Source organism: Seriola dumerili, unplaced genomic scaffold, assembly GCF_002260705.1.
Source record: "Seriola dumerili isolate Sdu_G_001 unplaced genomic scaffold, Sdu_1.0 BDQW01000147.1, whole genome shotgun sequence".
NCBI classification, from domain to species: Eukaryota; Metazoa; Chordata; class Actinopteri; order Carangiformes; family Carangidae; genus Seriola; species Seriola dumerili.
In genome coordinates, this window is record NW_019174402.1 from 1,843,128 (window position 1) to 1,898,866 (window position 55,739).

The 55,739-nt window shown below is 40.6% G+C and overlaps 4 protein-coding genes across 8 annotated transcripts; 2 read left to right on the forward strand and 2 right to left on the reverse strand.

The window, feature by feature from the left end:
• The first annotated feature begins 1,484 nt into the window (after positions 1-1,484).
• lrrc29 (leucine rich repeat containing 29) lies at positions 1,485-8,696 on the forward strand. 3 transcript variants are annotated; one of them, XM_022749871.1, is made up of 11 exons: positions 1,485-1,840; positions 2,058-2,159; positions 2,284-2,418; positions 3,378-3,557; positions 4,359-4,664; positions 4,951-5,167; positions 5,391-5,548; positions 5,644-5,859; positions 5,957-6,169; positions 6,270-6,487; positions 6,621-8,696. In XM_022749871.1, exons 1-11 carry the CDS (start codon positions 1,787-1,789, stop codon positions 6,787-6,789), a joined length of 1,968 nt encoding a protein of 655 aa, XP_022605592.1. In that variant the 5' UTR covers positions 1,485-1,786; the 3' UTR covers positions 6,790-8,696. The 3 variants fall into 3 exon arrangements, with proteins under 3 accessions (XP_022605592.1, XP_022605593.1, XP_022605594.1); XM_022749872.1 differs by having other exon boundaries at positions 6,643-6,755; XM_022749873.1 differs by lacking the exon at positions 3,378-3,557.
• On the reverse strand, positions 6,815-28,606 carry LOC111225174 (engulfment and cell motility protein 3-like). 2 transcript variants are annotated; one of them, XM_022749869.1, is made up of 21 exons: positions 28,360-28,606; positions 23,969-24,077; positions 21,590-21,630; positions 21,393-21,465; positions 20,106-20,156; positions 19,644-19,813; positions 18,950-19,049; positions 18,695-18,846; positions 18,326-18,404; positions 17,371-17,421; positions 17,098-17,220; positions 16,515-16,637; positions 16,293-16,397; positions 16,089-16,197; positions 15,829-15,965; positions 11,191-11,354; positions 10,376-10,488; positions 10,178-10,282; positions 9,952-10,031; positions 9,759-9,839; positions 6,815-9,605 (listed from the first exon to the last, which is right to left on the reverse strand). In XM_022749869.1, exons 2-21 carry the CDS (start codon positions 24,044-24,046, stop codon positions 9,393-9,395), a joined length of 2,148 nt encoding a protein of 715 aa, XP_022605590.1. In that variant the 5' UTR covers positions 24,047-24,077; positions 28,360-28,606; the 3' UTR covers positions 6,815-9,392. The 2 variants fall into 2 exon arrangements, with proteins under 2 accessions (XP_022605590.1, XP_022605591.1); XM_022749870.1 differs by lacking the exons at positions 21,393-21,465; positions 21,590-21,630; positions 23,969-24,077; positions 28,360-28,606 and adding an exon at positions 20,829-20,878 and having other exon boundaries at positions 6,816-9,605.
• Positions 28,607-29,806: 1,200 nt separating this feature from the next.
• e2f4 (E2F transcription factor 4) lies at positions 29,807-39,049 on the reverse strand. The gene is made up of 11 exons (XM_022749876.1): positions 38,652-39,049; positions 36,783-36,892; positions 35,381-35,542; positions 34,142-34,185; positions 33,987-34,051; positions 33,705-33,893; positions 33,303-33,390; positions 33,002-33,148; positions 32,324-32,371; positions 32,142-32,186; positions 29,807-31,954 (listed from the first exon to the last, which is right to left on the reverse strand). The coding sequence occupies exons 1-11, from the start codon at positions 38,814-38,816 to the stop codon at positions 31,839-31,841; spliced, it is 1,179 nt and encodes a 392-aa protein (XP_022605597.1). The 5' UTR covers positions 38,817-39,049; the 3' UTR covers positions 29,807-31,838.
• An 879-nt stretch (positions 39,050-39,928) lies between these two features.
• Positions 39,929-53,904, forward strand: cunh12orf4 (chromosome unknown C12orf4 homolog). 2 transcript variants are annotated; one of them, XM_022749874.1, is made up of 14 exons: positions 39,929-40,159; positions 40,727-40,915; positions 41,605-41,750; positions 43,356-43,537; positions 44,481-44,580; positions 44,813-44,937; positions 46,378-46,484; positions 46,651-46,851; positions 47,277-47,405; positions 48,243-48,311; positions 48,459-48,661; positions 50,879-50,936; positions 51,141-51,208; positions 52,433-53,904. In XM_022749874.1, exons 2-14 carry the CDS (start codon positions 40,735-40,737, stop codon positions 52,523-52,525), a joined length of 1,662 nt encoding a protein of 553 aa, XP_022605595.1. In that variant the 5' UTR covers positions 39,929-40,159; positions 40,727-40,734; the 3' UTR covers positions 52,526-53,904. The 2 variants fall into 2 exon arrangements, with proteins under 2 accessions (XP_022605595.1, XP_022605596.1); XM_022749875.1 differs by having other exon boundaries at positions 46,654-46,851.
• Positions 53,905-55,739: the final 1,835 nt, after the last annotated feature.

Sequence of the window (55,739 nt, forward strand, 5' to 3'; positions counted from 1 at the left end):
CTTCGATTATTTTATATAGATTCTCAGTCTGTCTTTTTTCAGCATAGCAAGCTCAAAAATCTATCCTCTTATTGCCTCACTTGATTTGCTAATACATATGTATAGGTCATCTCAGAGGGATCAATATGTCACTCATGTAAAAATGTAGCCATCAATACATGTAATACCATTGCTTTACACATTTTACAACTACAGTTTTTATGCTCATGTTTTCTTTTGTGTTTTTTTGTACAATATGTAAATATATTTGTTTTTTAAATGTAGATGAATCACACTTTCCTGCTAATGTAAAAATCACTTTACTGCTTTGCAGTGTCATGAGATGTACATGCATTCTAGAAATTCTAAATGTTTAATTTGTGCTGTGAATGTGTTTTATGACTCAGTGATGGTTAATTTTTTTTTATAGATGGTTTGATTATTGATACAGCCTCAGAAGATGCCCATAAACCAGCTAACCATACTGCCAGACAAGCTGTAGAAAGGAATGATTGTGTGTGTGTAGTGAGACAGAGAGAGATGATTGCATATTGGACTCTGTATATATTTGTACACATATATATATATGTATGTGTGTGTGTGTGTGTGGGGGGTCCTTAAACTGGATTTTGTCACTGATTTAGCCCTGTCTTTTGTGAATTTTGTTTAAATAAATGACTGTTTGCAGCATATTTTCTCCTGAGTTTTACGTCGGATCTCTAATCATCAATTCACGTCAAAAGGCTGAACAAACAACATGACAAACATTCAACCAACCAACTCCAATAACATCAGCTGACATTTTTCTGGTGACATTATGTACCACTGTGATATTCTTGAGGTGAGCCCTTGGATAGTCCTGCCCTTTCAGTCAATCAAATGCTAGCAAGCCTAAATCAGTTGTCTTGGAGATGTAGCCTCCAATTCTGTCCTCCATATGCAAACCTGCACCCTTTGTGTGTAGACTAGGTTTTTTTTTTTTTTTCAGTTAGTGCATTAATATGAATCACTTGTTTTTCCACAGCAACCCCACCAATTAATTCATTCATCAACATATAGTGGGTTTGCTGTGAAAGCAGCTAGCTCGGGCCAACACGGGGCACACATGGAAATACTCAGATGTAGATCAACTGAAAATAAGTACAGTGCTTAATATATATACTTGGTTAGTTTCCAACACTATTAATTACATTTTATTTCTTAAAATTATTGGAAAATACAATGTGATCTTTTTAGTTCATGTAACTCTACATCAAATAGCATCATCTATCACAATCATGGGTCTTAAAGTTGTGTTATACATATGTATGTCTTTGTGTGTGTGTTTGTTTTAGACTGACCTAAATAAACTGAAACTATATGTAGGTCGTGGTGTACTAACTGTCTTTAAGTGAGTCATGGTGGGTTTTGGAGAGCATGGGTAAAACCAAAAAAAAACCTCATTTCCCACAATGATTTGCCCCCTGACGTCACAAGGTTTTCCCTCTCCGGTCAGCTGACCCAACTGAAGCCAGTCTCCCGACGGAAATGTACAACCTGTGGTAAAGTGTAAAGTAGCTTAGTGAGATGACAGCGGGCAGCATAGCTCTTCGTTAGCTCCCATTGATCTGAAATTGGTAATTTCCATTGATTAGTTAACGGATAAGAATGACACGAGTTTAGGGTTTCTGTTCACTTTGTAGCCATTAGCTTAACGGCTAAAGGTAGTTAGCTACAGCTCTTTAAGTTGTGCAGCTAGCCAGTGGGTGGCTAGCTGATTGAATTGTGATGGTCTGGAGATCTTTATAGTAACTAAGGAGAAGCTGAGATGGGAGACAGCGATGGAGAGGACATTAAGGAAACACCTGAGCTGCCTGTGGAGGTGAGTTAGACAAACGGCCTTTTCTTTCCTACAGAAACACAGTGAGCCACAGTGACTGTCTACCACTGGTGGATGAGCATATGGCACACTGCCACAGCACAGTCATACAGTATGCTGATATTTGAGTAAATAAAAAGGTGTCCGGTAACCCTCAGACCTCTTGCAGGATCAGTGACTTCACTGAATTTTAATGCAGTATTTCCGTGTCTTGCTGTAGATCATAGTTTACATCCTGAGCTTTCTTCACGCTTCAGACAGAAAGGAAGCCTCTCTGGTCTGTCGCAGCTGGTACAATGCCAGCCAGGACCTGCGTTTTCAGGTAATTTACACACTGAGACACATAATGCATGATAAATGTGGATAATATATTGGTCAGAGGGTGCAGATTCAGTGCACGCCAGTGTTCATCATGTCTCCTCTCTTGTCTGTTTCTCTCCGTGTAGAAGAACGTCACCTTCTGCTTCCCAGCTTCAGCCTCGTCCCTGGAGCTGGTCAGGGGTCTGGGCTGCAAGTCACGCTGCAGCCTGGTTATCAGCCAGCTCGATGGCTTCAGTATGTCCCGATCGCTGCTTCTGGAGGTGCAGTATGCCGTCATATTTAAGACATACATCACTACTTTGATCAGCCTCAGTATTGATAGCTACTGTCTGACACATTTTGAGATCCTCAGGACTTTTCATATCTGAAGATTAACGCTAAGATGAGCATTCACTGGACGACTGTGGGGAAAGTAACAGCTTTATTCATTAAAGATATTCTTGTAAAATTTTCTAACTGGTCAAGCTTCAACTTAAGAAGTGGTCAAATTGAACTAATAGTGATTTTACTGAAGAACACTCGCAGACCTGAAATAAATCCCTCTTTATGGTTCAAGATTAAACAAGACGAGTCAAAAAGCAGAAGTGGAGGGATGAAATATATGATAATAGGGGAGTGTTTGGATAGGTGTTCCCTCTGTCATTGAAAATTATATCACTGCTGTCATGTGAAGACCTTGTTATTCTGATTTTAATTTAGTTTTGTGTTTTCACTTCAAATGATCACATGCTTCTTTGCGGGTTCAGAGAATTCCCTCACCTCCAGGGCTTATGAAAGCCTTTTGAAGAAAAAAAAAAAAAAACAACCTGTTGAACAATGTTGAGTGGATTTTATTCATCTTGGAAACACATTGCCACCAGGCAAGAAAAGACGCCTCTCCTCCTGAAAGTCTAACAAGAAATTTTAAATAGGATTGATTTTTTTTTTTAGGTGCGATTATCGCTCTTACCATTTTAATTTCCTGTACTACTGACCAGGATGTAGCATAGTCATAATAGACATGTTGTGGTCACGGTCCAAAGTTCAGAGCAGCAGCAACAGATATAAAAGATAGAAAACCATGATTGTTGCCTAGAAATATGAGGACAAAGTCTAACCCTACCAGTGTTTATTTAGTGTACCAATGTAGGGGTTAGATCAAATGAGGAAGTTAGGTGACGCTATAACCATCACCATAAGGTAGCAGCCAGTGAATGAAACAGTGTACCTCTCTCTTCAGGTGGGACTGTGTCTGGGCTCTAAACTGGAGAGCTTGGCCCTGCCTGGCAGCAGTATAACAGAGGCCTCACTGCTGACCCTCCTTCCTCGCCTCACCTCCCTCCGCAGGCTGGACCTCAGGGGCCTGGACAGCCTCTTCATGTCTGGAGCTTTCCTCTCCAGGGAGGAGCACAGACAGCAGGTATTATATATTATGTAAGAGTTTGATGGCAGCTTGAGGTTGGCCATTGTTTCAATAAGACCCGAAGAGCTGACTGTCCTGCCAACATGTCAGTTCCTTTAGGGTAATCTTCAGGTATGTCTGTAGGTATGCTGCATTTTGACACTGGAGATGAAGTAAAATATTAACAATAAAATGTGGTCAGAGACATTTACTAAATTCTATCATGATGGAGAAAAAAAACACCTGCTAAAATAAAGTTCAATGTTAGTTTTTGTCGCAGTTAGTTTTTCGACAAAGTCGGTGGCATTCTTTCAATTTGGTGTTTTTAAGATTTTAAATCACATATTTAAATTGATTCAATTGTAAACAACTTTTTCAATATGCAATATAAATAATAACAGTAGATGGATAGACCCAGGTATACATCAAATTCCTCTGATGAGCAATGCAGCACTGTTTTTGGTATTATATTTTTATTGATAAAACTATAATAATCTGCCTAAAAAGGTGTGAAATTAAGGCAGTACTACCATTATATCTGTTCTGCAGTTCACATAATCCTTTATTTCTCAACTATACCATTTCTTTATTTACTGCTCTCTACCATTGCAGCATCATTAAAACCTGCTCTCTTGCTGTGTAGCTCTGTCCTTAGTCATCTGATAAGAAGAGGGTGTTGGCAGTGATTATTAAATTAAACCTTTCACACCAGTTCCCCCAGAGTAGATTTCTATTGGCATTGTGTTTGCACAGCTTTATTGTTTTTGCCACCTGTAGTAATGGTCCATTTTCAGGTCAAACATCATTCTCTTGTTCCAGGTCAGGTCAGCTCTGTCTGGTCTGGAGGAGCTGGACCTGTCCGACCTGCGCTACCTCTCTGACCTCACCTTCAATCGGCTGACCGGCTGCACCCCGCGCCTCCGCCGGCTCTCGCTGGCCGGCTGCCATATCGCTTTCGAGTTCGACCCGTATCGAGGGTGCCCGGTCGGGGCTGTTGAGGACTCGTCAGCATTACTGTCACTGAGGAACTTGAAAAGGTTGTTAACAGAGCAGAAATCCACCCTTGTAGCTCTGGACCTCAGCAGAACCTCCATCACCCCTGAGTCACTACGCACTATTGCACAGGTCAGGATCCTTGAAATCCCTGCAACAGCTTCTTTACTGCTTGAGCAGCAATTAAGGATTCCTCACAAATAAAACTGCTCAGCTTATATCTCAATACCTATTTTTATATTATACAGACACAAGAAGCTGCACTTATTCTTAAGAATTCAATAATAGTGAGTCTTGATGATTTTAGCTTGTCCTTTAACTTCGTTGAAGACAAAGAGTTTCAATTGGTTGTCCTAATAGAAGACCCATTGTAGGATTTCAAGTCATTTTTAATGTCTTGATATTCTCTCTGTTCCAGGTTCAGGATTTGGTCCTAGAGGAACTGTGTCTGCACGGCTGTAAGGAGCTGACCGACTACTCAGTGGAGGCTCTGGTGAAGCACCAGCCGAGCCTTCAGAGACTGAACATCAGTGCCTGCACTGAGCTGACCAGCAGGTCTGTAGAGGCCATAGCAGGTGGCCTAAAGTCACTGACGCACCTCTCCCTGTCCCGCGACTGGAGGATCACTGAAAAAGGTGCCCATGGTGTATTTCTGCTTTTGTGTGTCTCATAGACTTAAAGAATCATTTGTAAATATAACAGAACTAACTGTAAAGACTTGCTGGTAGCCATTAGAAGCCACAGTGTTCATTACACCCCGCAGCAGTTCAAACAACAGCTAAAATCTAATGTTTGTCCTGATGATGTGCTGCTAGAAAATGTGTTACTCTTTAAACGGTGGTTTCGTGTCGTCCACAGGCCTCGCTGACCTGCTGTCTGTGTCGTCCCTGAGGAGTCTGGATCTGTCTGAGTGTCTGCACATCAGCGGACCTGAGATGGTGAAAGGCTTGACGGGGTCCAGTGCTGCCAGAGCACGGCTGGAGACGCTCAGCCTCAAAAGCTGCACCTACATTAGGGTCAGTCAGTGTCTGTGTTTGTGTTTTCATGTGTAACTGCATTTGTATGAAAGGAAATAAGAAAAAAAACAAGCTTTTCCCTCCTCTTTGTGCAGGATCTTGCGGTTTTCTCTCTCACCCAGCTTCTTGGGGACACTCTCTGTGAGTTGGACCTGACCTCATGCGTCAACGTGACTGACCTGTCTGTGTGTGCGATCGCCACATACCTGCACAGGCTGGTAGTTCTGCGGCTTGGCTGGTGTAAACAAGTCACAGACTGGGGTTTGCTAGGAATGGTGGAAACATCCAAGTCTGAGCCTGATGATGAGACGGTGAGAACTTCAGACAGGTGGAAGGTGTTTTAAGAAGTAAAGACGACCTTTCCTTCCTCCTGTCAAAGCTGTTGTAATAATCTACTGTTCTCCACAGGGAGACAAGGGTCCCAGGTTCACCCGGACCTTCGGCAACATGGGCTTCTTTAAGCCTCCTCGTCTGCCTTTTGAGGAGCGACCCAAGCTGGTGACGCAGAACGACCTGGAGCAGTTCACACAGCAGCCGGGAGCTTCCCTTTTAGCTCTCAACAGGCTGCAGGAGCTGGACCTCTCTGCCTGCTCCAAACTCACTGACAGCAGCATCACACAGGTGGGAGGCTGAGGAGAGACAAATGTGTCATTTTGGAGCAGGAATGCAGAGTGTTCGAAAAACAAAAATCGTGACTTGATGTTTTTTCTCTTCTATCCAGGTGGTGCGCCACCCAGACCTCCACCGTCTGTCTCTCTCCATGCTGCCAGAGATCACTGACGCCAGCTTGGCGTCAGTGGCCTGGCACTGCCGCAGCCTTATCAGCCTGGCTCTCAGCCACTGTCCTGGTATCAGCGACCGTGGGTTGGCACAGGCTGCGCCGTATCTCCACAGACTCCAGCACCTCTACCTCTCCTGTTGTAATAACATCACTGACAGGTGAGTGGCACAACACCCCATATCTAACGTATCTCTAGACACACATAAAAAAGAGATAATAATTAGATAATTCATTAATTAATTAATTACATTAATTAATTAATTCTGAGCTTTTGACCATTAAACCTCACAGATCCCTGTTTGTCCTGGTGCAGCACTGTAAGCGTCTGAGAACGCTCGACATCTCAAGGTGCAAAAACATCTCTGTAACAACAATGGACCTCCTTCAGTCACAGCTGCCCTTCTTGGAAAACGTCCACTACAAGTTCATAGGTGGGGCTGATCTTACTCTTTCACTCTGACTGAATGTCGTGCATGACTGCCGGACCAATAACAAAACCTGCTGACCAAAGCCTGCTCCATGAGTTGAGCTTTTGCACATCTCAACAATTTGCACAAGAATTGAAGGAAGTGTTGACAGTTTACAGGCTGAGCTACCGTAAAACCTGTTATCTGTAAGTCAGCCTATAAGTGATTTATTTTATTTATTTATTTTTTAAATCTCTCTCGTATAGAGCAGGTGCCACTTGCGCAAAACCAATGTGGAAGTACTTCTGCTTGTCTGGTTAAACATTTCCTAAGTATGTTCATGCTTGGATGCAAATAATCAGACCAAGTAGACAAAAATGTATCGGACTGAAAACACACCCATCCTAACCGCCACTTTCAAAGATCATTAACTGTTGAGTCCAAGCGGAAAACGTTTTGGTGTAATATTTATTTTTAGTTTATGTGGTGTATCACCGCTGAAGGCACAGATTTCATCTAGGGAAGGCGTTTCAAGGTGCCTAGTTTGTGCACAAGTACCCAATAAAATCAAATGAATTCCTCAAAACTGAAACACACAACTGCCACATTAAGAAATATTCTCACACTGTCTAATCATAATGAGAACGGGAATTGTTTTCTCGTACATGAGAGATTTTGCTTGTTATATTAATTCCCTTATAGTGACAAGGTGCTTTTATCTAAGTTAAAAGGTAAACAGTATACATCAAGAACACGAGCAGAAGCTGTCCCATAAGAAACAGTGTTATTGAGATTGAAAGTTAATTCTTAATATATATGATAATATAAACATTTTAGAATTTTGAACCATGTGACTTTAATTGACAGATCCTATATTGTTTTTACATGATGACTTTCAGGTTTTTTGCTTAACATTGAGAACATTTCTATTGTGCTTTGAGCACTAAAAGGAGGAAAGATTTAAATGCTCACACATCTGTATAGCTTTGGAAACATGCTTTTGATTTTTGTCTTGATAATTTCCTCTTTTTTTAAATCAACAAAACAGAATAATGGCTCAACCTGTAGCGTTGAACTAACTTGAATTCATCTAAGGGACCAATCTCTCCTCTTTTGGTCTTGCTCAAGCACTGTAGTCTTATTAAAGAAATAATACCCCTTTATACAGTATGTACATTATTGAAAATGTTTGTACCGTTGTAACAGGGCATGACGGACTGTCACAGAGGGAGACATATAGACTGTAAAGATGAAGAATCAAGTGTAAAAGATGTTGATTTTATAAATAAACCAAAGTTTGGCAACTGCTAGCAGAGAAACACAAGTTTTTTCTTTTTCTCAGTATAAATCAAACTTTTTATTCATGTGAAGTCACCCAAAGCGCATGACTCAGAGTGAGCATCATCGCAGAGGGTGGTGTGTCAGGAATGCACTGCAGAAGAAAGTCGTGACCGTGCTGAAATGTAATAACCCGATGCCAAAAACAGGCCGAAAACACACACACACACACACTATGATATTCTGTAGATCTGTGTCAATTCTGTGCTGCTTGCAGCCCCCACTGAATGCATGGTGAGATTGAGCGCATCACATTATAATATTTACCTTGTATAAAATGATTCCGTTAGAGTTAAATCAGGGTTCAATGCAGTTCTGTGTCGTACAGACTCACAGGGATGATTGTTGGTCGGATATTAAACTTGTCACAAGTTTTCTTTCTAATTTTCAAACTGTTGATTGTTGTAAAGGAACAAGTGGCTTTACCACTACAAGAGAAAAAAAAAAAAGTCAGCTTAGTACCTAATGCAAATCTGCACTGCTATAAAACAAGAAGGAGCATCTCTGCTCCACAGTAATCATCACTGAGCCACTGGGATCCGTACAAAGGCCAGTACCTATAGGTGTATTTAAGCAAAAGAAATCGTCCAACATTGAAAACATAATGTAGTTCTATATCACATGTTGGAAATGAATCAGACATGTACCACATCTTGAAAAAGCACTGTGTTCTAGTTAATGCCCATTAATAAAAAACAAAAACAAAAAAAAATACAAGAATTTAGGAGAAATGAGCACAACCAGATCAAAGCGTCTACAGCGCCAACCAGTAATAAGCAGCCTCGCACACAGGAATATTCCATGTATCATACATAGTTTAGATATATTTAGAAATATAAAACTGATTACACAACAAAATTAAAGTACCATTACTTGAGCAGTGGTATTTCATAACATCAAGAATCTCATTTATCCAAGTCTCTGTTTTTGGAATTTGTTGATGTTTCCAGACAGATGAGGAACAGGAATGAGGACAGCTGAACATCAACTGATTGAGAAAAGAAAGAAAACTTCTATCCCAGTTGGGGAGTGATAATCTGCAGCATTAATCCGTCTGAGAGCCATTTGGTAGCGATTCCTACCCACAACCGCTATTGTAGTTTAAGAGACTCTTTCCATGTTTTCAGTTTCACTTGGATGTAGAGAATGAGGCCACAGAAGAAAATTCTAATGTCAGGGTTATAAATCTGTGTTAATAAGTGCATGGACGCACAGATCAAATCTCACCACAAACACACAAACACACACACACATACATACAAACACATATATTTACACATTCGCACATCCTAGTTGCACTCCAGCCTGTGCACACGCTCTACTGCTCAGTCTGGCTGAAGTCGTAGCAGAAGTTGTAGTTGCTCGGAGGTTTGGGGACTACCGGCGCGCTGTCGGGGATGGGGACATTCTCGAGGTCCAGGAGGCGCAGCTTAATCTCCATAGAGAGGAGGATCTCCAGCTCGCTGCGCATGGATTCACTACTCATCTCCCGGCCCAGGAGAACGCTCAGCCCATCTGTCCATAGGCAGAACTGACAGAGGAAGAAAGACAGTAAGTACACGGTATATTCTTACTAGTAATTATAAGACAAACACAGACAAGAAGCATCTGTGATGAAGAGGAAAATGTTCCTGGTCAATATCTGGAAACGTTGCGACGTAGGTTAATTCAGGGCCAAACTCACATCAGTTCTGGAGGGTGCGATAAAGTTCAGACTGTACTCCTCGACATCATATGTGATGCTAAATGCCAGGTCCAGCACCTCCTACAGTGAGGGAGGAACACACATGCAAACACAGTGAGGCTTCTCGTTTGTTACGTATACTAACAGGATGAGAGTGTATCCATAATCTGAGAAGATAAAGAGAGCCACTGACCTTGTTCTGTTTGCCTTTGTTCTCTTTCATGTGAGGACAGTCTTTTCCTGTCAGCAGGCCTTTGATATCTGCTACTGGAACTGAGAAGGAAAGCAGAGAGTATTGAACACAGAAAATCAAGTTAACATCATTTCAATACTTTAATCAGGGCTCGTGTTTAGTAATTTAAATACAGATAAGTTGTAAATCTTCACATCTGTGCAGCCCCATCTCAGCTTCAACTCACTCTTCTCTTGCAGTGTTTCTATTGGCGGATTGTCCGTGTCTTCCTCCACATCGCCATAGTGAAGCATTTTGTGATTGGGCGACAAGCGGCAGTACCACAGTTTATCTGAGAGAAAAATGGCCAGTCACAAAGATTAGAAGAAACAGCCTACTGTCTTTCATGGGTGTGTGGCTTGTTGTGTGTGTGCCTGCTTCTCACCCTGTCTGCGCCGGCTGCTAATCTTCCTGAACATCGTTCCCTGACACAGCCTGTTGAGTCTCTGCTGGCGGATCAACTCGAGCAGCTCTGGCTTCAGGCGCTCTTTGAGCTCACTGGACAGAAAAAAAAAAACACACACACACACACACTTAACAAAATGCTTCGTCATTTTACATTAGAATCCACTGAAGAAACTCAAGTTTGCAGATCTGGTTACAAACAGCAAATAAGAAAGTCATGAAATTGTAAATAAAACATATCCCCATATCGCAGAGTTTTTTTCATCATTATTTTCAGTAGAAATCAAATGAGGATCACGGCACAGGCAGCACCTCTTCAGACCATAAACCCAACCTGCATGGATGACCCACACAGCAGCACACTGTTACACTCAGTGTTTAGTGACAAACACTTGTATAATCAACAACAGTATGGCTGCTGACCTATCAGCTGATTCTATAAGGGTGGAAACTATCTGGAGTCGTCATTAGAGCAGCTGATCAGGTTGTCTCAACCCGCTAATACCATCTATATAACAACTATCTATAAATAGGCAAAAACTGAATGCTGTGTGCATCACAAGGCCAGACTGAAGGCTGATCTTAACAAGCTTTCATCTCGCAGCCAGTCCGAACATGAATCTAAGCGTTTCCTCTGCAAAAGAATGTTATTTCTAGACTAGAGTCTCACTCTCTTCAGTGATCTGATTTCCTGTGTCAGGCTCAGAATTAACTGTAGAAAGCTAAAGCAAAGGATAAAGGATAAACAAGGCAACGAGGAGGTGCACATGTGAACTGGTTCATCCTGCAACTCACAGCACAGGCGGAGCGAGAGTCTCCTCCTGGTGCAGCCGCTCCGTCTGCCGCAGTTTGAGGATCTCGCTGTAGTTGAGAGCGTTGACTTTGTTCTTGAAGAGCTCCAGGGAGGTCGGCTTACTGGACAATGTCCTGGTGATCTGCTCCCTCACCACCTGCATCACCTGGGGACGGAGACGTCGGGACAGAGAGATGGTTACGTATCGTTGAAGGATGAGTGACAGGTGTTGGAAAAGCAATGTTCAGTTCAGTTTTGTTGACTTGTACTCATATCTTGTCCCATGCAGATCTCCCCAGTTAACACTTCCCCTTGTTTTGGAGATGTCTTTGAAGTGGCCTTCAAAAAGGAAAGCAACCGTGTTGTGGTAAGATAACCCCTCTGAGGAATGTTACACCGTTCACAACATGTACACATCATCAGAAGCCACCAACCACAGAAAAGAAACACTGTATAAATTCAAATAATGACGTATGAAGCCAGTTGTATTTTGTATTATTTACTCAAACTCAAAATTTTTGATCGTTTTTGACTGAAAGTCACAATCTTCTTTATCATTCACTGATGAACACATACTGTTCCCGTGGCCACAGGTGAACCTACATGCTCTAATTTGCAGAAGTCCAGGTGAACTTCACAGCAAGGTCAAAGTTGTGACCAAACAGGAATAATTTATGTAAAAATTACGCAAATACAGGAAACACCTGGTGCACTTCTTAGTATACGGTGCGTACCATACTATATTTGTTAAGAATGAAATGTCCCTAACCATCACCTTTGACCTTTAAAACCCACATCAACAAGTTCTTGCTGTTTACTAGGCCACAACATGGAGCATAGATTGATAGATAGAAGATAAACACAGCTTACTGGCTGTTCTGTCAGGACGAGCGCTTCACTTCCTCTCCTCCACGCTGTCGTTCATTACTCCTTCTAAGCCACACCCACTGGCTCAGATCCATTCATATGTATTTCCCGCCTATTTCTATTAGCGGATTTAAATTCAAGAGCCAAGTCTGTCCTGGTTCACACTGTCAAATCGAGTAACTCTATACCTTCACTCTTACCCCACGCACAGGGCCCAGCGCTCTTCATTAACCTAATTAACTGCAACATGTGACCAACACCAACATCATACCAACCATCCTCTGGTTCATCCTTAACTGCAGATTAAACATCTAATACACATTTAATGTAAAAACTAATCTGTAAACAAGTTCCTCCAGTAGCACTGACTCAGCGTTCACTATACCCGTGTGATTTGTGTGTGTGTGTGTGTGTGTGTGTGTGTGCGTGTGTGTTTTCTGCATGACTTATTAAACTGATGCTCACACAGAGAGACAGGGGGTGACCCTGGTTACCCTGAAACGAGAGCTCAGGGCAGTTGGTCAAACTGTGCGCTTGCCTGTGAGTAAAATCTATAGCTCTCTTCAGTATTCGCGCCTCGGCTGGAAAAAGTGGAAAATCTATGTAAAAAATCTATAGTGCTACAGGGCCAAGCAAACTCCAGCACTATTTGTCCACACACAAGCGGCTCTGCTGACCCACATCATTCCTGTTCACACCCATTTTAACTGTGAGCAATCACTGACTAAAGTGTAATTTGACCCATTCAAGTTCTGTCCAGATTTCTCTTTTGTGCTGTTATACAAATAATCATTTGCTTACAGAGGACCTGCTTCTCAGTTATTTACATACATTACAAAACCAAAAGTGGATATCTCAGCGCTGTGGCAATCTCATGATGCAAATTCAGAAACATACTTCTTCCTTGAGGGCTGAAGACAAAAGGCTTGTTACTGAGGGTTTTTTTATTTTTTTTTTTTTTAAATGTGACCAAACTGTTTACGACCACAGAGAATGAGAGTCCACCCATCTGGCAGCGCACAGACAGTGAAATCCAGACTGTCATTCTATATTGTGTGAACAAGCAGGGACACAAAACAAGCGACTACAGTTTCACTCTGTCACTGACTGCTCAAGTCCCATGAGCCAAAATAACCTCAGTGTCCGGCAATTTTCACATGACACGAGTTTCAGACCGCCACTTCACACTGTTGTCATCTCAGCTCGGATTCTATAAATCCTCTCTGGTGTGAAGTGTCACCTTTTTAACAACTTGTAGTATGTGCTACTTTTTGTACTACACCTGGAACTACACACAGTTAACTACAGAACAACAAACTCCTCACAGCCAAGAATAAACACAAGAAAAACCTGAATCTTACCTCCATCTTTTATCCTTCAGAGTCGACTAATTTGCCAAATATTTCAATCCCAACCTCGAATATCTGTTGAATATCTTCAACAATCAGAGGAATGTGATGGGGGTGACAAGTGGTGAAAGTGAGGAAGAGAGAGACAGAGATCACCTACATGACAGGAGAGGTGCAGGCCTCTGGGTGTTTTGTAAACAGACACCCTGATATTCCCACACACACACGCACACACACACACACACACACACACACACACACACCCCCTGTCCAGCCCCTCTGTCATTTAGCTCAACTGGCCAATAGGAGCAATGACTGGCAGCTGTCTCTGTTCCCTAAAACCCTGCAGCACGTGCATGTATGCTAAATACGTATATCTGTGTGTGTGTGTGTGTGTGTGTGTGTGTGTGTGCGCGCTCGCTTGCTTGCGGAGGATGACCGTTATCACAGGGGGTGTACAGAGCTAACCAAATACATTCACGTGACTGGATGGAGGGAGGATGTGTTGTTGTGGAGCAGTCTCACACACGCACCAACACAAATACATCCGATTCATTCTCTAAGTAACGAAACCTAAATTTGCGATATCACATTTGCCACCACCTCCTCTCTTTTTCTTTTTTCTTTGGTTTCTCTCCCAATCTGCTCGCTGCAGTCCAACCCTCTCATTCTCTCCCTTTCATATTGTTTCCAGAGGTTTTACGTTCCCTCTGTTGTTGTGTAATTACTGCTGATGCCCTGGGCGCTTTGTTTTCCCCATTTCCTTCTCCCTCTGTTTCTGCCGCCCACCACGCTTCTCTTTGTCCACCTAATGCCCCTTTGTCCTTGCCCCAAAGCACCCTGGGTAGGGGGCCGTGGGCAAAAACAAAAGGCCGGTCTGCTGTCCTGGCGCTCAGGACACTGGGCTGCTCCTGACAGGTCAAAAGGTCACTGAGTTTTATGACTGTCAGGAGAGTACTCTGATGACGGACGGCTGTGTGTGATGTTGAAATGCGACTCGGGACAAAAGCTCAACCACTCTTTCTTTCAGGGCTGCTGGATTCTCAATATTTCTCTCAGACAAGACCCCGCTGCTCAAGGCTTGGCTCAACCTATTACCATAGGACTAGTACTTCATTGTGGTGTTAAAGTCACTGTGTATTTCTAAATGCTGTCTGTGGGGGCAGTTTGGGGAAAGTTAGCATAAGAATCAACCTGTACAAAGTCACAGAAGCACAAAGTTCCACAAATCCACCATAAAACAGGCTGAATTTCTACTGTTTGCTTGCTCTTTTGTTAAATTTAAATTGATTTGCTTAAATAAGATTTTCTCAGTTCATTAATACAACTCAAGATGGGCTTGATTTATCTTGTTAACTGTTGTCACACCTGCAAAGATGCATTTAAAATGAGATACATTTCACTCTGAACTGTTTAGGCTGTTACACATGATTCATGATGCTTCTGTTCAAGAGAAGAAACAACTTGAGGACTGTATCACAGAATGAGGTAATCACTGCTTTGTTGCTGAGTCCCAAACCAACAAACATCACGGATTAGAACAATGAGACCGTGATTAGATACAAGGCGACGGTGCTTTCAACATTATTCTGACCATGTATGGAAGTGTATTTGTGGCCTGTCTGGCCGTGTGGATGCGAAGCACGGTGTTGCTATGTCACAGGATTTGTTTGTTTGCAGGATTTGCATGAGGCAGACCAGTTCTGGCCATGTAGGCTTGGGTCTGAAAAACCCCATGTTACTTTTTTAGACACACACAGTGACGGTCGTCTAACCGTCGAGCCACGCCGGACCAGCGATTCAACAGCCGTTTGTCGGTGTAGCAGAGACTGTAGAGCATAAAAACCTCTCTCAGCAAAGCCATAATCTTTCCCATCTGTGTGGGAAAACTCTCACCCTCACACACGTTCATCAGAACGATCAAATGGCTCGTTGACTATGAAAAACTTGTGCATTCATGGAATTCAGCTTGGTCCTTCAACCTGTTTCCTCACAAGATCACTTTGCAATGACAGTTTTGATTTAATTGTATGGCTACAGTGGACAACGTGACCGACTGTAACTTAAGGAAGCAGCTTGTGTTGTGGACTGATTATTCAGTAATCTGCCCTTACACACAGTATTCTTCCAGCTGGGTCCTTTGAGAAGAAAAGAGATTTTCCTGAGTGGATATTGAGATGGACACTGGGACGCTGGAAATATTGTTATAACCATAAAGGAAATGGGAGCTGAATTGGTGTTTGGGCTCTGGGTATTTTAATCTATGGTCATTATACTTCATAATTCAATGGGATCCTAAAGAAAGATGGATTCATTTGATGTTATCGTTCCTGCATGCAGTCCTCCAGCTCTTTCTCTGCTGCCCTGGACTGAACATGAAGCAAACCATGCTATGCTATGCTATGCTATGTTTGACTATTGTACCTTGTCAAAGTCCTCCTGTGTGGCTCTCATCTCCTTCCAGGTCTTGTTGAGCAGCTGAATGCAGACACAGAAAAGCTCCTCCATGAGCCGATCCTGACTGAAGAAGATGGGGTGGTAGTCAGATCCCGTCTCTGAGGCTGCGAGAAGAGATGGAGAGGACGGAGGTCAAACGCAAAAACAAAGGAAAGACGCTCAGTCTTAGAGATGGTCTGACTGGAGGTTAAAGGAAATGTTATGGCAGGAGCAGGAGGTCAACTTACGTGGCTCTCCGATGCGAAGAATTTCACACAGGATGAGTGTGAGCTGTATGCTGCTCCTGGCAAACGGACACTCATGTTTGTCCTCCCTACTGCTGTTCTCCAGAACAAACTGGGAGTTGGAAACAATTAGATACTTAGCTAATCACAAAAGGAGACAAAGACAAAAAACACTGAACTCTTTAAACAGAGGTAAATCATACTCACCCTGCTGTAGGCATCAGGATAGCGTGAGGCAAAATAAAACATGGTGTCCAAAGCTAAAAGACCAGGAGGTGTCCGTACCAAGTCCTGACCAGGATTACTATTGTTCTGAAAGGAAAGGATCAAAGACGATACTAATGCAAATATGAATAATGTCACTGAGAGAAATATGACAGAAGTTGATGGACAAACTTCACAGAATAAGCTGTGACAGCAGACACTCACAGAGAAGCCCAGTTTCTTGAACTCTTTAGCGCAGAGCGAGCGTCGCCTCTCGTGGCTCAGGCTGTTCTCGCTTTCTGTCTCGAACGCCGCCTGCCGCAAACTGTGAAGGATGTCTCTTTGCTCCTGGTGTCGGGGGGAAGACGCGGGTAAGAGATGGATGCTAACTTCTTAGAGTGTTTAAATGTTTCAAGCTGTTGTGTTGTTGGTCACGTAACAGACCATCAGTAATGATATTTCCATACTTCAATCACTCCCATTCACATAGTCTTCATATGGTATATCTGATCATTTCCACTAAGAATGTAAATTAGTCTATAACTTAGTAAGATGAAAGATTAATAGATTTACCCATAAAGATAAACACGCTGGCTTTGGGCCAAGGAACAGCTGATTCAATTCAGGTGCAGATCAGGATCTTCAATCATCAGGGAGTTAATGCTTTTTATCCATGAACAGTTTAAGGTTCAGAGAAGGATCTAGAAATCAAATGATCTAATACCTAAACTGTTAATAATGATGTTTGTGTGTGTGTGTCTAACAGGAAGTGAGAGAAAGTGTTTGGACACTTGATGTTATAGCTCACCTGGCTGTAACAGTCCAGAGGCGTCCTCATGCGAGGCTCCAGGTGATTCAGAGTAACTGACTGTAGGACATAGAGGTAGTGGGCCATCTCGTCCTGGACTGAACCAGAACTATGGATGATGTTCTGCAGCAAACACACAATTTCCCTCAATAGGTGAAAGTGTCGGTTTATTCACATTCACAGCTGCACATCAAAGAGGTTTTCTTTTGTTGTATTGTCAATGAGATACAGAAAACTATATGAAATGACAATGTAATTAAGAAGATAATTTACCTTATAAATGTACTGACGGAGATTCTTCTTATTTAGGAATGCAAACATCTCCTGGAAAAGAGAGAACGAGGAACAAGGTGAGCACAAAAAAAAAGTAAAATGTGTCGCTGAGGTGCAATGACATGTTTCTATCATGGGGTGGCAATATAGTGTCGGTAACGGACCAGTGGGCCTGACCAGGGTTCGTCTGTGTGGGACTTTGACCCTTGTGACGAAACGATCACTTGCTGGTACATGCTTCTCTGACTCAACCTCATTTTGTTCAGGGCAAATTTTCTCTTGGGTTGGTCACACTGATAAGAGGGGTGGATTTGTTGATTTACTGTAAAAAAGGAAGTGTGTATGTGTGTGTGTGTGTGTGTGTGTGTGTGTGTGTGTGTGTGTGTGTGTGTGTGTGTGTGTGTGTGTGTGTGTGTGTGTGTGTGTGTGTGTGAGTGAGAGAGAGAGTAACAATGAGAGCCTGAGAGAAAAGAGACGACGGGCTGAATAAAGCAACTGTTTCCGTACAATAAGAGAGGAGCAGGAACCGAACACAGGGAGAGAAAGCCTCGACTGTCTGCAGAGAAGCTGATATGACCACAGAGAATGAGATAGATGGATCATTTCCAGCTGTCTGGCAGAAGTGATGCTCGCAGGACTCTGACTCTTATGTACAATAATGGTCCGGCTGGTGCAAATAAACACCCTTTACCCTAAGTCACATGCATGCCATTCACAGCTTGGGGTGTCACAGCTTCCCATGAGTACCCAAATGTCTCATAGTAAAGGGTTAAGACAAATGAAACTGAAAAATGCGCAGTGCGTACTGTTTTACAGCCGCAGGCACCACCGTCTGGGAGAAGTAAACATTCAGGAAACAACCTAAACACCTATTCAACTGCATGCGTGTGAGTTTGAACAGCTATAAGGAGAAGAGGAACAATGTCAGAAAGCAAGCATCAGCCTGCAGCAGCACCTGTCTGTCGGAGTCGCCTGCTGTCTGTAGTAGGGCCATAAGTAGGGCCATGGCTTTAGTCTGTATCTGCTGATTTGTCCTGAAAGAAGTCAGAGAGGAGGGTGTGAGACAAACTCCCATTTCAACATTTTACAGCTGTATGAAAAGGTGTGTTTGGGGAGAAAAGAGACACAATGAGATTAAAAAATGTTCTTGTTTTCGAGGTTTCAATCCTCACAGCTGTTTTATCAGCAGTATTTTACATATTTGAAAACTTCCTCTTACAGAGACTATACTGATACTGACTCATCAGCCTGCCACCTCATCGCCACACGGAGGTGTGAACGGTAGTTTTAAGTACGAGTGAGTCCAAATCTATCTGTTACTTACACCTGGAGGTGAGCGATAAGCCTCTCCATGGTGACTTCCTGTTTGACCTGCAGGAAGAGGCTGTGACTGCTCAGCACCATGCTCTCCAGGATGTCCAACGACACCTGCTGTATTGATGCATCGGTCGGCTTGGCGTTGACAAAGCTGGCAATCTGAAAGGAGGGAAGGTGGGAATCTTAAGACAGAATGCAGCTACGGTCACATAAACACCAAATCTGTGACAAAACAAAAGACAGGGAGCGACAGATACGGCACCTTCTTGATGAAGACAGACGATAGGTTCTCCCAAGAAACTATCCCATGATCCATCAGTTCCATGAAGCCTGTCAGTGTGTGGGTCATGATCACATTACTCCTGGATGAAGCAGACACATAGAAATAAATATAATGTAAATTTACACACAGACACACACACACACACACTGAATCTGAACAGCCATTGGAGTGTTTTTAATAATTCAATTACTGTGTAAAGTGTAAATATGTATGCTAATGTGCTCTAAAACATTTCCAATGTGTCACAGAGAACTAAGGATTCAGCTTATTGTGCTACTGTAAAGCTTGTTAGTGCGATCTATGATCATAGGAATGGTTCAAATTTAAAATCAACAAATCAACAAAGGCTTTAACTGAAGAAGAGTGAGGAACAAATGGGAGGAACCATTTCTTTCCCTAGAGTATAGTCTCATATTTGTGGCCTTATATAATATATTCAGCAGGACCACTCCTTGTGTTTTTTCCTATACATGTTTAACTCAGCAGGGATATGCTGCTACATGTGCAGAAACCACTTAACCCTTCAGCACCAGTGACATCTATCATGTGAACAGCATTCCACCCCATCCAAGGAAGGTATGCAAGCACAGACACCCACCCACACACACACCCATTCTCTCACACAGACACACACACACACACACACACACACAGAGACACACAGAGTACTAACTCATTAGAATCCTCTACTATCTTGACCAATAAGAGGTGTCCGTCACGGCTGATGAACTCCTGAGCAAAGGTCACGTCTGTGGAAACACTCGCCAGTTCCTTCAGCGAATCACAGCGCACGCCTGAGTCTGAGCTCTGGATGCCCTTGAACAAGTCCTCTGCGCAGCGACCCTGCGTTCATGCAAAAAGAAACACCTATGCTTAAACACACCATACTGAACAATTTCCTCCATTCCTAGTTATTCATGGTGTTGTTGTTCTTTAAAACCTGGCTACTTGCAGCGGCAGAGACGGATCAATGCTGATTCGTTCTATTGCCAGGAAACTAATTCTGTAAATTTGCTGCAATGCAGATTGTAAATAAAAGAGTGATATAGAGAGTGAGGGACAGAGTGCTGGAAGAATGTGAGAGGAGGGAGATGAAAGAGGAAAGTGGCTGAGAGCCTGATGTCTGCAGACTCACCGGTGCCTTGGTCAGTCGCAGAATGCAGCCGTTCTTAATGTCCAGACGATTCTGCACCACACAAACAAACAAACATTCTTATTTTGGTCATGATTTAACTAAGATTTTCACATAGCTATCTTTGTGGAAACAGGACAGAAGAGCTGTTTTATCTGGCTTGTTAACCGGTTTTATTCTTGGGAGTTCTTATCTACACATCCTTCTTTCATGAAGTCATCATGAAAGAGAAATATACTTATAACACGCTCTATAATGACTCTATCTCTGTCTTTTATTATCAACAGCCAGAGAGTGGGGGAGTCGAGAGGTGCCAAAATGCCACAGCAGAAGGACATAGTGAAGATAGCCATCCAGATGCCTGGGGCCTACCCCCAGCTCATACAACTGGACCAGGTAACACAGTCAAAGAAAAGTTTAAAACTGTGAAGAAGTTTAAAGTTTAAAATTGTGAAGATGTGTCAGGCTGTTGCAGATTCACATGATCAGCAATGTATCTTTGTTTTTTGCCTTGATGGGAAAGCCAGGTGTCAAGACTGACTGTAAAGAGACATCCTCAAGACGGCTGCCAGGGTTTCTACAGGGATCCATTTCACATGGATATTTCTGAATCAAACTGCTGCTGAAAGAGGGAAATGATCTCATTCTTACATCGCGTGCAATCAAGGTAAGCGCTCCACACAACCATCAAAAAGCGGAAACATCTGCGTTTTACTACAAACTCACCGACTTCAAAGTGAACATCCTTGTAGCAACTCCAGCAGAGCTAAAAGTACAACCCTGCTGTGTGTTTCACACTCTTAACAGCAACACTATATTGACCGTCTCGCTAAAATGTTCTACAATAAATAAAGCATCTTTCTCCACATTTCTCTGGTGGCACTGTAATGACTTCTACAGTCAAAAGAGGGGGAGGGCAGAGAGTGTAGCTCTGTGTGCTTTTCTCTTTCTCTCCCTCTGTCTGTTGATTTTTCAGTCGGTCTCACAATTTATTGATATTGTGAGAGCTGGGCCCTGTCTTGAGTAACTTTACGTACTTTCAGATGCAAAGGAAATACAAACAAAAGCAGACAGAGGTCACCATGTGCTGATAGAGTAGCGTGTCTGATTCATTGCTGTGATTTGATATCTCACAGAGATTTACACTCTCCTCATCTTAAACATAGAAACATCTGCAGGTCTGACTCAGGTCTGTTGCTCAGTGTCTTCAAGCTGTGCTCAGACATTCACCAGACTGATTCCCCGGTGTGGACAAATATTTGTATTGATGTGTAAGTAGATGTGACTCACTGATTCAGTGATGTACGTCTGCACTCCATCAGCGTACTGCAGAGCGTAGTTCTCAGGACCTTCGAGATTCCAGCTACACACACACACACACACACACAAACACACACATACATACGGATATTAACTATCAAAATACCACAAAAAGTTTAATGATGTCAAATGCAACCAGAGAGACATCAGAGCCATCATCAACTTACCCATCACACACCTCCTTTATGACAGCAGACAGAGGCTTTTTCTGCACAGAGACACAACAAACTGTATGTAATCACAAACACATAAAAGGCAAATGCATTTACATATCACAAAAACACACACCTGCTGCATACATGTGGGTCATAACAACAGGACTTAGCAGACTCTACAATCAAAGTATTTCCTCCATCAGGGAGCTGAACACATGCTTCAGTAATAACACGCTGTTATGGGATCATGGTACCACAGCTATTCTCGCTGGCTGCAAACCCTGTTTGCTGAGAAGAGGAAATCCAAGAGCTCCCCAACGCTTTTTAAACAATGTTCCTCTCAGTGCCCAGATCCCTCTTTGTACGTAAATAAAAGCCAGACTACTTCCATGTCTGACTCTTAGCTATCCTGCCATTAGTGGTCAGCCCCGCGGTCAACCAATCAAAATGTCTTCGGGTTCTGTGGTAGACCCAGTAAACGGTCTGTTATTAGTGGCAGCCAAGAAGGTCGACTGATCAGATGTGTTTAATGAAGACGGCAGGGCCAATAAGACGTTTTTGAGGGATTCTTTCCTGGGCAGGATTAGTTGTGATCTACAATAAAAATATTTTGGGTAGAGAATGGGCATTTATTCACATCCAAATCAGTACTCCTGAATGTTCAGTTGGTGTGCTCTTTACACAACACAAAGTCATGAAATGTTGTTTGAGGTAGTAGGGCTTAAAACTAGGATCTGCGCCCATTGAATTTTCAATTGTGCTGCATTTTCCAACTGTTGAAATTAGCTGTCAGTAAGTACCTGTTAAATCCATTCTCTCTCCGTTCAAACTTTCTCATTTGCTGTACAGTATATGACTGTGAACACAGACCCCTGCTGTCTGGTGTACAGTTTAAACTACATCTCATGCATAGTGTCTTGCGCAAAGATGTACAACTTCCCCAAAATTTCTGGGAAACACAAGGAAAACTTCCCCACCATCACATTTGGTTAAAGCTGACAAAACAAAACCAACAGTTGGGTGTGGCAAACTCAAAAGTGTTCAATATGGAATTAATAAAAAAAGATATTATAAGATAAAATATATATATATACATTTATTGTATAAAATATATATAACTAAATCAACAATTTGCAAAATAACTGAAAAAAATTTAAAATCTTTTATTTTATTTTCATTGTTTTATTAGATATCATATCAGACATTTGGGGCTCCTCTGGCGGCTAAGCAAAACATTTCAATGAATGAATGAATTTAAAAAGTGGAGTGCAGCAGGGTGATCGCAAAAGAAAATGTAAAAAGCCGACCCATCAGCCTAACTATCATACACACCAGACTTGGCATTATTCAGCTATTGTAAATATCTTGTGCTGCAGCAGCTGTATCAAACAATACCAGAAAGGAAGTGGGAATAGTGACACATACCACAGTCACACAAATGCTTTTTTTTTTGGCATAAATATTATGTCCTTGTTGTTAAGGTTTTTAGGCTGCTTCACTAAATATAATCTGACTGTGAATCACCACTTTAAACAGTCAATTCACCTGTGTATAGTATTTCTCATTTACATATACCGCGTGAAAAAACTAAGGGAAGAGACATCTTTACAATTTGCCTGGATGTCTTCTTGCCATGAATTTAGCCTCTCAGGTAGCAGTGATCCCAGATTGAGAACCCCCCCTCTATCAAGCTCAACAATATAATTATAATTGACGAGTTTGAGTTGTATGAAGGCATGGATATCAAGTCAAGCAGCCAGGCCTTTTGGTCAGGCATCACCAGGTGATGTGGCAGCTTGAGCAGCAGCACATCTGATCACCAAAGATAATTTAAGACACAGAACAACACAGAAAAAATAAATCCAAGAGATATAACAACATTCTCTGATTCAGTTGTATTCTCAGATCTATTTATACCTACATCACGCTGCATTAACTTCAAGAGCAACATGACAGTAACTAGGGATGTGGTATGTGTATAAAACGCATTGCTGGCCCATAGTGCTGCTGCAGATTTCTGTCTCAAACCACAGAACGCCTGAGCTAACATTACCAGTCAAACTCATGACAACCAAAGTACAAATATCTGACCTATCCCTTTTAGTGTGGAGATCATCCCTGCGGTCTTTGGGTCTAAAGCAAATGAAGCACACTAAGAGGAAGTGCTGCCTGAAAAAGGCTCAGCAGAGGGCAAGACATTCCCATGGTAGTTCACTGTCAAAGCGTTCAGCAGCCAACTGAAGCAACGTCTGAGAACAGACAGAGAGTCTCTCTTTATATGACGAAGTTATTGTTACATTATTTCTAATTATTACCAACCAGAGTGACAAACCTCATTCATCCATTTTTTTTACTGGTTTTTGGATTTGTGTGTGTGTGTGTGTGTGTTACCTGGTCCAGTTGTATGAGCTGGGGGTAGGCCCCAGGCATCTGGATGGCTATCTTCACTATGTCCTTCTGCTGTGGCATTTTGGCACCTCTCGACTCCCCCACTCTCTGGCTGTTGATAATAAAAGACAGAAAAGTCATTATAGAGTGTGTTATAAGTATATTTCTCTTTCATGATGACTTCATGAAAGAAGGATGTGTAGATAAGAACTCCCAAGAATAAAACTGGTTAACAAGCCAGATAAAACAGCTCTTCTGTCCTGTTTACACAATGATAGCTATGTGAAAATCTTAGTTAAATTATGACCAAAATAAGAATGAGCTTGTATTCGATGGGTCTAAAAAAAAAAAAAAGCAGAAGACTTATTTCACAGGCTGAGCTATAAACATGAGCTCTAAGTGTGATATATAGAGATAAATTGGACACTGATCATTACATAAATCAACAAAAATGTAGGCCTATGTGGAGCAGTCAAACTGTTCAGTTGGATTTTTAACAACAGAAACTTGAGCTGTGCTGCTGTGCAAAACGGAATAATAATTCGGCGATTTCAAAACGTGATACAGCAAAAACAACCCAACCCGAGAGCAGGTTCCTTTTTAGGAGAGCTGATGATTCTGTTCACCTCATGAATGACTCATGGCTGTCAGAGCAACTATCGTTTTCAATATGAAGTTGTAGAACACTGTGTTCCTCTTTCACTGTGTATTTATGGTGTACTGAGTAAAGCTGAGAGGGCTGTCTACACACGCACTGTGGATTGTTCACACTCCCCCTTCCAACTCACAGACAAACTTCTTCCGCAGCCTTCAGACGGCATTCCCAGAGGATACAGAAGAAGCTGTTGTTGTGCTTCCAACCCTTCCCCCTTCCTCGTCCTTCTCCGTCTCTCCCTCGCTCTCAGCACATGGAAACAATACAGTTGGATCTAAATTCTTTTGTACACTCACGAGCTCGCGATGAAAGAAAAACGGTTGAGCTTGTGCCCGCTTGTGTTCGTTGTGATTAATAACCCCCATCCTCTGTATGATCTGTTGGATAGCTCGCATAGTTTCACTCCACTCTCAAAGAGAAAGACCTCACAGTTTATGGCAGGTTTCAAAGCAATACTCCTGTCAAAACAACCACACGCCTTTACGGTCTTCTCACCTCACTTGGCCTGAGGCAGCGACTTTCCTGATGTAGAAGGCTTTCAAAGCAGGAATGAAAATGGGGGCAGAGCAGGAAAGAAGATTTTGATCAACAAAAAGATGCAAATACAACAAACAACACATTCCCACGTTTGTTTTTGGATAAATTACATGGACCAGAGGATGAAGACAACCCTGAGGTCCTGAAAACATTCTGGTAAATTGGTGCTGGTGCCAAAGGTCAACTTCCCTCCAACAAATAACAACAGCGGTTTGCAGCCTTATTAATCTTAAAGAGATTTGGGGGAATGAAGGTTTGTTTGCAGCTTATGAGTCAGCAAATTCAGGGACAAAATCTGACTGCCTGTGGGTTTTAAGCTGAGTGTCTGTCTGAGCTGTATAATGATAAAATGAAACTGAAAATATCAGCTGAACATCAAATTATTGGTTTGGTTGCACTACAAAGAGTGAAAGGAGGGGTGGCTTTGTCAAAACAATTCTTCATAGGTTGAGGATTAATGGGGAAATACACACTGTAAAAATTGTGGCTTCTTAGTCAGCTGTGTGTTTGGACGCTGCATTTCGTTTCCCCTTCTGAATGAATATTTGGCTGATCTGTATGAGAAGCTAAACTGTATGAATATGACCTGTACAATTTATAAAAAAAAAAAAAAAAAGAGTTCTCCAAAAGGCTGGCAATTTGGAAAATGAAACTAATTCTATATCTGGCTGACAAAAATCAAACATCACAAACATTTTAAAGGCCCTAAAAAGCTCTAAATCAGCCACTTACACTCTGGCTGTGAAAATTTCAAGACATCTGAAGACGTCACAGTGGGCTTTGGGAATTTGTAATGTGCATTTTCACCCTTTTCTGTTGTTTTATAGACAAATAACTAACCAATTAACCAAGAAAATAATGTACAGATTAATAGATAATGAAAATAATTAGTTGCATTAGTTAAAAGCAAATACCTGGAAAACCAACGATGCTCCCATCAGCCCCAGCTATGCTTTGTGTTTACAGCCAATAAGCAAACGTTAGTATGCTGATGGCTAAAGTAAGACGGTGAACATGGTAAAAATATCTGTTAAACATCATGTTCATCGTCAGCATCATCAAACATCATCAGCATGCTGATGATAGCATTTAGCTCAAGGTACCACTCACAGAGCTGCTAGCGTGGCTATAGATTAAAGATGTGAAATGAAGGTGGTTTTACAATCACTTTTTTTCCTTGACTATGCTATCTAATGATGTTTACACACACGAAGATTTTGAGAAACTATCATCTGTGCAACCAAGCAGGTAGAGGCTTTCATTTTTTTCAACTTCTTTTAATATTAGAAAATTGTCTTGAAGAATAGGAGGCCAAAACTATCATGCTGTTACCATGACAAAAATAGATAATTTGTTGCCTAATATCATAATACGAAGATTATACTGATTTTCTGTTGTTGCAATTACCAAAGTCAGATTACCCAATCCAGAGAGTTAAAACATTCAAGTTACATTTTCCCACCGTCCAGCATTCTTGGTTTACCCATGACGACAACAAAGCACCATTAGCCCACAGTCATCACGACCTGTCTGTACATGCTCCAGACCTCATGGAAGACTGGATAAAGCTCACCCTTCACTGACATTCTCCCATCATTACAACTAGTCTAACAATAAACTTTAGCTCGTGCTTTGAGCCTCGGCTCGTTTCCAAAACAAAACCAGTTTAGTAATGTTGTAATCTGTCTATTGACTCATTTCATCAAATGAATTTCATACTATTTTACATTTAATCACGTTAAATGGCTGGTAATACAACCTGATGAAGAATGTACTAGTAAAAATACAAAAAGGATGTTAAAATGTTCAAAAACTCTGAGACTATTTCACTTTTCTTCAGGAAGATTTTTTGCAGTTTAAATACTGTCAAATTGGCCCTGTGTATGTCGTACACCTCAGCTCATGAGAAAAGCTGCTGATTAGTAAAAATGTGAAAGTACGTCAATGTTTCCTTTTTTTTAACTCAGCAGAATAGAGAGGGGAGGTTTCCATCTCAGTCTCCACAGAGGTTAACCACTGAAGAGAGTGTGTCAGACAGTGTCTGTACCTGTCTGTGGAAGCTGAAACAACAGTCTGTATGTGCCTGTCTGCATTAAAACAGAAGTTATGGTGTTGGTAAACTACTTTTAATACAGTGATTCAGTATGATAAAACCTCATTGCATTTATTAACACAGGTTAATAAAAGGTTATCTAGAGTTCTAGAGCCAAAACAAGTAGTAAAATAATGGATTAGGTGATTGACAGAAAATTAGTTGGCAACAATTTTGATAATCAATTAATTTTGTCCAAACTCAGTTTACTCAGTTGATAAATTGTTTCTGTATTACTAAGTTATTAAGATACGGGAATTTATGACAGTTACAATGCAGAAAAATTTAATTTAAGAATGAATAAATATCTATGTATGTACTATAAATAGATAGACTGTTCCCCGCAATAAAAAATAAACCTTGTCTCACAGACCCACGCTCTTAAAGATAAGGGAGGAGGTGGGGTGGGGGTGGGGGGGCACGTAAAATGAAATGTCCACCATATTCAGTGCCTGTGCTCTTCTCTGAGCAGTTTGCTTCATTAAGCTTAAAACCACAGGCACGGCCAGACCTTTTGTTTGCCTGCAGACCCAATGTGTGTCTCAGACCCCCTGGACTGACACGCTCCCCTCCCCTCTGTGGAAGTGTGTGTGAGAGTGTGTGTGTGTGTGTGTGTGTGTGTGTGTGTGTGTGTTGCGTGTGTGTGTGTGTGTGTGTGAGAAAGGGGGAGCTCTCAGCTGCCTGAAATTCCTAACCTGACAGGGACCCCCTCCCGCCCCCAAAACCCCCCCCCCCCTTTTTTTTTTGTACTGTAATTTAGTAGAATCAGACTTTCATACTTTCGGATAGACTGCATACAGTAATCCGTTTATGACAATATCTCAATTCTGTTTTACACAAATAAATGTAAGTGCATCTGAACGCTAGTTGAGTAAAGGCATGTGGTGCTGCAAATGTTCACCACCAAACAATGTTCAAGCTGATTTAGTTAGAAGTAAAAGTAAACACGTACGTGCAAATAAGTATCAAAACAGCACCTGAACTGTTAGTACTTTCAATTTAAAACTGATATGGCTGCTGCCAAAGCTTTGTGAAAGGAATCGCGACAGGTTTGTGAAAAGAAATGTGAGAATCAGCTGCAGAGCTTTTTTTCCTCTGACTGCGTCCTACCTGGTTTGAAAAGACAAGTCGAGGGCTACTGTCCTGCAGGAACCGCCGCAGTCGGAGCGAGAAACATTTGCAGCTGTCTTTTTTTTTTCCTTCAGAGGGAACAACGCTCAGTGTCCAGAAGTTACTTTTTTCTTAAAGAAACATCTGAACAAAAAAAAAAAAGCAGGAGGAAACTCCTCGAAACAAGTTTTCAGGAATGATTAGTTGATTTAAAAGTTCCGGGTTGGTTGGAGTCGTTTGGTCGCGGGTCGGGGCAAGTTAGCGATGTTAAGACAAATGTCTTCCGGTTATTACTTTCAAAATAAAACCTTTAGTGCATATGGTGTTTTAATATAAGCATCGGCGTGGAAATTATGTTTTGAGAAAATTTCGTATGAAAAAAAAAACATCACGCTTTTATTTGTTTCATGGCATTTAGTTCCATCTATATACCTCCATGACAGATTGTCTATTCAACCCTTTCAGTTCATTACTTTTAAGACCGCCAATAAATCTTTTTACTCCTCGGGAGATATAGCGCTTTTACTTTGAAAGAAAAATAATACAAGCTCTGGAAATGCTTTTGCTCCTCGTACTGAACCACACAAGCTTTTCTTCCAATTTTCCAAGAAGTTGGAGATGAATTAATTCAAAGTTCCGGGTCGGATATAGTTGGTTACAGCTGCCCCCTGCTGTCCCCCCTTTCTCCCAGAGTTGTTTTACACTGTATACACGCATTTTCACTACTTCGATACTTCTGAGAATTATATTAACAAGCCTATTGTAACCAAAGGGGGCAGGGAGCCTGTATATCACATTACTGCACTGATAAGCCTACCAAGCTACTGCTGCATTTCATGTCTGTCTCCTGTACAGACATATGATTTCTTACTTAAGTGGCTCTTTTGGTTATTTTAATGCATTTATTATAGAAAGTTGACAGGAAAAGAGGGGAGGACAAGATAGGGAATGAGTTTAAGGGATAATACACCAATAATCTTTTACGGTTCTTTTACATTTGTGGACCTTATCAGATCTCCACAAAGATAGCTAAATAGGTTTGTCTGATAATTGCAAAACAGACCTATGCCCAGTAGAAAAGAGGCTGTGACATCAGCTGCAAACTCATTGTACATAATCTAACAAAAAAAATCAAGTTCTGCCTGTTCAATTAAATAACTGTCAATGTTATATTGAATGAACAAGGTTACAGTAGCCCAAGGCACTGTCCACAGGGGCAAATCAAAGGATATTTATTGACATTTGCACCTTGTCTTTTTGTAACATATTTTCTTTAAACTGCATGTAAACATCTCATGACTTTGATCAATTACAGTTAATTAAAAACAAAAACAAAACACAATGAATGGCCCTAGCTCATATAAACAACATACGTGAAAGTTTTTTCTGCATATATTATGACAGGAAATCCTTGAATTAAATAGGAAACCAAGGGAACCAGACAATAGACAAAGAATACCAAAGTGTTTATTTTTGTATCATTTGATGCAACTACAGCCTAACAATAGTGAGCCTTGTTAAAAGCAGTCTGAAGGATTGAGTCTCACACACCAGCAGACAAGACATGATCCATTCAACCCAGGACTCTTGAACTCCCTGGCTGCTCACAAACACTGTCCAAACACAACGACTGGCTACTGATCAAGACATGAATGAGTAGCAACTAATTTGTCCACAGTGATGTAAAGTGCAATGATGAGACAGGATACTTTTATAAAGCAGAAGGTTTTGTGGATAAATCCCTTAAAGTTTAAGTGTAGCCCAAAATTAGTAGCAACGGTCATGTAATAATATATCTAGCAGGTATAAAAAATAAATGCTATTCTATACAAGCGGTAGAGAAGGATATACACAGTACATACTTTACATACATACATGTCATCCTGGGCAAACCAGGATATTATTACACAAAAAGTGATTTTACAGAAGAAAGCACCGTAGAAAGATGAATATCGGTATTGTACAGACGAGTAACAACTCATCCCGAATTGCTACTCATCTGTCCCCTGCACAGAGAGAATAATTAGAGTTGAAAAATCAAATTTAGAGTGATGAGCATGAACAGAAAGTAAAATGCAAAAAAGTAAAAACTATTGAATAGGGATCTGTGCCAAATATACAAAAAAAAATAGCCAAAACAGGATCACACTTCATGACATGGTGACTATATTCACTGCATCAGTAAAAATACATCAGAAATACATACATGTCCTTTTACATACAAATGAACTGAGTACAATGGTATTCATATACATACATTATAATTGAAAGACATTCGCCACAAAACTCATTTTGGAAAGGGGGGAAAAAGGCTACTCCTCTGACATACACCAGTTAAATTACATATAAATCAGAGCCAATAAAAATCTGTAAGGTCCAATAGTAGTAGTCCAAAGGCAAAATGAAACTGAAAGCGTGCCCGTTTTCTTTTTTTAAACAATTGAACCTCTCAGTGTAGATGTGCCAATGTTGAACCAGTTAAAGAACAAGGTATTCATAATGTGGAGTTTACAAGTGACATTTTTATTTTTCATTTTAACAAGCACCTTGTTGACCTAAAAAGGTGTTAATGTAAAAATAGTTGTAGTCTAAAACTCCCCCCCCAGTCCTGCACTTTTTTGGTCCTTGGCTCATTACATCAAAGTTTATTGGCCTCAACAGCTTAGTATTAAAATTTTCTTTCTCTAACTGGAACCCAACAGCACTTCAGCACTGAAAGGTTTAATCAAGTCCCATTATTCAAAACAAAACAATTCTTACATAGAGTATTGATCATTTGAGTATGGTACCTTTCTTTTTTGGCAAACTATTGCTCTGCCACAAATGTAGTTCATAATAATACAATAGTTTTGTGTGCTGGTAATACAAAATATATATTCTCTATGTACATGAGGACAGTGCATATTTTAACCAGCTGTGTTTGGACTCATTCAGCCAATGCGTGAGCAGCTGCCGGGTGATAAAGGCTGTGCTCCATTAGTCTGCTATGACTCTTGACCTGATACTTCTCTCTTTTTTTCCTGGAGATATCTGACTCAAGTTAAGAGAGCATTCAATACAAAAAACAAGCAGGCACACGGACTCACAAGCACACTCATGTAAAGTATGCTTACACACATTCGCTCTTGAGAACACGGGAAAGCTGATACACAAACATGACTCTTTATAATACACAAAAATCCAAAAATATAATTATTTGTCATTTGTTTTGACTCAGTTTCCTTGGAAAAGCAGTAAATAAAACGTTTTGTTCTCGCCTGTATTTCTTCATAAAGCTGTACATCGAGCTACTGTCTGACTGAGCTCAGCTTGAGCTCACTGTGTCAGTGCAGAGGTGTCTTTGAATGCTCATCAGATCATATGGGCTTTCCTGCACCTCTTCTCACCTTCACCGTCAGTGAGGGGGAAAACTTGGAGAAAATGAAGGTAGATTAGCATGTAAGGGAAATGCTTTCCCACTCTGACAACAGTCTCCAGGGTCAGAGATTGAGAATAGGGACATCAAAGAGGTCACACAGGCCTTCTGTCTCATCCAGGTTGTATATGTAGTCGTGGTCGCTGGGTGGAGGGGACAGCCGGAGGAGAGGCGAGAACACTGGAGATGGAACAACCAGAGAAATAGATGAGACATGCAGGATGCATAAGACGAGGCCATGTGTTGAAATGCACAATGGAATCCATAAGTTACGATCATTCAATAGCCTCTTTGTTACACAAATTACACATCATCAAATCCTCACTGTCATCTGCTTCTCCATTCGTGTGTCTGTGAGAAAACATACCTTCTGATGACATCAAGTCTTCCAACAAATCTCCACTCATGATCTCTGTCAGAGAGAGAATAGAACTGAGTGACCCTTTGTAAAGCCTTCAATTTGCACGACACTGAGAAGGTGTGACGTTGGTAACTGCAGTCACTGGAGGAGAAAATATCAAATTTCTGAAAAACTAAAGAAATGTTTACCTCTTGTTGGATCAAACATTTCAGAGAGCTCTTTGGGAAAGTCCAGCACTAGAGGGAAACCAAAACAAACTTTTCAGTAAGATACACAAGTGTATGACATGAAGAGTGTCAAAATCTTGCATGGAATGTAGACGGATGAATAAAAATTGGTTCGTATAATTAAATCAATTTCATGCCCACCCTACAAAAGCTGAAAAAAGTCATGCCCCTCACACATTTGTTGGGCTCTCATATTCATTCAAATTTAGCTCTGCTCGACATTTTCTCACCTGGTCACCCACACCCCCTCTGCAGTGGCTCAGTCCCAAGTTGAACAACCAATGAAATAAATTAATTCAAATTAATTACTAAATTTATCCATTTGTGAGATTTGATCCTAATGACATGTAAAACTAAACTTTGGAAACCAACGTCAAAAAGAGACTTTGAATGCAAAAGTAAACATCATAATCATTTTAATTCTTAGTGTGAGGTTGTCTTCTCTAAAAGGTGCATGTTATGTTATGTTATGTTATGTTATGTTATGTTATGTTATGTTATGTTATGTTATGTTATGTTATCTTATGTTATGTTATGTTATGTTATGTTATGTTATGTTCTGTTATGTTATGTTATGTTATGTTATGTTATGTTATGTTATGAGAGGTTCAAAAGAGTTCAGCATCATGCAAAACTCACATTCAGAGGGATCCGACTTAATTGGTTCAAATACTGCAGAGGCAGAAGAGGATCCAGATCCGTCCAACGAGGCAGAGGACTGAAGCTGCTGAGTGACTGCAGAAGGTGTATCTGTCGTTGGGGTGAGCGCCGTGGTGGTTGTCACTTCTAAAATAAAACAAACACGAGACAACATGCTGTAAATCACTATGGTAATGGTAGCCCTTAGTATCAAATGGTTCAGTGTAAAATACAACAATAAAAATCAAAATGACATGATGTTATATGAAAGAGGGAATCGCTTAGACAATAAGAAGGAAACCTGTCACTGAGACTGTCTGGTTGGCTGCTGTTGCAGATGCTGTGGCAGGAGCCGGTTTTGCAGAAGTGGCAGGAGCTGCTTTGGGGACCTGCCAGGTGGAAAGATGAAGGAAAGTCACAATATTGCATGATGAAGAAAGATGGATTTGTATAATGAAAACAAGTTTTGAATCATTTTTCCATGGTGAGTTAGCTTGTACGAACACTATTTCAAACACAACTGTCATGTCATGAGACAAACTGTGAAAAATGTTGCCACCTTGGGATTAATGTCTTCTACTTATCCTCTTTTATTGTCTCATTAAAGAAGGACGTCTTGAGAGTGAACCTCCAGTCAACAGTAAACCGATAAATACATAAAAAAATAGTACTATTTGCATAGTGATTGCTAATGAGTGTGGACCTGGGAGGCAGCAGTGGCTGGCTGGGAGGTAGGAGTTGGTGCTGGGAGGTTCTGAAGGACGTCATCTGGAGGAGGGACGGGCAAAACAACAGGAGAGGCACTGGACGGGTCCTTATTGACCAGCAAAACCTCTATAGGACCAGATGAACTCTTGAGACGGATCTGGTATTTCCTTTGCCCGTTAAGGACCTGGATGCACACACAAACACCCAGTCTGAGGCACGAGACAGAACAACAGTAGGTGGACCTGACCCACACACACACTATGCACACACAACTTACAGATTCTGGTATGGGCACCTCTAGTTGTGTGCCGATGGGAGCACGAATTGCTAGGAGTGTGTCACCTACAAAAAAGAGGTAATGAGTCATGACAAGTGTTGAGGAATGTGACAGAAAATGAAAACAGTGAGTGCAGAGCATAGAGGAAAGAATACCTTTGAAAGCCCCACAGAGGTCTTCATGTTTTATATATGCCATAGTATAAATGTGTTAAGGGTCCATACAATAACAAGGTTTGTCACTAAAGTAAGAAAATATGTCAGCAATACAGCTTTGCACATTTGCACTACTTATGACTGGAAGACTTGGTTAACCAAAGACACGATTTACTGACTACCTATATTAATCAATTGGGTACTCCAGCATTTCAGTAAAGTACTTCAGTAAAGTTGGAGGTCCTACAGTTCCAACACTGAAACTACAACGCAAACTTGGCTTCCCCTGCCTATTAAATAACCTCATCTGTCAAACCTCACACCCTGTTTGAAAAGAAAGGTGGGCTATTTTTTCAGACTTTAGAAAGCTCCATCCAGAAGCAGAGAAGTCAATATACAGGATAGGTAATACTCACTCTCTAATACTCTCCTACTTTTATGTGTAAAAATCAGTGGAATGCCCCTTTAAATTACCAGGACAGAGAGACTCAATATGAGCTTAGTGGCTGACAGAGCTGGCAGAATTTGTGGTGATGTATGCCCAGGACAGTCCACTATGAGATGCCAGATGGTGTTGAGATTGGATATGTTTCACTGTTTTGTCATGGTTTCTACTTTGTCCTTGTGTCACTGCATGCCACACGCACATATCTAAATACTGACCATGAGTGGTTTGTACAAAGTACAGAACATAGTATAGAGTTTATCTAAGTAATCTAAGTAATTCATAATGGCATGTTTGCAAATGGTTGCAAAATGTTTTCACGCAGTTTGTCACTGTTGTCCTTGTTCCTCAGGAGAACTTTATCCCCATGATATAATTGGCAGTCTTTCCTATACAGGAAAACCCCTGGCTTTACATCAGTATCTACGGATTTCGATAGTCAGCAATCTGGCACTGCTCTAATGAGCCTGTAAATTTACTAAATATTTTCCATCAGCAGGTGAAAGTTACAGTACTACAATTGCCAGTAGACTTTTATTAAAGCTGGCACAGCTCTATTGAAATAACAGAATACAGAAAAAAAATTATCACAGGGCGTTAAAGTAAAAGGTAAAAAAATCAGTATGAAGTAGTATGAAGAAACACAAATGAGGAACAACTCTTCTCAGGAACAGTCATTACTTGTAATTTGGAATGCAATATAATAAATCAATCACTGATTAGACCAAGATTAAATAAGTACTGTCCTGATAAACTACAACAGACACATGAACACACTATGCAGTGAAGGATATGGGCTGTTGTTGGAGTCATCTGTGACATTCTTGATGCTCTGTTGGACCCAGACTCTCTGCTGGTCCAGCTCATGTTCCCTGAGAGCCAGATCATCGAGCTCTGCCTTTAGATCAATCAGCTTATCAGCTATCTCCCTGGTATTACAACCTGGACCTACACCCCTGAAATACAAAGACAAATACATGGTCATGTACAGACAGCATGTGTGAAAAGACTGTTTCACACACTGATGAGCACACATGCTGTTTTTCATTGACACCCTGTTTTATTATTGATACAACTAAGCAGATTCATTCTCATTCACTTTCTCTTGGCGACTGATCCATCTGCCTTGTATCTTGGCCACAACAGATACAGCTGCACTAACAGAAGACTTTTTTTCTGACAAATGTGCCAATAACTACAGCTTGTGATAGACATAATGTTTGCTTTAAGGTCATATTTATGAATTATGTTTCCAGAACCTCTACAACAATATTTTGAGAACATTTGCCCTCATTGTCATTTTCCAATTTAAAACCAAAGTGTTGTGGTAAAGAGTCAAAACAAAAAAATGTCACTGAACTAATACTTGACTGGCCGCACTATCATGCCAAACACTGAGCTATTTTGACATTTTCATGTACAGTTCCTACTCTCATATCTACAGCTCTGAAAGAGGTTAAAGTAGCATACCTGCAGTGGAGTGACTCTTTTCTAATTGTTTGAGTCATTTTGTTATAGTGTAGTTAGGAAATGATTATACTGAGACAACTACATGACTGCCAAATATGCACAGGAAAGTGACAGTTACAACAAACGCTGTCTGTGGTCAGTTCTACAGTATCTAAAAAAGCACATGTAATGCAGACTGAGATTCTTGTTTGTTTCATATGATTCAAACTCTTTTGGTGAGTAGTCATTTCTCTATGACACATATATAGTCACAGAGTCATGAGTGTGTTTGTCACACAGATCAACACACAAGCAGATATAAGCACACACAAGAATAACGTGACATCAATTGGTGCTGTGATCCTCAGAAGAATCAGCCTCTAAGCCATCTCTCGATAGTTGTAATATATACATACAACATGAAAAAGTGGAAGGTGTGTGTGTGTGGGGGGTGGGGTGGCGCAAGTGCTTTCAAGACACAGTATGGTTTCACATAGTTCCACCCTCTTATTACCTAACCACAATTGCATTTCTGTAATGAAGACAATATAAGGTCAGTACAAAACTCCTAAATATAAATGTAATTGGCTCTCACCTTGCAAATTGTGGACGTACTTTTTAAATTCACCGTTACAATAAAAATGAACATTTGCCTTTTCATGAAGACAAAACACAGACGATCTGATCTGTTAGACAGCAAATTTTGTACTTTTTTTTTTTTTTTTAGTTTTTGAACTGAGAACTTACTTCCATTGGATACTGTTCTTGGACTTCTTCTCTATCAGTCCAATTCCCTCCAGCACATTAGTGATATCGTAAATACGCCGTTTCTGACGCACTGCCAAGGTGTCTGCAGCCTGAATGACAGGACAAAAGCAATGAAAAATACAATGAAGATCACTGACATCTCCTTTAGTAGGCTTTGAGCTAAAAGCACATACAAAGAGGGACTGCTGTGTCTTTGCCAACGGGTTCAATATCCCGCAACCAAAAACCATGAGGTTTCACCATCTATCTAAATGTCATTTAAACTTCCTTCTCAGCTCAACCTCTTGATGTTTAACAAACTAATGATAACCATATGGCTGGTGCTGATAAGTCTAGGCTTTTCAGAAACCCCTGTGGGTGAAGTGGAGTGACAGATCTGCTAAATGACAGCTAATAAACTACCAAGAGCTATTATTTAATAGGTTACATAAGGTACATTTATTATTCACTAATGCAAAAGTAGCATTTTAACTGAAATCGATACACATACCTAACCCTTCATTATACAGTGTCAACTGGTATGGCTGTGTTTTACTTTTCCAGCAGTGTCAACATACAGATAGACTTCAGTCAGAGAAGCTCTGGTTTACAAAACAAATTTAAGTCACAGCTCTTATTTAAGTTCTTACAGAGCCTAAAATGTGTGTTATCTTTGAATAATCACACCAATCACCCAAAGTTTGAGCTAATATCTAATAACAGAAGAACAAGACACAAAGTTTTTTCTGTCAAAGATAGTGTTTTAAGTGTGACTGGTCAAAGTGAATCTGTTTCATAATTCATAAATGCAGCATGTTTTAATGGACGCATGAAAATGAGAGTGAAAGAGAAAGAAAAAAGCATAAGTGTCTGGTGTTTTATTATCAGCAAAGCCCAGAGCCAAGATGAGTGTCAGTAGCTATGAAGCCAATCTGTCCGCCAAGTCACTGAGGTCACAGTGAAAAAGAAACTGTTCTGTTACACAAAGTAATGCTTGGCTAGTCAAGCTGCCATCTGTTTCTCTGGTTTTGGTTGAGAAAAAACATGGATGGCAGCATTTGTTAAAATGTCCATTTTTATTGCAATATGACAAGTCTATTAATATGTTTTGGTAAGTCTGGGCTTCAGATGAAACCCAATTTTATGGTATACAAGTTCAAGGATCATTAATAGCTAGTGGCACTGGCCACTGTGCAAAGATCCATTTGTTCTCAACATTTATATTTTATTAGAGATAAATACCAACTACTTCTTCAAGTATCTTTGACAGACCACTAAGCTAGTAGGATCAATATGTAATATCTGAATAGCTTTTTCAGAAGATTATGGCCTAGAGAGTGTGATGAGGAACACAGCTGACGATATTTAACATGTTTCAGATTGAAAAGTCAATGCACTGTCGTTAAAAGCATAAGCTTTTTTGAGTAAAAACTAACCAAGTCAGAACATGTCGTTAAGTGACCACTACGTTATCAATCAGAAAAAAATTGTTCATGTGTGAAAATGTAGTAGCGTTAGCTCAAAGGGGAACTACAAAAGATGACCCACTTTTTAAACTTTGAATCTGCAGGGGGCAGAGTCTGCAAAGTTGACCAGTCTTCTCAAAGTTCAGTTTGTAACCTTACTTTGCCCCCTTTTAGAAACGTGAAAATACCATGACGCCGCGTTGAAGCAGAGGTTTGAAAGTAGCCCTGGTGTATAAAAACTGCAAATCCATAAGCAAAGAGGTATCACCTATTCAAATTAGCCTGTCACAGCTAGGCTAGGCTAACAAGCAAGCTAGCGAAAGTGCATGTAACCTAACGACAGCGGGTAGGCTCAAAATGACATGTGCTAGCTAACAACAAAGACTCTAGGCTGCATGCTTACAGCTTTCAGATCCAGCACTCCGTCCTTTGCCTCTTGTAGTAAAGTCACAAACTTGGTGGTGAGCAGTCCTAGGCTCTTTTCGTGCCTGCTCGGGGTCTGTGGCTGCAGCGAGTCCCCCACTGCTCCCAGTTCGCCTCTGTTACTGGCCGACTCCAGCTCCATCATCACTCGGGACCAGCTCCGTACTTCCCCCTGCCTCCCCGAGCAAACCCAACCAGCGAACCCAGGAAAGCACGCCCCACCGCCGCAGTCAGATAAACAGAGGGCCGGGAAAGTGTGTGGCTGATAGCTGGTGTTCAATCAGCTAGTCCAACCTTGTTTGCTCCAAATTATTTGCCTAAATCGAACCGAGCAGGCTAAGTACGGCATTCAATGAGCAAGCTTTCGGTGGAGAGAGCCGTTGGCCACGCGAGGTATGACGGGACGGTTCAACCATCGGTGGGAGCGTCTGCAAATACTCACACCAATTCAAAAGCGTGTAAAAAAAAAGCAAGAGCGTGTTTATTAACCCTTTTTAAATTCATAAATGTTTCCTAATCCTCCGACATAGCATATCGTCGATAAATGTTAATACACTGCACGGATTAGGTGCTATTTTGTTTTAAGTGTTGTGAAATAAGGATTTTTCGGATGTTTGTAAGAGGGTTACTTATACACGCGCCCTTACTTACTCAAACTTGAAGAAAGCGCATGCACGCGCTCGCGGGCGTACACACAGACGTACAATCGATGTGTGATATGCGTTAGGCAGCGGTTTGTTTTACCGGGGCATCACTGTCACAAAGATCCATTGTGATATGCAGTGTTTATAGTGTTATTGGAAACTTTGTGGCTGTGAGGATGATGGTGATGATGGGACCACACAGCAGCGATGCCCCTCAACATGTTGACGTTAGGACCCATGAGTACTCAGTTATTACTACATTATTATATGAGTACTCAGTACTCAGTGGACCTACTGATAGGTCGGATCACACCCAGCTTTGATTTTGATCTCAACTAAACACCTGTAAACTGTCGTCATCTTGCACCGTTGTGAGCTATCGCGGGGACAAAATCTGTCTGACATATAAACACCTGCCAAAGTACTTAAAGCTCTTTGTTAGTAGTAGGCGTCTCCAGGACCATATTTTGCCATGATGACAAACTCACAAGATGAAAACATGGTCGGTCTGTGGCCAGCAGGGGGAAGTATTGCCCAAGGAAAACGCTCTTGTAAATGAAGTACTGGCGTCAATAGATTCGTAGCTCTGTAAATCTGCTATGTACGTAAAAGAGAACAAATATAATTTAAAAAAAAGACATATAGAACGTGGAAGCTTCTGAGGCTTTCAGAAATATAACACGACGTTTTGATGCAAAATGGACAAAATAGCCTTCCCCACGAAATACACGAAAGTGGTTTTACTGTCACACAACTACACTCTGAAACAGTCAGCTGACTGAACCAAACAGCAGCGCTGGACTTGCAACAGGAAATACATGAAATACTGCTCATTCATACTCAGGTAAGTCTCACGTTGGTCATCTTTATATATTCTCCAAAGACATCGAAAACCCGTAGCCAATTGTACATGTCTGCGGCAGTGTGCTCCTCTTTTATTTTTTATAGCCTGGTTCCTAAACGTTAGCTGTACTGCTAGCTAACGTTGTGCTAATTCTACATAGACGTTAAAGGGCTAAACGTAGCTGACACAGAACAGTGACTACAATCAGCTAATAAACATTGATTTTAGCAAATGCAAAATACTTTTCCGCTGCTGGATAGACTGTAACAATGTATTAATGATGAAGTATTGCTCTCCCCGTGTTGCTTCTACTGTCTACTGTATGGACATTTTTTTCTTCGGTGTCATCTGGTTAACACAGATAATTTCATAGATTTGAAGATATGACAATGAGAAGGTGATGCAGGCATGTCTATGCTGATGAAAGGCCTCACTCCTTGCAGATTTTTTGGGTCTTTATTTAATAAAAGCCAAGTAGTCAAATATAGATATGGAGTATTATTTCTACACAGAGAATTATATTAAATTGCTTCCAGTCTTGTTTTACCGTTGCCTTTTATTTTTCAGCTGTGACCATGAAGAAGAACAAAGGCAAATCGGCCAGTGCTGCTGAGAAAGAGTTTGTGTTTGAGTTCAGGGCAGGAAAACACAACTGTGTCCTCAAAGTGCCTCTGAAGTTCCCTGTTCAAGAGAACATCAGCGACCTTCATGGACGCCTGATGCTGCTACATAAAATACCCTGCTATATAGAAAATGGTGAGATTGCTGCTCAGAACTTATGTATATGTGGTGTTACCCTTCTTACGGTTTGTCAAATAATATACCTATGCTTCTTTCTCTTTTGCATTTCCAACACTTGCTCCACTTTGTTTGCTGGGATTGTCAGACCCTAACTGTAACTATGCCCCTAACCCTAGCATTAGCCATCTATAACCCAAACATAATCATTTGTTCAGGGGAGCTTGTCATGTACCCCCTTATCCCTATAACTCTATAATATACCCCTTATATACTATATAATGTACCCTATATATAAGAGAACATAAATAAATATGTTTCAGTTTTCAAATTCTAGAAACCACATTTTATACAGGAATGAAGGAAATAACAATAAGACCCTTATCATTATTATTGTATTTTTGGATTGGTGCAGGACCCTCTGTCGTCAACTAACCTCACTGTATCTTCCACCTAAAATTTGTAATCCATATCTACACAGTTGGACAAGTAAAATTAGATTTTCTTTATTTGAACTGTAATTATTTCTCTCCACATGTCTTCCTTGGAAAGAGACAGTATTGCCTGTAAGCATGCTGTTAGGTTGAAATCTAAACGATTGGAATATATCCAACCCATTGATTTTGCAGAGTACTACTTGGCTTGCACAGAAATGAAAACATTTTGGAAATGACTGGCTTTTGCTGCGTATGCATCTCTTCCCACAGAGCTGAAAACCTTGCTTTCCAACTTCATTGAAACCGAGACCATCCTGGATTATGACAGAGAGGCAGAGCTTGCCCTGCAGAGACTCACTACAGGAGAAGTAGATGTAAACCAGCTCACCAATGCATGGACCAGGTCTTATGTGGAGGTGATCACACTTTTCAGTATGTTATTGTGCCTAAAATCTATTTAACATCTAACATCAGCACTTCTAATAGTTATTACTTGGTTATACCACAAGCTCTCATATCAGTATCAATAATCATGGGAAGCTCCTAACAGATTTAGAGTTATGGTATGTGTTTGGATTCATCTGGATTTGTACACATCTCTCATATTTATGACTAAAGGGTGGCCATGGTGCCTGTTGTTATAAGCTGAACATCTGTTTTTTATTTGATTCGCATCACTTAGTTGTATCATGTATCATTTAGGGAATAATACCATAAACATAATTAGTCTTTAATCAACTGAGTGAGACAAATCATCCACTTAAAGTTAACTTTTTTCAAAGTCAGTTTGTTTGATGTTTATGTATATATATATGTATATCTAAAATTGTGTAGGCAGATATTTCTGTGAAAAATGTCTGTTAATAATGTGGACAGCATGCTTTATTCTTGGCAGGTGTTCCAGAAAGTTAATTTCAGACACTGGTTGTCCAGCGGACCCTGATCGTATATCTACTACTCCATGTTTCTGAGTAGCACAGCAGAGTGTTTAGGAAGTGTCCTTGAATGCTCCTGCTAACTTCAGGGTAGTCATGGGTCATTAAAGTAATTTAAACAGAAGTAGCACAGTGCATCTGCAAGTTGATAATTCATGAGTTCTGGAGAGAAAAAAAAAAACTCATTACAAAAGCCTACGTCCTGTGTTTAATGTCTCTCCTACTCATAACACTTGGTTACAGTTTGATGCATTTCTGCCCAGAGATCCAATATTTGGTGGTGGTTTCACATATTTGAGATTGGAGTCATCACTTTTATATTACGGATCAATGCAAAACAAACAGTCTAGTGAGACGTCGAGTGGCCCTTATGGTTTTCTAATTAAATTAAGTATGGTCTGCTCACTCATGAATTTTTTTTTTTTTTTTAATAAAGTGAATGTCTCTTCTTTCATTTTTAAAAGAAGGTCAATAAGTTAATATGGTTTAACACAAAACCACACTGACACTGACACTTGCTGAGGCACTGATAAAAAGATAGTGGCCGTTTCAGCTCATGTTGTGAAGCCCTTCTGGCCCACTGCACTCGGACATTTACGACATGTAGGACTGGCTACCTCTCAGCGTTTTACTGCAGTCACACAGAAATACACATGGAAGCTTTCCAGTGTCCATCATGTGTGTGGCCTGCAGATTCCTGAGCCTGTATAAATAGAGGAGTTTCAGATTCTGAATACTGTTCTGTTGCTTTTCTAATTATGGATCATCAACTGCCCTGGTTTATTGCAAAACCCTTTTGAAATGTGTTTACATTGCATATTGCCTCCTCATTTGTCTTCCTCTCAACATAGTGAACATTTGTCATTTTGTTTGAACCCTTTCTACTACGTCAGCTTCTTGTTGGTCACTTTTAACTCACAGTGCATGCAGCAGCTCATCAGCCATGATAATATGTCATACAATATAGTAACCCTGCAATGCCACGGTTGTATATCTTTGTCTTTTTGTAACCACTTTGAAATAGAAATTCTTGTTGCCAACTGTCCTTTTGGAGTACTTATTGTGTTTCCTTCATCACTGTTTCAGACTACACTGGAACATGCCCGGCCCGAAGAGCCCAGTTGGGATGAGGACTTTGCCGATGTTTACCATGAGCTGATCCACTCCCCTGCCTCAGATACTCTACTCAACCTGGAGCACAACTACTTTGTTAGCATCTCTGAGCTCATCAGTGAAAGAGACATGGAGATTAAGAAGCTTCAGGAGAGGTGAGTTTTAGGGATTATTGCCTGGAATCTTTGTAAATTCATTTGGTCAATTTGGTCTGGAGGACCAAGGAAAAAAATGATATATTGTTCATTTTTAATTCTGGTCCAGTCCATGTTTACACTGACTTTTTACAAACGAACCACAAGAGCTGTAAGCATGAAGCCATATGGATTGACGGGTATCACAAAATTAGTGGAGAATTTTGTTGATGTAATCGTGCATCATCGGCGCTCAAATTCTGTTGAGTTATACATAGCACATTACTGTGCCTCATGTGTTTATTTTATTTTCTCTGGTGTCCCAAAGAGCTCATGAAGCATTAACTCATAAATAACTGGCTTGAGACAATAATATTTTTTATTTGGTATATGCTGAAATAGATGGAGTAGGACACAAAGCTCATACACCTCTTTTAGTCTTTTAACTCTCTGATGTATCAGGATAAATCCCCACACTTAAGTGTTGACATGCTCACATGGTTTCCAAATACTTTTTTCGTAACTATACGGTGGATTTACTGGATTGTAGATAAACCTCTGAATTCCCACTAAAATCACACATCTATTATTATAAAATCCTGTGGTTGGTCTGCTTTGCATTCTCACCATTAACAACCTGCATCATAGTTTGCTTGGAGTAGGACTGAGACCCACCTTTTCAGGTGATTTCAGTCAAGTCAGTTGTATAGTCTGCACCAGAGTTTGACTGACAGGTTTCACGCGGGTTTACACTTTTCACACATATGGGCTAATCGACCAGAGTTTGAATTGAACCAACACGTCAGGGGTAAAAATATCCTATAACACACTTTTGTATTTGTAAAATGTTGGAGCCATACCATCGTGATCTGAAAATGTTTCTTTATCTTTCAGTGGTGTCCGTGCCTCTACACCTTTCTCCCTTTTACTTTCATCTCTTATATAATATTTTTCTGTCTGACAGACAAGCAGCTGAAATGGACAAGGTGATGCACGAGCTGGGGAACACTTTGAGTGACCAGGATGTAAATGCAGTGGCCTCTCAGCACTTTGATGCACAGCAGGTAAAAAAGAAGTTAAGAGTGCTCTGTAGTTTGTAGCAGCGTTAAAAGCAGGTGTACCTTCATCCCAGTGCATAGTCAAAGTTATTGTTTGACCGCAGGTATTTCAGAGGATTCGGTTAGTGAATTCTCCATTCACAGGTTCAGATTTGGTTTGGCCTATTTAGTCAAAATATGTTGCGTGTTCCAGTCATATTAAAGTTCCTGAGTGTTAGACATTGTGTTCTTTAAACAGGTGCTGGAAAACAAGTGGGCCAGTGAGCTAAAGCAAGTTACTGGCATTCAAAAGCAGGAGTACCAGGAGTGGGTCATCAAACTGCACCAGGACCTACAGAAATCCAACAACAGCAGCAAAATAAAGTGAGTTTGTCTGTATGTGTTTGTGTTAACATGTTGTATTTGCGTGTACACTGAAGCATAATCTTTGTATGTTTACACACTTCTAATGTCTGTGGGCTTCCTTTACGCTTTACACCCAAGCGCACCTGAACAGGCTTCTTCAGTTCTGTGACAATCTCACTTAGTCTTTCAAATCTGAGCATAAAGCAAAAATTGTTGATTTAAGATAATGAATGATGGAGTCAGGTGCTTAGGTGCTTACTCTTTTTAGGTAGCAAAAATAAGCTGCGGTGTCGACACGGATGAATGAAATCTGCAGATGCAGCAGCTTCGAGTGGGATTGTCGGCGACAGAGCGGCACGTCTTTATCCACCGGCAGTGAGCCTCTGGTGCAGAGGCTTGGGCTTGTCTAAGCTTTGAGATTTAAGTCCATGTTAGGTTTGTTTGTACAGTGATTAACTGTAAAAGTAGGGTGATAATAAAACTTACACTGATAAAATACGGTGATTAAAAGACAAAAACCATGAAGACAAGCTAAGACACAGCAGAGTAGTAGAATCAGCACAAACAACTGTTTCGTTGACTCAAAAAATGACATAAAATTAATGAACTACTGAAATATCCCTTATGTGATATGTGTTAGTGGAGCTGCACTCCAGCAGTTCTAATCCAAAACATGACATCTCTTTCTGGAGCACAGGCTACATTTACATATTAATTGAAGTGATTACAAGAAGTCAAACACTCGTCTTAGTGTGACTGATGCTTAGCTTTGCAGTATCGGTTATGACTGGCATCTTGGGAAAAGAGGTGGAAAAAAATCTTATAGGGGTTAACAGTAATGTAGTACTGTTGAGTTCTGGTTTAAATTCAGGTCTTACACTCTCCATCCGCATATATCAGCTATTCCATCAAAACACTGAAACCACCAGGACCTGCATGCTAAGAGCTTCTCACACAGTGTGCTGACCCTGCATCATTTTTTCTTAATGATGAATATCATTATTTTGTTATGTATAGGTGGAACTTAATACTTCTACATTAGCACTCTGAACACTTCATAAATATGCATTTTTAGTTAAAGGTGTAGCCTGTAATGGAAAACTGTAAACAGAATCCAGGCTGAATTTTTCTGTAAACAAAGAAAAGAGAAAATTTAATCCTTATAACTGGGACTTGTATAATTAATCTGTGAACTGCATTATATCCTATTTTATTGTTTTTATTGTTCAAGAAAGTAACCAGAAAAACTTCGGCTGAAAAGAAAATGAAGGGTTGCCTTATATGTTGACTAATATCTTGTTCCGGGTTTCAATTTTGCTTTTTTCTTGGGATGAAACTTTTTATAGTTTAGTTTATTTCTATTACTGTTCTTTTCTTAAGCCTTTAGAATATATGTTGTTTATGCTGTGTTTGATAGCTGTCTTAACTGATTGGTTTGTTTGCATGATTAATTTCCAGCGAGGAGATTAAGATGCAGCCCAACCAGCTGTCAGAGCTTGCAGATTCTGGGGCCAGGATGTTTGAGGAGCAGCCTCAGCTGGAGGAGAGTTTCACCATACACCTAGGTAATGACATTCTCTTCTTTGCTACCATTCATACATAGTATTGTGATGGCTGTTCGTGGTACTATAAGTCTTTGATTTTTAAAAACGCAGTATAGATGTGATCTCTAATGGATTTTCCTGTTTAAGATATGTAGGTGTCTCTGTGTGCATGCCATTTATTTTTGAGCAGGGGCACAACTGAAGACGATGCACAACCTGCGGCTGGTCCGGGCGGACGTGCTGGATTTCTGTAAACACCGGCGGCACGGCAGCAGCGGAGCAAAACTGCGGCGGCTACAGACGGCCCTTTCACTGTACTCCTCCTCACTCTGTGGTCTGGTGCTGTTAGTTGACAACAGGGTCAACTCCTACAGTGGCATCAAGCGAGGTCAGGGGACATGTTCAATATAATATTTTTCGTAATGTTTTGGTGATCTTCGTAAATGTGTTTTCTTTTTTCACATGGGCAGTTGATAGTGTTGTGCTGTGGAAAGATAAGCCTTTATTTTGGCAGCCTCCTGTTTGAAGATCTTCATTTCTGCACATTTCTGCAGGGCTTTGTTATATTTTGGCACTAGTGAATTTTTTTTACTTTGGTCCTACTCATGACTCACTCTGGTTGTCTGTTATCTTTACTGGGAGAATAACACTATTTATTCACACCTTTTGAAATGTTTTGTTTAAAGACTAGGTACTTCATTCACCTTTAAGTATGTATTGATTGTTTTAAAGCAGAGTCACAGAGATAAGCTCTGTGAGACCGGCCTTTTTATGCATAATTTAATTCTTGGCCTCTTTTGCGCTGACTTCTAGACTTTGCAACTGTGGCGAAGGAGTGTACAGACTTCCACTTTCCCTGTCTGGAGGAGCAGCTGGAGGAGGTGCAGCAGGTGGTGCTGTATGCCAGAGCCCAGCGGAGCAGCAAGCAGAAAGACCAACCGGGTTAGACTTGAAGCTGCACTTTCTCATCGCAACCACAGCTGTAATGCACACAGAGCATTTGAGGAGGATTAGCAAAGGGAACAACAAGTTTTGTGAGGCTCAGGGTCACACCAGTCTCATCCTGGATGTCCTGATTTCACCAGAAAATTAAAAGTGCAACAAGTGACCTGGGTAGACGCTACTGGATTAAACTGATTATTCTAGGCAGCCAGGATACCTTTTTTAGCCAGCTATGCAGTATAAAATGCAGAACTAATGTTGTTATTCAAGGCCTTGTTTAACTGTACTACAGTGACACGTGATACAAGTGGTTGTTTTTTTTTCTCTCATCATACAGATTATACTCGCTTTCAGGTTGATCTCTAATTTGCCTGATTTGCTGTTTAGCAAGATGAGAAAGGGAATCTTTAACTCTTATTTTGGCATCAGAAACACGAGACTTAAATGTTCTCTCTTCAAAGGAGTGAACTGAAGGCGAGTATAACTGTACACATGACTGTAACAGTGCAAGGCTTTTTACAGAGTTGGAGAATGTCAGTGACATACCAGCAGTACGAGAGGGGGGATTAAACAGTCAGGAAATAGAAGACACTTTACATCACTGCTAATACGTCGACGAAAAACTGTGTCCAGATCTTTATCACATCACAGCACAGCATAGTGGTTTGTAGAGTAGAGCTGTATATAGAAACAGTCTGGCTAGCTTACAAGCCTTTCAAGGAAAGTCCAGCTGCTGTCGCCATTAAGCATCCCGATTAGATATTTTAATCTCTTGTTTTGTACACTGATTGTGGTTGTACACACAATCCTTTTTTCATTTTAATTATTTCTTTACAGAGGTTCCAAGGAATGGAAGTGATGATAAGAGCAAGAATGTTGAACGAAATCCCTCTAACATCTTACCAGGTAATGGTTATCAGTATATATTTCACATGCACAAACATTCACTGATTTATTGATCCCACATTATTCAGTAATGACATTTTTAGACTAGTTATGTCTCATTTTTTTTCTGTCCATCTTTTAATTGACCTACTTTTTCTTTTCCTCAAGGTGAGTTCTACATCTCACGGCACTCCAACCTGTCAGAGGTCCATGTTGTCTTCCACCTGTGCGTGGACGACAATGTCCGTTCGGGGAACATCACGGCACGGGACCCGGCCATAATGGGCTTGAGGAACATCCTGAAGGTGTGCTGTACACATGACATCACCACTGTCACTGTCCCTCTGCTGCTGGTCCACGACATGTCAGAGGTAAGACTAGGTGGGAGTACTGTGAACGGTTCGATGTGTAGATGAAGCTGCAATGTGCACATTGCTTCCCTTCGGAGTTCAGCAACCAGACTCAGCAACTAATATGGATTCAGTGTTGTTCAAGAACAGCTCAGCAGGGTAGATTCAGCTCTTCCTTCATCGTTAACCCTATTTGCATATTCTTCTATCTTCTTTTAGTCTTGCACTTCTGTGTCAAGCCTAAGTAGTTTGTAATAGTGGTAGTGTGTGTGAAGAAAACCTGCTGGCCGCACAAGTTTGTGTGGTTCTAATGGATGGTAGAGTGAGAATTTCTTCTCTCTCTCTTTCTCATTCAGGCAACACACTATCACTTCCCAGGTTTAAAAGCAAGAAGGGCGAAGTAGAGAGTCATAAACGTGTCTGTTTACTGCTTAATACCTCGCAGTGTATGTAGCAGCAGTCTACTCAGAGAAAGCCTTCAGTGACTGATTAACTGAGGCTGAATTAAGCAGAGTTTAGGCAGATATCCAGGCAATATAAGGTGGATTTTTTTCTGTTGAAAATGAATGTATCTGGGATTTCCTTTCAACCTAAATGGCAGCTCCTTGTTATTTCTTAAACTGAATGAAAATTAAATCATATTAAACTATGAATCCCATAAAATGGAAAGTAAATTCTCAACAAGCCACTGTCTGGAGTGCACTCGTGCCACAACATGCCCAGTGCAATTTTTCTTCTCATGTCTAATCAAGAGTCTTTGTTTACATAACCAAAGTCTTCTAACATTTGAAGCCTCGGGAACCAGAGGATCTTTAATTGATAGCTTCTGGTTTCACATCAAAAGTTTCCATCTGTCTTCTGGCTCGCTTTCTGTCTTGTTTTCCTTTTAGTAGACATGTTTCCCTATTTGTACAAGCCTATTCTTGCGTTTTGGCATTAAAACAACTGGCATAGTTTGTCTACATGAAGTACAGACTGCAATCAAAATAAAACAGGGCTGTGCCTCCTATTTTTATTTTTAGGTGTTTTTTTTTTTCCCCTTGGAGACCATTTTGGAGTTTGAGGAAACGGGAACACAGAAGAATTGCTCAGTGACACTGTAATACACGTTAAAACATTTGCGGAGAGGAAATTGAAAATACTTTAAACCAATTAAAGGGGGCAGTTTGCAGACAGTGACTCTTACACAGTTTGACAACTGCTATGTTCATTTTTCTGGTTTTATGAAATGTCTTTTCAGGCCTCAATTGCTTCAGTCATAATGAAAAACTCTGGAATATACTATCTTGTTGCTAATGCATCAAAGTCCCATTGCTCAAACCAATGTGGTTTATCTTGGGGTTAAACCGGTTAGCGGGTGACACAGTTGGCATAGGCCTAAGCATTAGGCCTCGCTGACACCCCTGCCTCCAGCTCTTAAATCCAGTTTGTTGACTTTGGATGGGAACAACATATTCCCTAGTAGCTAAAAGGCTATATGTGTATGTGGCAGAGGCTTCACCTATCTAACACTCCTCACTGTGAGAAAGGGAGGGATGTACAGATGAGTACCTGCTGAGGTCACCTCCAACAGCCTGGAGCCAAATACACTTAAAACTGTTGGGGGATGAGAAGTAGCATACGCAAGAAGCAAAAACATGCCAATTCTAATCTATTAAACCTTTGTCATTTTTGAATGTTGACATGGTCACCTGACAGGAGACTTTGGGTTTGTTCCAGTTAATATGTAATATATACAGTACTTAATTTACATACCTGCGTAAGACTCTGTGCAGTGTGACACTCTCCATAGGAGAGCAGCATGTGACTATGTATTTCTTTTAATGCGTCACAATTTCATTTAGTATGGCTCAGAACCAACACCACCAAGGAGGAAAGGGGATGTCAAAAAAAAACCCTAGTAAGCGAATTGTTTTACCAGTGGAGAGTCAGAAAATCTTTGGACACATGAATTAATAAGAAGTAGATAAATAGATAAAAATAATAGAAATAATGATAATAATGGCACCTTATTTCCTTTTCTGATTAAAGTTGTCTATAAGAGATAACCATGTTTTATAAAAAATTTAGCCTCTTGCCCTTTTAATGAAATATAATTTCCTTGCCACTTCCTGAATCAGTCTTTGCACCATCAGACTGACGTGTTATCATGTTATGATCTAGTTTTGCTGCACATTGTTTTAAAGACAACAAACAAAATGATTCAGTGTTCTCACTTCTCTTCTCATCTCTCTGCAGGAGATGACCATACCGTGGTGTCTTAAGCGAGCTGAGCTGGTATTCAAATGTGTCAAAGGTGACAAAGTTTGAAATTAAGTCAAGTTAATTTGTTCTCTATGACGCACGCATTAACACTGTTTAAACAGTTGAAAAGTAGGTGCCCAAAACAACATAATTATGAAACAGCACATTATAAAATAGTTCCTAGAATGCACTGAACATTACAAATTGATATTTAACGATGGAGGATTTAGTTACTTTCAATCTGTTTGATTTGCAGGCTTCATGATGGAGATGGCCTCTTGGGATGGAGGTATATCGCGCACAGTTCAGTTTCTGGTGCCAAAGGTGAGAACAGAGTGTACTACTTATATTTATGGTTTTTACAACATATAGCTGAGGTGATGCACAATCTCCCTCTGAGTGAACGCCTGCCAGCAAAGCTTTATGTTAAATTCAACAGAAATGTACATCTAAGGCCTCACATGTACACAACATCACAAAAGGCACACCCGGTCTTACAATGCATATCTTTATATGCAGGCAGAGAAGAAAGACTGCTTGGAAAGCATGTGATAAATCATAGATTATAGAGCTTTAGGTTCTGTTGACCACTGCTTTTAGTCCCGTGATAAAAGAAAGCTCAGAGACTCATCCATGTAAATGTGTGATAAGCAATGGGATCAACATGTAGCTTTCCAACACTGAGGTGTACTTGGAATTCCAGGTCTAATGTTGTATCTTAATATATAATGTAAATAAGTTGATATTGGTCTACAAGTAAAAGAGGAGAAATATTCAGGCTGAAGTTTGAATCAAGGTTTCCTGTCATATTTTCAAGTAATCGTGACCTCAGTGCTGGATGAAACATGACTGTTATTTTATGTTGGGCTTAGCTGGATGTTGTATACCTTATAGCTTATGTAGTTTGTCAGGAAGGCAGCAGAGCCTATAGCATGATCTCATGTTGACAGTTTAAGATGATAAAACCAGCGGCATCAAAGGACTCCAACTGTATTGGCTTCCTGTCAGCTACATGCTCAAACACCATTCAAAATAGCACCTACTGAAACAACATTGTTTTCTACACCTCAAACAGACACAAGGGCTAAATATATACTGTGGGCTTGTGTGTGGTTGAATGATGTGTGTGCGACTTTGTTTCTGCTTAAAGATTAATACTTAACATTCTTAACATTCTTATTTAACGGGTGGCGATGCTTAGACTTACACAGTATGTTCCCCCCGTCAAAGTCACAGCTGCCGGAGCTGACATCATTTCAGCATCTTGACTACTGTTCTCTCAGGAGAAAAAGACCCTGTGATGTTGAACTGAAGGGTACTGCAGGGGCTGCTAGCACCTGGCTGTACACAAACAGTCCAGATGTATTTTTGTGTTCATGGGCACATGGAAAAATTTTTTTTTTAATGGTTCCCTTCCATTGTCATAGGATGTGGGTGAAAATGTATACACAAGAGACTTTTTTTTGACATTAGTGCTGCAGAAATCTTAGTCCCTTTTTGCTCACTAATCCTGCGCCTGTCTCTTTGTCTGTCTCCTTGTGTTGACAGAGTATCTCAGAGGAGATGTTCTACCAGTTGAGCAACATGCTGCCTCAGATCTTCCGAGTCTCCTCCACTCTAACTCTCACCTCAAAGCACTGATGGATAACAGAGGTGCACCACATTGCTTCCATGTGGCATTCAGACAAACAGAGACACGTTCATTTTAACAGCATTGACCAGTTCTATTTCTTGTTTGTTCTTTTTTTTTCATGAAGATGAACGCAGTGGAGATTTTGTGAAGCGGCACCTAACCCCCATTCACTTCTTAAAATTACATTAATTACAGATGTATGAAATTGGGGTCAAATGTTATGATGACATTATAGCACTTAACAGTAGAAGTGCAAAAAGTTTTTTAAACAAGAAGGAATGTTTTCATGCAGTTGATGAGCCTTGTTATTTTTGCACCTTACGAAGCTGCACACATTATAAATACTTCTTACTGAAAGAGGACCAGAATCAGTGGCTCACACACAAAGCAGCTGCTGCAATTATTATTTCAGGCTTCCAGGGTACGGCTCTGGTGACAGAGTTTTATGACATCATGACATCAGCCGCCAGTGCTGCAAGTATTCCAGTTTCCTTTTTAAAGCTCCAATCTGCAACTTTCTTCACATTTGAGCTACAGCATAACGTCGCGTTGGTCAAGTTCTTTCAGTTAGCTAGTACACAGTGAAAATGTCACCAACTGAGCAGATGACGTGGATGTGAAAACAAGTATTGTTTACTAAAATGATGGAGTTGGAATAGGAGTGGCAGTTTTGGACCTGATTAACATTTCTCAACCATGCTTAATGTGACATTTGTGGTATTATCCCCATACATTTCCATACAGACGGAAAACATTACAGAACTCATTTTTAATTTTCATGTATGAAGTCCCTGTGGACATCATATTTCATCTGTTGAGTGTTCATGAATTAGCCAGGATGGATGACCACACAGTTCAGCCGTCATATGAGATTTAGCAGTCTAATCCCATGGGTAATAGGCTTCATATTTGAGGGTTGGATCTTCCAGAGAGAAGTGACATATACTTGGCTCAACTAGTCCCAAAGACAAATGGCATTGCTGCTGAAATGGGCTATGTGCAGGTGTTTTTATACTGCATTGCAGTGAGTTGTAGGAAGGATCACTCTCTGTGTGAGAGTGTGCACGTGTGTGGTCCCTCCCCTCTACCTCTGTTAACAGCAGATGGCACTGTTCCTAAAGACAAAGATGTGAAAAGGGTGACTACACAGACATTTACACATTTATTATAAGGGATAAAGTTTTAATGAGGGTCTGCTGCCTATTGAAATTCATCTCAAACCATTTTAGTCGACATTCACCATGAGCAAGTACTGCCTCAGTAGTCATATCACCACTGGTAAATGGTTGTTAAATGTGTTGAAAACTTGAACCTACTAAGATGTGTATTCTGTATATTCACTGTACATGTTTACATTTTTATGTTTATTAAAAAAGTTACACACTCACCACACTTATTTTTATCTAAATTCTTCATGAAAGCCATCACAAGCTCATGACAGAGTTTCACAGTTTTGATGATTAGGTTTTTCTTCAACCCTTTGCCAACAGTGATGCACTTCTAGTGGCATTCACTGGCTTTTGGTACAGCGTTTTGCTGTTGATGGGTTTCCCACAGGAACTTAATCTCTCTGAAGTTAATAATCCATGTCATTCATTGGAATTACATTCCTGCACATCTAATGGTGGTCTATAAGCCATTTCAGACTGACTGAAATCAATTCAGCTTGTCAGAAAGTTTGCCACAGCCACGATCAGTGGTGGTGTTAGGCAGATTAAGAGTCGAGAGTGTAGCAATCAAGGCGAGTTGCCTTCTCTTCTTTCAAGATAAACAAGATGGCCAGCGGCTCTGAGAGAGTTATGAGATTTCTTAATAGCTTCATGTTGAAACCTGCAACTGTTAATATCACGCCGCCATGCTGAGAACCCACAAAATTGTAAGAATATGTATTGCTGAGTGTTTGGCATTCTTAGGATTGGTCTCAGTGGTCTGCAGTGTTGGGTTTCCTTGCGCAGAGAGTGCAGGGTGCCGATTCAGCGTGATAGTTCACCCTCTCCCAGTGCTGTACACATGTTTGAAAACGACCAGAGCAACATATTAACATTGTCAACCTGGTCATGAAAAGTGTTAATTGATGTAGAAGTTTTTCTAAAGACTTAACAGGACACTGCGTTACATGTGGAAACAACACGAAGCACCTGTTTTGACAGTAGTGAAACCCAAAGCCCACTTCAGTCAAACTAGCTTCAATAGAAGTCGTTGTTGGATGGGGATGTCCAGTTACTCAGACACAGAAACATGACCAGGGAAGAGTTATCTATGGCATGTAATAGTCCACAAATTAACCTGTCTTAAAGATAACATTGCTTCAAGCCAGTCCAAGAGGAAAATCTATTATTTAATTCAAATTAAAAGAAACTAAAATTCATACAATTGATCATCTACTGTATATGGGCCAACAAAGGAATACCTTAGTGACTGTTGAGGGAAGATGCAGTATAAATACAGAATTAAATATTTCAAATAATAAATATCTTTCTATCTTTCTCACAACAGAAACATAGACAGTTGTAAGTGGAAACTTTGTCCCTTGGGAAGGAAGTTGGGAGTTTTCTCTGCATACTTTTACCCTTAGAGAGCAGAATTATTCAGTGATAATTGATTTTCTCACTTAATTTAACTTGTCTGGGAATTACCTGGGAAACTTTGAGGAATGGGCTGTCAGCATTGCCTGGCCAGCAATCTGATTATACCCAGGAATTAAAGAAATAAAAAAACATTATGATTAAAGCTGACTTGGCTGGAGGTGTCTGGTGGCCTAATGGTTAAAGTGCATACCACATAACCACAATGTCCACAGTTTGATGCAGGGCTGACCTTTCAGTTATGAAATAAACACAAAATGCCAAAACAGTAGTAAGATATATAAATAAAGAAATAAATTGTCTTTGCTTGCAACCTGATTGTAGAATATAATGAAAGGCCCAGTCTTTAGAAAGATTTTATAAAATGTCAGCTATCCAGGGTTGGGTTCTGATCATCTTTCTCACCACCTGGCAAACTGTAGCTACAACTTGCATATTCATTAACCAACTATTAGAGGCTAGAAACGTATTGAACAGCTGTTACGTGTTAATTCTGGCATTATTGTATTATTTCTAAGTTGTGTAGAAGATACAGAAAACTGATTACTACACAGTTCTGCAGAAATAGATATTATTTTGTTGTATGAGGACTAATGGTCAGAAGATGCCTGGGTATTTCTCCTTCATAAGGAGGAAA

Bases quoted from the DNA above. Each gene is read 5' to 3' on its own strand.
- lrrc29 (XM_022749871.1), top strand. From the start codon at position 1,787: ATGGGAGACAGCGATGGAGAGGACATTAAGGAAACACCTGAGCTGCCT. The intron at 5,168-5,390 runs GTGCCCATGGTG...TGTCGTCCACAG, and splicing joins CTGGAGGATCACTGAAAAAG to GCCTCGCTGACCTGCTGTCT. The intron at 5,860-5,956 runs GTGAGAACTTCA...TGTTCTCCACAG, and splicing joins CTGAGCCTGATGATGAGACG to GGAGACAAGGGTCCCAGGTT.
- LOC111225174 (XM_022749869.1), bottom strand. From the start codon at position 24,046: ATGCCACAGCAGAAGGACATAGTGAAGATAGCCATCCAGATGCCTGGG. The intron at 11,355-15,828 runs GTACAATAGTCA...CTCCGTCCCCAG, and splicing joins CACAGGAGGACTTTGACAAG to GTGATGCAGGTGGTGAGGGA. The intron at 10,032-10,177 runs GTGAGTTGAAGC...TTTCCTTCTCAG, and splicing joins AGAAACACTGCAAGAGAAGA to TTCCAGTAGCAGATATCAAA.
- e2f4 (XM_022749876.1), bottom strand. From the start codon at position 38,816: ATGATGGAGCTGGAGTCGGCCAGTAACAGAGGCGAACTGGGAGCAGTG. The intron at 34,186-35,380 runs ATATCCTTCACT...ACACATTTATAC, and splicing joins GATGACTCCAACAACAGCCC to TATGGCATATATAAAACATG. The intron at 33,149-33,302 runs GTTTCCTTCTTA...GTTTTATTTTAG, and splicing joins CCAGACAGTCTCAGTGACAG to AAGTGACAACCACCACGGCG.
- cunh12orf4 (XM_022749874.1), top strand. From the start codon at position 40,735: ATGAAGAAGAACAAAGGCAAATCGGCCAGTGCTGCTGAGAAAGAGTTT. The intron at 46,485-46,650 runs GTAATGACATTC...TTTATTTTTGAG, and splicing joins GAGTTTCACCATACACCTAG to CAGGGGCACAACTGAAGACG. The intron at 48,312-48,458 runs GTAATGGTTATC...CTTTTCCTCAAG, and splicing joins TCCCTCTAACATCTTACCAG to GTGAGTTCTACATCTCACGG.